General features: G+C 36.1%; 1 protein-coding gene across 1 annotated transcript; it reads left to right on the forward strand.

Moving 5' to 3' along the window:
• The first annotated feature begins 26326 nt into the window (after window positions 1-26326).
• LOC131038274 (AT-hook motif nuclear-localized protein 10) lies at window positions 26327-55490 on the forward strand. The gene is made up of 5 exons (XM_057970614.2): window positions 26327-27314; window positions 32843-32910; window positions 44171-44302; window positions 54416-54577; window positions 54662-55490. Exons 1-5 carry the CDS (start codon window positions 26783-26785, stop codon window positions 54986-54988), a joined length of 1221 nt encoding a protein of 406 aa, XP_057826597.2. The 5' UTR covers window positions 26327-26782; the 3' UTR covers window positions 54989-55490.
• Window positions 55491-72089: the final 16599 nt, after the last annotated feature.

Here is a 72089-nt window from a genome sequence, read left to right on the forward strand (position 1 = left end):
AAGCAGTACAATCTTGTGGAACAATTAGACAAAACCCCTGCGCTTATATCCATTTTAGAGCTTTTGCGTCTATCACCATCTCATAAAACTATCTTGGATCAAGCACTCCAAGAGGCGTCAGTCCCTGCAAACCTGAATACAGACCAATTTCAAGCAATGGTTGGAAGTCTAAAGTCATCACCTTGTCTCACTTTTTTCTGAAAGTGACAACTCTTCCTTCCAGCAACCTCATAACGCTTCGCTACACATTGAAGGCTTTATCAACCAACACAAGATCAAGCGAGTCTTGATCGATAATGGAGCAGGCCTGAACATTTGTACACTAAAGTTGGTCACAGCATTGAGCTATGCGGTAGAATCAGTGGATCCTCGTAAGAAGATCACAATCAAAGCCTATGACGATGCAGAGCATTCATCCAAAGGAGCTGTGGTACTACCAATCTGCATGGGCTCTGTGGTAAAGCACATAATCTGTCAGGTTCTAGACCTTCCTCTGCCATACAATCTATTGTTAGGAAGACCTTGGATACATGCCATGCAAGCCGTTCCATCTACCTACCATCAATGTATCAAGTTCCCACATAACGGTGTAGAGATCACAATCCTGGGCAATGCAAATCCCTTTGCATATTGCCATAATATCAGCCATCAACCAGAGATTACCATTCCTAATAATAGAGAAGCCATTTCCTCCGCATCATATATAAGTCTTGCCTCTCTTGCCAGTTCAAACACCACTATACCCAAGCAAGAAAAGCTTAAGATGAAGATAGCAGAGGAAGGTCCTGGGGAATACAACTTGAGTCAACTCTTTTGTGTGGGACAAATGCCCACTTCTCCTCGAACACATGGTAAACCATAGCAGTTACTTCAACAACCACTAATCACGCCAACATGTGCTTTGACGCCTTTCATCCTTGGCAAGAGTCAAGAAGAAGAAACCCAAGATGAGGACTTAGCGGACTGGATCTATAAAGATCCCATCCCCACTGATATACCACAAGTTAGACTCCCTACGGATCAGTATGGCAAAGGCCTCCTCATTATGCAAAGAATGGGATATGATGGTCAGAGTGCTTTGGGATATTGCAAACAAGGATGACATGAACCTCTGCTACCGGAATTAAAGCCCAAAGGTAATACATGCCTAGGCTTTGAAAAAGAGATTTTTCCTAAATTAAAATTCAAAGGAAAACCCAGCAAACCATTATGTTAGCCTACTGCCAAAAGGACACCTTTCATTATCAAAGCGGCATCAAGCACCATCCCCACTACCCCACTGAGGCTCAAAATCCCAACACAACCATCACCAATGCCAATCATCCCACCAATCAAGCCTGTAATCCCATCCGCAACAACAAAAACATCCAAGACATCATCAGCAGTAGCAACTGTATCAGAACCCGCAGCAGCATCTATGGCACCAGCAGTTCCAGCAGAAGCCACTGAGTCAACACTGCCAATACTCCTCATACCAGATCCTTTAATCCCCATCGACCTTCCTGCAACACCGATCACTACAAAGGTACATCAACCAATCACACCTGTAGTATTTAACTCCAAGGACATCCCAATATGGTATGATAATCGGATGCTGGAAAGTGATTCAGAGACCGACTCACATGAATGGGAATTTGATTCGGTACAGCTTAACACTTTAGATGAGGAAGACACATCATCACCTCCATCATGCAAAGACATCCCTGTTTACGGAGAAGCACAGATCAAGACCACTTGGGTTTCTGAACTGGAAACATCTTCCACAGACCCTACGTCTCATCCTACGCCTGATTCTGATAGGGAAAGTACCATCAACAACCTTCACCATAACGTCTTAACCCTCACTGATACGTCCAACGCACTTAACCTAACCGATGAAGTAATGCCCATTATCCACCCTAAACTCATCGAATGGAACCAACCAAATCCCCCATGTCTTGACCTCTTCCAAAACGATGAGGCCATCATTGACTTTTTTGGAATTAAGGGATAACCTACCAAGCAGGGATCACAAAGCTGGATTCGCCATTGAACTTAATAGCGCAGCATACTTCGGGGCAGATGCCAAACCTTTCAGCTGCAAAAATATAACAATAAAACATGGATCTTCCAGTGAAAACCACACTGTGGCACTGTTTCATCCGACAAAAGTAAAAAGAAAGAGTGTATCCAACGGTGAAAACCTCTCTGAGGCGCCTGAGGATGAAGGGTTTGACATTCTCCCTGATAGTACACAATAGGAACGATCAACGATCCTCAGCGAGGAAACCAAAGAATACAATGTGGGGACTCCTAAAAATCTTCATATCATACATCTGACATCTCTTCTCACTCCAGAAGAACAGCCTAAATTTATAGAGTTCTTCCAAGAGCGTCAGATCAACTTTGCATGGTCATATGCAGACATGCCTGGGCTTGATCCTGATTTAGTCATGCATCACCTCACCGTAGTAGAAGGAGCCAAACCTGTCAAGCAGAAGCTTCGTAAGATGCATCCCCAGATTGCAGTGCTAGTCAAAATAGAACTCAAGAAACTCCTAGATGTTGGTTTCATTAGGCCAATTGATTATGCAGAATGGATCTCCAACATTGTGCTTGTCGGCAAACCAAAAGGGGGCATCCGCATTTGTACTGACTTCAGAAATCTGAATAAGGCATGTCCTAAGGATGACTTCCCCCTACCAAATATCGACATCATAGTGGATCTGACAGCAGGACATGCCATGCTTTCACTCATGGATGGCTTTCAGGATACAATCAAATAAATATCACACCAGAGGACCAACATAAGACAGCCTTCACATGTCCATGGGGCACATATTGCTGGAATGTAATGCCCTTCGGTCTAAAGAATGCAGGAGCAACCTATCAAAGAGCAATGACCACCATCTTCCATGACATGATGCATACCATGATGGAAGATTATGTTGATGACTTACTAGCAAAATCACTCACCAGAGAAGGGCATCTCCACATCTTAGATAAAATCTTTGATAGACTGGAACAATACCATGTTCGACTCAACCCAAAGAAATGTGTCTTTGGAGTGACCTCCGGGAAGCTTCTAGGATACATTGTCTCAAGCAAAGGTATTGAGGTCGACCCAGCAAAGGTAAAAGCAATCATGGACATGCCACCACCAAAGAATATCAGTCAGCTAAGGACATTACAAGGGCGACTTCAATCCATCCGAAGATTCATTGCACAATTAGCTGATAAATGTCACCCATTTACACATCTGCTACACAAGAACATCCGCTTTCAGTGGGATGCCCAATGCCAGCAAGCATTTCAGACGCTTAAAGACTATCTCATGAATCCACCATTGTTGATGCCACCAGATCCAAGTAGACCATTGTTACTCTATATCTCCGCAACAAGTACAGCATTAGGTGTATTACTGGCACAACATAATGCAAAAGGCAAAGAGTGTGCTGTATACTACATCTCTCACACACTGGTTGGCTATGAACTCAATTACACACCTATTGAGCGAGCTTGCCTAGCAGTAATCTTAGCAGCCACTAAACTGAGGCACTATCTGTTAACACACAAAGTACAACTCATTGCAAAGATTGATCCACTCAAGTATTTACTTAACAAAGCAGCATTGACAGGCCGCTTGGCCAAATGGGTGATGATTCTAAGTGAATTTGACATTGAGTATGTGGACCGTAAAGCTATCAAAGGTCAAGTTATTGCAGATCAGTTGGCCGATGCACCACTCATAGGCGATCATCCTCTCATTTCCAATTTTCCAGATGAAGAGATATTCATGATCACAACAGCACAACCATGGAAACTATATTTTGATGGTTCATACACTAGGTACGACTCGGGGGCAGGCATTTTGTTTATCACACCTCAGGGTGATAGCATCCCAAAGTCTTACAGGCTCACATTTCCATGCACAAACAACATAGCAGAGTATGAGGCCTTGATCACAGGACTCAGGTTAGCCGTACAATGGAAATTACAAGAACTGCAAGTATATGGCGATTCCCAACTAGTCATTCGACAAGAAACAGATGAATATCAGACCAAAGATGATAAACTCATGCCATATAAGCAAATGGTGGACACTCTAAAGACATCATTTACTACTATCACTTTTGAGCAAATACCAAGAGATCAGAATCGAGCTGCTGACGCTATGGCTACCATCGCATCTCTCCTAGATCTTCCACAGAATTCAACACGCTATGAGTTCTTGGTAGAACAACTTTGGATCCCCACTTATGATATCCCTAAATCTGAGATGATATGTCACCTTGTCGGTTCTGAATCCCCATGGTACGGTGAGTTCTACACCTATCTTCGTGATCACACCCTTCCTCCCAACCAATCAAATAACCAACGTAAAACCTTCATTCGCCAAACTGCTCGATATACCATTATTGCCGAAACCCTATACCGACGCGGTCTTGATGGTACTCTCCTTCGATGTCTGGAACAAGATGAGATAACAAAGGCTTTGGAAGAGGTACATGAAGGAATTTGCGGGACTCACTCAAGTGGTCCATCACTAGCCAAGAAACTCATGCGAGCTGGATATTATTGGCCATCTATGGAAAAAGATTCCTACTACTTTGTCAGAAAATGTAAGAAATGTCAAGTTCATGGCGACCTGATACACACACCAGCCCAGGAACTACAACCAATCACAACACCATGGCCTTTTTGTCAATGGGGCCTTGACCTTGTGGGTAAGATTCATCCATCTTCATCCAATGGCCATAAATTCATTATTACAGCCACCGAATATTTCACAAAGTGGATCGAAGTTGTTCCACTTACCCAAGTCACCGGCAAGCAAATCGCCTCATTCATCCTCAACTACATCATCTGCCGGTATGGTGTACCCATGTCCATCATCACAGATAATGATCTTCCTTTCAAAAATCAGGATGTCCGCGAACTTTGTGAGAAATTTCATATCCAACACCGCTTTTCCACTCCCTATTACCCACAAGGCAATGGTCAGGCCGAAGCATCCAATAAAAACATATTGAGAATCCTCAAGAAGACAGTCAATGATGCCAGCTGTGACTGGCATGTTCAACTAAATCTGACACTATGGGCATATCGAACTAGCATTCGAACCCCTACTGGTGCAACTCCTTATTCATTGGTCTATGGTGCAAAAGCTATCTTGCCTATTGAGGTCGAGATACCATCATTACGGGTTTCCTTGCACAATCTCATCGATGACGAAGCTTACAGAGTATCCCGTCTTCAGGACTTAGAGTTACTTGATGAGAAACGACAAGCTGCATACAATCACCTCAAAGCCTATTAGCAGCGCATGAGTAGAAGCTACAATCACCGAGTTAGATCTCGTACATTTGAGGTAGGTGATCTTGTTCTACGAGAGAATCCTCGCAACCAACCACACAGAGAACATCAGGGAAAGTTTGAATCAAACTGGCTGGGCCCATATGTTGTCACTGTTGTATTCGGGTCCGGGGCATATCAGTTGGCTACTTCAGAAGGAGAACCATTAGCAGACCTGATCAACAACATGCACCTCAAACGGTTTTACACATAAGCTACACAGAGTATCAGGCTCCCATATATACTGGCAAAAATACCAAAAACATTCAGAAAAATGTCCTAAAGAAATACAAAAACATTCAAAAAAGTAAAGAAAAATCATGCATCCAACCGGTGAACAACCACTCCGGTGGCACCTTGGGTAAGTACGATGGTGAAAAACTAGCAAAACAAGCGCCACTCGTAAAGACAATAGCTCCAGTATCTTTCAGACTTGTTGCGATCACATCACTTTATACATACATCCATCCATCCAAAACCATGGCTTGTTATTCATCTGCAATTATGATAGTACTCCATGCATCCTGCATCCCACTTTTTCATCGTCATGTCTAAAACTGGGGGCAATGTCTTTAACCTATTGATGGAAGTGGATTCTACATTGTCTTATGATTCATTAAGTTCTTCATTCAAGCAATCATCAAAATACCAAAAACATTGGAAAATGTCTCACAAAATACCAAAAACATTGAAAAACAATACAAAATCCAAAACATCAAAAAAAATCAAAAATAAAACAAAAACATGGCAACACATTGTACATACTCATCTGCACAGATACCAAACAAACATTGTGATATACTCGACAAAATGACCACTTATCAATCGACCACACAATCAACATCAACACTCAAAACTGTCTTCAACAAGGATGCATCCTTCCTCACCAAAACAAAGACAAGATGACATTTTCTTTGACAAGAAAATTCTGTTTACGCTATCAAATACTTGGTTGATTTATGGTCTAATAATTTATATCAGGTTCCTATGGAATTGTTTGTGTATCTTCGATGCATTATTTCTGATAAAGTACTGGGGCATGTACTAGTGGTGTCTACGTGGGCAGTTCACCAAGCTACGTGATCTTATGCCAAATGTAGTCATAGATCAATACAGCTTGCTGACTACAGCGTATACCTCGACCATATGAGCATGAACCATTACCAAGGATCCATATTCTTTATTCTTTATGTATATACTGTTTGTTTGTAGGTACAATGCTCTTTCTTTGGTTCCTCCTACCTCATCCAAACTAGATAAAGGTTTTATCTCTTATTACGGTATGCACTTGTCTCAGGATATGATCAGCCTAAGATCAAGGAGGACGATCCAAGTCATGCATGAAAGGAGATAATCCTTGTCTGTTCCGCAAGCAATACTCAGGTCAACTTGATCCATTATATCAAGTTGCTTGTATTAACTTGCTATATCAAATCCATGTAAGAAATACTCTAGTCATCTTGAATATTTATGTCAAGTTGCTTGTATTTTCTTACAACATTTTAAAAGCTCAATGATGAAAATAGAGCACTATGGATCGTCATCTCATCTCATCTGTATATATTGCATTCCGTTGCATTCCATCCATCCATACATTCATAAATAGCTGCATATCATTCATACATAGTAATGACAATGGATACTCTATTTTCCTCTTCTTCCATAGGATTGTAATAGGTCCTCCATTTCTTCTATCTAACATTGAACCCCCCCACCATCCCCATCTCAATAATCACCATCACATACCCTCCATCGTGTCCCAATCAACCTAATCAAGCCACGTTCATCACCATCCATCTCTAAATAGAAGGGATTGTGTTTCTTATGCTAAGTCATCCAATAAGCCAAGCAAGTTACTCTCTTTACACAGGTACCTCGACTCACACACACCTAGACTATCAACAGATACTCTGATCAAGTATCTTCGGGTCTCAACAAGTAATCAATTATGGTAATCCTAGACTACATCAGGCATTTATCACAATGACCTAGTCTCAATGGGGCTGCCATGATTCCCCACAACCATCCATCACATGCACATACTATCAATTGATCAACCAATCAAACACAATCCAACGGACAATTACATCAATTGTCTACGTCTCAACGAGTATTTTGCTTCATATACCTTGACTTCATCAGGCAATTATATCAATTGTCTAAGTCACATCAGGTCACTTTGATTCACTTACTCAGACTTTATCATGTCCAAGCGACCAACTGACATCAACTATCACGCTTTGACTTGACCAGAGCAATTAAACTGATTGCACCAGATTGTCCAACCAATTTTGATCAATTGTATAGCATCAATCCAAAACCCACACTACATCTACTATGTATCTCTTGCATGACCTCAGGGTACTCGCTGGCTTGTTGTTTCTTCATATTCACTCCATTTTCTCCCATTCTTTCATCATTAGTTCTAATTTCTTCTATTCTACATCCCCTCCACTTTTCATTCTTTTTCGAGAGACCGCCCGATTTTTCAAAAAAAAAAAAAATTCGGCCCATCTCTCGAGGGGGCATACCACCCATTAAATTTACATTTTATGGGGCATTTCTTCACACCTATTTTTCTTTCTTTGAAACGACGCAATAAACTGCACCATCTCAAAGAGGGGCAAATGTAGTCACATAAATCTGTCCACTTAATTAAATGAATATTTAATATTTATTTGATTATTTAACCATCAATTAATAATTAATTAAATTAATATTTAATTAATTCATCTTAACCCTCTTCTCCTATTAATTAAATAAATTATTCAATTTATTTGATTTAATTCACTTAACCAAATTCAGACCATTAATTAAATAAATAAATCATATTTGTTTAATTAAATCTTCTCTCACATTTAAATAAATTAATATTTATTTAAATCCCCCAAAATCCCACCTCTCACATTTAAATAAATTAACATTTATTTAAATCACCTTTATCCTCCACCCACTTATATTTTCCTACAAAAGCAAGTTGCACAATTATTTTAAATAAATCATTTATTTAAATCACCTTTATCCTCCACCCACTTGTATTTTCCTACAAATGCAAGTTGCACAATTATTTTAAATAAATAATTTATTTAAATCACCTTTATCCTCCACCCACTTGTATTTTCCTACAAAAGCAAGTTGCACAACTATTTTAAATAAATTATTTATTTAAAATCCTCTTTATCCTCACCCACTTGAAACCTTTAATGGTTTCCCTTAAAGTCTTCAAACTTGATGGCTTTAAAGTCTTCAAACCTGATGGCTTCCTTTTATAGTCTTCTTAAGCCTTTAATGGTTTCCCTTAAAGTCTTCAAACTTGATGGCTTTAAAGTCTTCAAACTTAATGGCTTCCCTTAAAGTCTTCTTAAGACTTTAATTGCTTCCCTTAAAGTCTTCAAGCCTTTAATGGTTTCCCTCAAAGTCTTCAAGCATTTTAATGCTTTATCTTCCTTTTTCTCATTTAAATAAATTAATATTTATTTGAATATTTATCCAAATGCAAATTACACCATTTAATTGAAATAAATGATTTTATTTTAATTGAAAACACCAAAATTCCTCCCACTTGCATTTTCCTACAAAATCCACTTGCATGCCTAAACCCCTTCTAGATTCTTCTAAACCCTTCCTAATTAACCTAATCCATCCCCTAAATATTGTCACATTCCTAAGCAAATTGGAGTCACTTCTCAAAGACTCCAAAGTCTTTGAAAAACAATTAATGCTTTGTGTGTTCAACAAATTAACCTCTAAAGTCTTCCAAACCACTTATGGCTCTTACATGACCATTAATGGTTAATTCCACTTGCACCCATGGTTAAGGACTTTGACCCCTAACTTAACCCTCATGTAACCCATGTGTCTCTTCAAAGCATTTATTTCTTTGACTAGGGTAACCATCATGTCCCCTCAAGCATTTAATGCTCCTTATCACTCCTCTCAAGCCTTCTCATGGTGACACTTGTCAACATGGGATTGAGTTGAAAGTCTCACATGGATTGAATATCTTTCAATCCTAACCTTTGTTAAGATTACTCAATCTTAACCCTTCATTTCCCCATTTCTTCTATAAATAGAACCCTTCTCCTCAAGCAAAAGGGAAGCATTAGAGTATTGTTGTTATACTGGCATTAGCATAGAGTTTTCTCATAGCATCACTATCTACACTTGCATAGCATTTGCTTATCATATTCAACTATCTTGAATCTCCATATGGCATTCATGGCTACTGCTAAAAACTGAGAGCTACACTCATTTGGGACTTGGAGAGGAGAGGAACAAGGGAGGAGCAACTATGAGCATCTTGATTAGCTATTTTATTCTATGTTTATATGCTTTCTATTTCATGCTTAATATCTCTCTTGATATGCCTGTTTAGGATAATCTTTTGTTGCTAACACTAACGTTTGTTTCTTGTGCTCTTGTGTGTGTTGCCATCAAACAGATTTTCTAATCCTTTTTGCAGAGTATCAGCAACAATCTAAAAATGGGTCAAGAAGTAATTGTTCCACATAATAGGGAGGCAACAACGTCAAAAACACAATCCAAGGAACAATCATTTGCATCTATTTTATCAAGCATGGAGAAACAAATGTAGCTAAGAGACAGAGGGAATGGAGAATACTCAATATCACAATTACCACTTTCTCCTAAATCATTGGGAAAACCATCAAACTCTAAACAACAACCAATTGTGAAACATCTTCCAATATTTGATGGAACATTCATTAGTGTTGGAACCTTATCAGAGGAAACAAAAGACAAAGATGTGCTACAGTGGCTATACAAAGATGAAGAAGTTCAACAAAAGGTCAACAATGTCAGAATACCTACACAAAAATATGGAAAAGGATTCAACATTCTTCAAATGATGGGATACACCAGAACAGGCCCTATAGGAAAAAGAAAAGAAGGTATCTCAGAACCTATTCAACCTCATACTCAATAGAAAATAGACAAAACAGGCTTAGGGTATGGACAAGTTACTTTACCAGAAGACATATCTTTTAGTCAACAACAAGAGGAATATGAGAACAGACAAGAACAACTGGCAATTGAAAGGGAAGAAAAATTAGCTAAGCAACAAGCACAAGAAAACACGAAATGGCAAAAGAAGCAAGCTCCAAATCAACAAGAGAAACAAACTAAAATCATCTCTCAAACAAAATTAAATCTCAATCAAAGAAAACATGAACCTAGTCCTGATCAAGGAGAACTCATAGAAAAGTTGACAAAACTCAATCTCAGTCCTGAAGAGATTGAATATGAAAGAAGGAAAAGTATAGCCAAAAAAGAGGAAGAAATGTTATATGACCAAATCTGTAGACTGCAAACTACAAGTGATATAGATTCTAATAAATGGGAATGGGATTCCTATCACTCTGAACAATCAACTAAAGAAAATTGCTTTAAAGAGGATGTAGGAGTCGATGTAGTTCACACGTATGCAGGACAAATGTCAGGAACTAATTCACTTGAATTAGAATCACATCTGGCTAACTTGGACTTAACCGAGGACGATCAGGAATTTCTTACACTAGATCATTCTAATGAGAGTATCGTCCTAGACATCGACATACATATTGAAAACTTTGATACATCCATCATGACCCTTGAAATCCTTGAAACATCCCAACCTGAAGACCCTTTACCTCTAATCCACCCCGAGCTTATTGATTGGGAAAATGAAGGACATACTGCCATTGATACCTTTCCAAATGACCATGCCATATCTATATATCTTAACGCAATCAAACCCGTAATAACTCTCACCAAGAATTTCAGCAACGCATCTTCCAATCAAGTGGGTGCCAAATCTCCTAGTCGCAAAAGTGAAAATAAAGAAAAGAATATCAAGTCTAATGTTGAAAACCATTTATTGGCAACATTAGATCCAGAAAAAGTAAAAAGAAAGAACACATCTAATGGTGAAAACCTCCTTGAGGTGCCGAAAGATGGGATATTTGATACTTTACCTGAGCACTATCAAGACAGATCATCCATTTTGATCGAAACAACAGAGGCAGTTAACATTGGCACAACAGAACAACCAAAGATTCTTCATCCAACAACATCTTTATCAGAAGAAGAAATGCAACAATATGTGGAATTCTTCAAGCGGCGACAAATCAATTTTGCCCGGTCATATGCAGACATGTCAGGGTTAGGTCTAGAGCTTATTATGCATCACCTGAATGTTAGTCTAGGAGCCGAACCAGTCAAACAAAAGTTAAGGAAAATGTATTTGAATATCGCTCTCCTAGTCAAAGCAAAACTAAAGAAATTATTGGATGTAGGATTCATCAAACTTTTAGCATATACTCAATGGGTATCCAACATCATTCTTATTTCAAAATCAGATAAAAGCATCAGAATATGCACAGACTTCAGAGATCTTAATAACGCATGTCTAAAGGATGAATTTCCTTTGCCTAACATCGACATCATTGTAGATTTAACTGCTGGACACTCCATGTTTTCTCTAATGGATGGTTTCTTCAGATACAATCAGATCAAAATAACACCCAAAGATCAAGAAAAGATAACTTTCACATGCCCATGGGGTAATTTCTGTTGGAACGTCATGTCTTTTAGATTAAATAACATAGGTGCTACATATCAAAGAGCTATAACAACTATATTTCATGACATGATGCATACATTCATGGAAGACTATGTGGATGACATATTAGCAAAATCCTACAATAGAGAAGAACATATAGAGATACTAGAAAAGATCTTTGACAGGTTAGAACAATACAAGCTAAGGCTAAACCCTAAGAAATGTGCCTTTGGTGTCACTTCAGGAAAGCTATTGGGATACATTGTTTCAGCTAGAGGTATCGAAGTAGATCCAGCTACGGTAAAAGCAATCATGGAAATGGCATCTCCCAAGAATATTAGTCAATTAAGATCACTATAAGGAAGACTCCACTCAATCAGAATATTTGTGGCTCAATTAGCAGATAAATGTCAACCATTCACACATCTATTACACAAACATGTTAATTCAAAAGGGACCATCAATGTGAAGAAGCATTCAACAAGATCAAGACATATCTCATGCAACCACCTGTTCTAATGTCACCAATTACAGGAAAGCCATTATTATTCTATGTATCAACTACCGAAGCATCATTGAGAGTTTTGCTCGCACAACAGGATAAGGAAGGAAAAGAATGAGCCATCTACTATATCAGCAGAACACTAGTGGGATATGAGATCAACTATTCATCAATAGAAAAAGCATGCTTGACAGTAGTTTTTGCTTCTCAAAAACTACGACACTATCTACTATCTCACTCTGTCAAGTTAATAGCTAAAATCGATCCTCTGAAATATTTACTCAGCAAAGCCACATTGACAGGATGACTAGCAAAATGGATCATGATTCTAAGCGAGTTTGATATCGAATACGTTGATAGAAAAGTTATCAAAGGACAAGTTATCGCAGATCAACTAGTAGAAACACCACTTCAAGATGACCATCCTTTACAGATTGAGTTTCCTGATGTTGATATCCTAACAGTCACAACAAAAGCATGGCAACTATACTTTGATGGTTCATATACGCAGCACGGATCAGGAGCAGGAATTATATTCATCACACCACAAGGTCATACAATCCCGAAAGCATACAAATTAAGCTTTCCATGCACAAACAATATAGCAGAGTATGAAGCATTGGTAACAGGTATCAAAATGGCTGTAGAGTGGAACATTAAACAACTTCAAGTCTTCGGAGACTCTCAGCTCGTCATTAATCAAATCAATGATGACTATCAAACAAAAGATGACAAACTCATGCCTTACAAAAAGATAGTGGATGATTTTAAGAAATAATTTGTACAAATAACTTTTGAACAGATTCCAAGAAATGACAACAAAGCAGCAGACGCCATGGCTACACTTTCCTTCCTATTGTAGACACAGGAAAATCAATAGCGTTATGAATTCCTGGTAGAAGAGTTGTTTTATCTCGCTCATAATTGTCTCGATTCCCAAATCATCTGTCAACTTATTGGACATGATTACTCCCGCTATGGCCAAAATTACACATACCTAAAATACAACACCTTACCTCCTGATTTATCGAAGAACCAAAAGAGAAACTTTATTTGCCAATCCTCCCATTTTACTCTCATCGTGGATACCCTGTTTAAACGAGGTCTAGATGGTACTCTCTTAAGATGTCTTGAACAAGAAGAATTTGAGAAGGCCTTACATGAAGTCCATAACGACATTTGTGGCACTCATTCAAGTGGTCTTACCCTTTCAAAAAAACTCATACGCTTGGGCTATTATTGGTCGACTATGGAACGAGATTCTTTTTAGATAGCGAGAACATGCAAACAATGTCAAATCTATGGGAATTTGATTCATGCACTAGCACAAGAACTATATGCTTTAGCAACATCTTGGCCTTTTTGTCAATGGGGTCTTGATCTGGTAGGAAAGGCAAATCCTTCTTCATCTAATGGTCACAAATTCATCCTAGTAGCTACAAAATATTTTACAAAATGGATTGAGGTTGTACCTCTCACAAACATCACAGGAAAACAAATTGTTGCATTTATCTTGAATTACATCATATGTCGCTATGAAATACCAATGACCATTATCACGGATAATGGGCGACCATTCAAGAACCAGGATGTACAAGAGCTATGTGAGAAGTTCAAAATCTAGCACATATTCTCCACACCATATTATCCACAGGGAAATGGGCAGGCATAAGCATCTAACAAAACTATTCTGAAAATCCTTAAAAAGACAGTGAATGATGCTGGGAAAGATTGGCATATTTAACTAAACCCTGCTCTCTAGGCTTACCACACTAGTATCTGTAAACCAACAGGTGCCACACCTTTCTCTCTTGTATATGGATTAGAGGCCATATTGCCAATCGAAATAGAGATACCCTCTCTATTTGTGTCACTAAAAGGTCTCATCCCAGATGAAGAACAAAGAGTATCTAGACTACAAGAGTTAGAACTGATCCATGAACGAAGACAAAATGCCTTTGATCATTTAAAGGTATATCAACAAAGAATGTGCCTTCAAGCTATAATCACAAGGTTAAACAATGAATCTTTCAAGTGGGAGAACTAGTGCTAAAGGAAAATCCATACAACCAGGCAGATCGAGAAAAGAAAGAAAAAATTGAACCAAACTAGTTAGGTCCATTTGTGATCACAACAGTATTTGGGTCAGGAGCATATCAGCTATCAACATAGGATGAAGATCAACTTGAAGAACCCATCAATAGAATGCATTTGAAGAAATTCTATGTCTGAAAAATCAAAAAAATCAAAAACAGTGAAAAAGCAGAAAAATCAAAAACAGTGAAAAAACAGAAAAAAATAAAAAACAGTGAAAAAGCAGAAAAAATAAAAAATAGTGAAAAATACAAAATAAAAAATAAATAAAAAATAAAAAAATCAAATATCAGAAAAAGTGCAATAAAAACAGAAAGTGAAAACCTGACAAACAAGCGCTATCTGTCAGCTAGCTCTTCCATCTATTAGTTCATGTATCTTTCCATCAACACTGTCCATATCCATCATAAGCATTTGTACATACGCAAGCATCACAACTGCTCTCTCACCATGGTTTGGATCATTGGGTATATCATAACAACTTTGTTTCTAGGATTGGGGCAAAATCCTACACTTAGTTGGGGGCAAACTCTTGATCATTTTGAGCTTAATCAAACAGATAGAACAAACAGTTAGACAACTCTTATCAAGCGAAAACTGAGACACATCCAACATTGAACACGAGATCAAACTATCAACTATCAAGCTATCACAAAATCAATCTAAGCACATCACACACTTTTCAGTGGATAATATCTTTTGGGTAATGATTGTAACATGATTGTTCAACTTTTCTATATTGCTTTTCGCTATCATGATTTTTGAGTGACTTCAAGATGTCTTTGATTAGAGGAACAAGGAAGGAACATGATATTTTTCTTGTCTGCTATCTGAAAATTAATCATTAATATGTGCAAATCTGTCTCGGGACATGATCATCGAAGTATCATTGAAGACATTTCCGATTTGCGTATTGAAATGATTAATACTGCCTGTTTTACGCAAGCAACACTGAGGTCATCTCGGTTCAATTATACCTCAAAGCTTGTGCTAACTTGCCATATCAAAATCCAGGAAAGAAGTGCTCAGCTCATCATGGTTTAATTATACCATCGATGTTTGCACTCACTTCCCACATTTCAAAAGCTCAATGATGACAAAAATGCAAAATAATCTAGTGACTGGTCTGGTCGTTCCATTGTATTTTCATTTTCATTTTAGCTTGCATTTCATTCTTGCATGGGATCCTGCACGCTCCTTTTATCCAAGGTTAAATCTATCGCAGGAATCATCAAAGCGTCATCACAAATGTATACGCAATCAAAATGATGAACTCATCTCCCTCATGATATTGTCGACCCAACAAAAATCTTATCCTACTCTCTCAACAGAATCAACATCAGCATATCCAAATATTTCTACAACTTAATATCAATAAAATGTCAGTTCTTTATCTAATCAACCTTATCAAATCAAATCAATCAATCAAACCTAATTGATTCTATCATGGCTTATACAAGATGTACCTTCCTGAAACCAGACATTCTGATCATGTCTTATACAGGATGAATCCTTCCTGAAACCAGAAGCTTTGATCATTGTTGTCTTATACAGGATGAATCCTTCATGAAACCAGACTGAATCTCGATCTTATCAATCTAAGCAATCAAGCTAATAAAAGAACTCACATTTTTATCAAACTATAGTTGCAAAGACTAAATCAAATCTATCAGGATATCAATTTCACAAAACTCCAAAGATCAATTATCTCAATTAATCTCCCGAGGGGGCATCATCGTATCACAATTTAACAATCAAGAGATGGGGCATCCTATAAAATCAATATCGTCATCAAAATGAGATTATTCTTTGAATCAACGCGTCATCACACCTCGCTTCAAAGAGGGGCAAAATGTATACACCTAAAAATGGTCTAAAGATAATTAATTAAATAAGCAATTATTTAATTAATCCTCCTTCCCAATTTAATTGAATTCATCAACAATTTGATTAAATTCCCCCATTCATCTACTTATTAATAAATCTAAGGATTTATTTAATAGGTTCATTTCAATAATCCCCTTTAATTAAGTAATTCTTCCCCATCAAAATCATTTCTTCTAATCCTCTAATTAATTAAAACAAATCAAATTCATGAGTTGTTGAGATTAATTAGCCTTTTCCATTATTTGAATTTTTAAATTCAAATTCTCCTAACTTCTACCACTCCTAAACCTAACCATTCCTAAACCTAACCCATTTCATCCTAACCACCATGTCCCCTTTCATCCAACCTCTTCTAGAAACTTTGTGACACTTGTCACTAAGTGTTCCCTTTCATCCAACCCCTTTTAGAAGCCTCTTGACACTTGCCACCATAGAGATGACAGATGTTCCCTTTCATCCAACCCCTTTCCCAGCCTCCTCCAATTTAACCATTGATATCTTCAAATCAATCTTGACCGTTGATTCTTGCCACCTCACCCCTAGCCTTGGGAAAATCCTATAAATAGGCCTCATTTTGGAGCACAAAGGGTCCCAATTTCATTTCATCTTATGCATTGTTACTAGAGGCATCTAGCTTGTAGTTTATCATTTTAGTAATGTTATCATGTTCAATTGTAGCTTAATTGCATCTCCATTTTAGCCTATTTTCTAGAATAATCATGAAATCATGTAGCTTAATCATGTTATCATTGCTAGATCATGCATCTTCATCATTTAAATCCTCCATTTAAGTGTAGTCAAGTCACTAGAGTTTGCATACCAAGATCTGAGAGAAAAATTCACACTCGCATTTGCTAGGAGGTGATAGATCGCTTAGCTATGGTTTTGTCTTTCTTTGATTTAATTCACTAACCATTTCTTGTAATGATTTATTGAGTGCATTGTGTTTGCAGGTACATGTACACTTCACAGAGCACGACACTTCTATCAACCATTAATACTGCTAACATTATTTTTATAACAATTATATTAGAAACTTTATAAATTTTAGGAACTATGCGTGCACTTAATTTTTTTAAATAAATAAAATTTAATTATTTATATAAAGTTTTTTGATAAATAAAAAGTTTATATATATTAATAAAAATTATAAATTGATAATGCATAGAATATCATTACGCCAAAAGGCGTATTAATACTCACATAATGGATTGAAAGATATGTGAGATTAAAAACCCCCATGATTAAAATTGACACTCGTCATAATTACAATTAGTTTTACTATTACTTAAATAAAAATAATTTAAATAACTTAAATTGAAATAAATCCATGAAAAACCAAAAGAATATTTTATTTATTTTCTCCTCTCACTCTGAGTTTAACTATTAATCAATTCTATTTATCTCCATCATACTAATAGTTAACTTCGTCAAAATATTATTAATAGATTTTTTTGCTTTGATGAAGAATTTAATAGGAATATAAAAATATAGTAATATCTTAATAATAATATAATATTGATTACAATACCATAATATAATAATAAATTAATATTAATTATAATATTATAATATCATCATTTTTAAAGTGAAATAATAAACAAATATGATATCTTTCACGTACTTTACCTATATTTCTCTAAAGATAGGTATACTAGTTTTAAGAATATTATATTATAAAATATATTTGTTTTCTTTGTTTTGATACATTGGTTCTCTAAATTAGAAAATTGTACTACTATTTTGTTGATATATTGATTCCTATAATTGTTAAAAATATACTACAAAATATTAATAATATTTCAATTTAAAATTTGTTTGAATTAAAATAAAATACATAAAAGAAAAAAATCATTTAATCTCTAATTAAAATTATTTTATTTTTCTTGTTTTTATGCACCATAGTCATCAAAGATGAAGATTTTTTATTTGCAAATAATTTATTTTTCTAGAAAGACAAAATTTTAGAAAAATAAATAAAAGAATTTATCATTAAAAAAATAGAATAAGAAAGATCAAGTTTTGACACTTGTTTTTGATTAATAAAGCAGTGAGAACAAGGACACTGACCCTTTACATAGCAAAACTATTAAAAATCATAGCACAGAAACAACACTATAACAACAATTAACAACAACTATCAGCAAAAAGGAACCAAGTCTTTAGAAATCAGAAATAATAGCAGAAAACAAAAAACAAACTACAGGGGTGCCTTGTGCACCCCAGTGGCATCCATAGCACTATTCCATTTGTTTGACAGGAACTTGTAGAGGTCCCTAGCCTCTTGCTTGTCCTCCTCAGTATCCACGTAGTGATCCCTCAACAAAGAGAGGGTGAGCACGGAGCTATGTAAAACTTGCACATGGAATTTGTTAAGGCCCGCCATTTGGGCTTCCCAAGCCTCCATCTTGTTCTTGAGCTGGTTGACATCCTCCTTGATAGTCTACAGATCAAGCACAAGGCTGAAGTCTCTGCGTGATGTCCAACACATCCGTGCTCAACTTTTCCATTTGTTGGAGAGTAGGGACCTCTTGGGAGTTCTCAACAACCAAGTCATCCGTAGTTTCTTCAGTCTCTTTGGGCACACCACCAGCAAGGGAGTTATCACTATCATTAACCAAACCCATTAGAGGGATAGAATGCATCACTCGTTTAGTCATTTTAGAGTCCGAATGCAAATTACTAGATTCCAATGCTTTGCTATTAGAGATTTCCATTCCCATAAGACCCTCAGTGTCCGTGTTCATAGGGGTCGTATCCTTATCATCAATGAGGTCCTGGGTTTTCATTTAAGAGATACTCATATCAGCGACACCAATAGTGGTCGGAACCATGGGGTCCCTAGTCACATTCACATCCACAACATCCTCATCAGGGGCCCCCATAGTGGTATTAGGGCCCTCCTCCTTCTTGTCCCCAATGGGGTCCTCCTCAGAGTCCAGATTCTCGATCACCGGGGTCTTCTTTCTGTGGCTTTTGGAAGCAAGTCTGGAGGATCTCCTTTTAACCTCGAAATCTGGGGAAGGATTTTCATTCTCAGCATCCTCAGAGAAAGAATTATCATCAAAGACAATGTGTTTGCGTTTAGCGGGGGTTTTTCTTTTGCCCTTGGACAGGGAGCAAGAAGCACTGGGAGAGGCAGAAAGAGTTAAAATAGGGGAGACCGCCGATAAGGAAACAATTGAGGCATAGGTAGGCAGGGACATGGCAGTCGTAGAAAATCCCTCATGGGGATATTGGAAGAATCTAGGGAAAGCCATAGACAGGGCCGCGAGCTATTGGGGAGTCGACATGGGGGGTTGAGAGAGCGAAGATTCCGGGGGGGGGGGGGGTAGAGAGCCTCATGGAATTTATACAACTTATAAATGAGGCCCTGGTGGAGGAGGTAGGGAGGCTTATCCCCATGCTTGGGGTCCATAGTGTCTTTAACAAAGCTCTCTAGAGAGTGCAGTAAATAAAATGATAGACAAAGCAAATCATTGTTACGTAAGTGATTGAGGAGGGGCAAATGGTAGTAGTATAAAACCTTATACCTGCTTTCGAGAGTGAAGTACTTCATGATCATGAGGCAAATCATGTTTCGTGGGTGCTTGAGCTCCTCCTGAGCAAACCCACCTTGCAGCTTGACAAGTTCTTCACGGTTAAGGAAGAACAGTTTCAAACCTTCACTGTTTGCAACATGACTGGCATGCTTCCAGCGACAACCATCAAGGGTCAGCTTCATAGCTTGGGCAATAGTCTCCTCAGAGACATCAAAGGTAATGCTTCCAACCGAGACCCGCCTCTCAGACCAGGAGGAGGTGAAAGTAGGCGAGAGCTGCTCATCATGGCCCTTTAGACAATCCATAAAATCGGCAACCCCACCTTCAACACAAAAGTTCCAGACTAGGGGGTCATTTTTAAAATCATCTGGATTATCCGGTTTATATCTAACTTTGTCGCCCCCATATCTTCCGCCAACAAAGCTTCTTTAGTCACGAAACAAAGAAAGTTGTAAAGACCCTTCGAGAAGCAAGCCAAGAAGAGAAAATGGGAAGTTTGCGAGCCCGACGTTAATAAATGAGAAATGAAGTTGGGCGCATGGGAAAAAATGAAGTCACTTTTAGAAATGATTTCTTGGTTACGAGGCATTAAGAGCCAACAAATACCAGCGACAACCAACACGTTTCCAATCCAGTCGTACCTCATCATGACTTTGCAAACCCAAGTGAAATGCCAGCACAACAACGCATGCATCATCGCCAACCTGGCTGAATAAGTTACCACCACATCAGAAGGGATCAGAGGGATATTCCCATTATTTGAATTATGAAACCACCACCTCCAAACTGCCCCGAGGGAAGAGAGGAGGGTAAGGGAAGCACTTGGCAGCTGCTCAATCATTAGTGAAGATTTTGGATTTCTCTTCCTGGAGAAGGAAGTTAACATGGTCTAGGAGGGAGTTGTGATTCCTCCAACATCTTAGCCTTGAGAGGTTTAGGCCAATGGCTGCCATGGCGTTCGCCACACGGTTGCCTTCCCTGTAGATATGCATAACTTTGAACAAGTCAAGCCCGGAGATGAGCCTCAAGGTGTCCCTGATGGTTCCCTCAATTGTCCAATTAAGCTTATTCCGCCCTTTGACAACATCAATGATAAGCATAGAGCCCCCCTCAATGTCCATAATCCTGATTCCCATGGAGAGGGCAATGCGGATTCCCTAGGCTAAGGCCATCGCCTTAGCCTGATTAGAGGAATGCCCATTTAGGTTACTCGCATAAGTAGCAACAAGGGCCCCTAGATGGGATCTAATAACCCCTCCACCAACAGCTAGGCCCCCCTGGCAGCCCCATCAAAGTTGAGTTTAAAATTTGTAGCCGGGGGGAACCAGACCGTGCTTTGTCTTAGAAGTCTCTTAGAGAAGTCAACAAGAGAGAACGAGGGGGGAAGGTTCCAACGTCTAGCAATTTCCTAGCCCCAGGTAGGGGGGGCTTGGACGCCATCCGTATTTTATAAACAAAGACATTCTCAAGAATCAATTTAATGAATCGAGCAAACACAGTTTCCACAGAGGCCTCTTTGTCTTTGAATATCCTGTCATTTCGTTCCTTCTAGATACACCAGCTCACGTGGGGGGGAATCTGCTTCCATAGTTGTTGGATAAGGGGGTTGGAAGAGGGGCCGCGAAACTCCTGAGACAGATTTAACAAATTATCATTCAAAACCCAACAGATATTAAGCTTACTATAGACCATCCCCCATAGCTCTCGAGTGAAGGCACAATGGAGGAAGAGATGGACAAGACTTTCTTCATCATTTTTGCAGAGGATGCATTTGTTAGGGAAATGGAATCCCCGCTTGACCAAGTTGTCTTGGGTCAAAATTTTGTTGAGGAGAGCAATCCACCAAAAGAAATTAACCTTGGGGAGGAGTTGGGGATTCCGGACCTCTTTCTAGATAGAGGAGTAAACAGGTTCCCTAAGTAAGTTGGTGTAGGTAGTTCTGACAGAGAAGTCTCCAGAGGGGTCCCACTTCCAAATAAGTCTGTCCTCCCTTGGGAACGGGGGGAGGAATATATTGGCCAAAAGCTTCTAGAGCTCTCTAGTAGTAGGGAGGAGGAAGGGATGGTCAATGCAACAGTCCTCCAAGGCCCTCCAAGTACAATTGCTGAAGTAATCACTGGCCCTTTCACCAAATAAGCCTTTGGTGGCATCCTGTAGCTGTCTCAGGGAGGGGGAAGAAGCAAGGGGTCTCTCTCCTGACCAACAATCTTCCCAGAAGAGAATGTTCCTGCCATTTTCAATAAGCCACCTCAAACCATGAGATAAAGGGTCCGTGTAGCTCAAGATGTTATTCCAAATTTTGTAACCCCTGGGAAGGCCCTCCTCTTTTAGAATAGAGGAAAAGTCCTAATTACTCAGGTACTTAGCCTTGATGATCCTACTCCAATCTATATCCTTATTCAGAAGCTTCCAAACAATTTTAGTCATAAGGGCTTTATTGAACCTTGAGATCTCACGGGTTCCCAAGCTGCCCATGACCTTGGGAAGACAAACTTTGTCCCAGACCACCAAGGCGAGCCTCTTCTTTTCTTCCATTCCCGTCCAGAGGAAAGTCTTTTGAATGTTTTCCAGCTTAGCAGCCATAGCCGCAAATATCTTGAATAGGGAGATAAAGTACACAGGGATCCCCTGGAGGGAGGAGGAAAGCAACTGCGATTTCCCAACACTACTCAAGAATCTACCTTTCCAACTAGCCAGCTTCTTTTGCATTCTTTTAAGAATAGAGATCCAGAAGGAATTAGAGAGATCTTTAATAGTCAAGGGGAGGGCTAGGTAGGTGCCAGGGAGGCCCTTTGACAACTAAGGATTCTGCTGACTTTATCTTGGAGTTGGGCATTAGTGTGAAAGAAGTAAATGCTGCTCTTTTCATAGTTAATGTGTTGGCCAGAAGCCAGAGCATAGGCGTTGAGAAAGGATTTCCAAGCCTTAGATTCCCAAACACAGGAGATACCAAAAAGAATAGTATCGTCAACGAACTGCTATAGAACATTGGGGGCACTGTAGAGGTAGGTTTGATGCCTAGAAGAGTGCCCTTGCGAACCATAGAGTTCAAGTTAGAGGCCAACACTTCTACAAGGATGATGAAGAGGTAAGGGAATAAAGGATCCCCTTGCTGCAACCCTCTGGAGGCCCTAAACTTCTCCAGGGGGCTCTCGTTTAGTAGCACATTGTAGGTGACAGTAGATATGCATTCCCTAATAAGTTTGATGAGTTTGTCTCCAAACCCCATAGCTTTGAGAACTTTGAAAAGGAAGTTCCAATTGACCCTGTCATAAGCCTTGGAGATGTCAAGCTTGAGAACCATCCCCGACTGATGACACTTATCTATGGAGTGGATAATCTCATGAGTAGAGATGACCGCATCAAGAATCTGTCTACCTGGAACAAAACCCTTCTGGGAGGGGCTAATCAAAGGATCCAAGAAAGGTTTGAGCCCATTGACAAGAAATTTGTTGAAGATTTTATAAATAGTGTTGCAGAGACTGATAGGGTGGAAGTCCTTGAGAGTAGATGCCTCCTGAATTTTAGGGACAAGGGCAATGAAGGTGTGATTGAGTTTGTTAAGGAGCCTGGCCGATCTGAAAAAATCTCTAGTAGCCAGAACAACATCAGGGCCCACCACATCCCATAAATCTTGAAAAAAAGCAGGGGGGGAACCATAAGGACTTGAGGCTTTGAAGGGGCCCATAGCAAAAACAACAGACTTGACTTCCTCCTCAGAAACAAGGGCCAAAATAAGGTTGTTATCTTCCAGCGAGAGGGGTGTTGGGAGGCAGTTAAGAAGGTCCCCCCCAACAAGGCCCCCAGGTTATCAGTGAATAAATCTAAAGATAAAAATTAGAATCTACAAGTTTGAGATAGTATAAAATCATGCACATGAAATATTATACAAGAAATGACACAATATAAAATCATGCACATGAAATAAATATACAAGAAATGGCAAATGCAAAGTGCATGTCATTATAGATACAATATGTGAAAATAAGAATTCCATAATATAATTGTATGAATTATCAAGTATATATATTTGACTTCAACTTTCACCTATAACCCCATGTCCCCATGCGACTACTTAAGTCTATTTTCTAAGGAGTGAAAGTGTTCCCATACAATTTTTTAATTAGAGGGAAAGAAAAATTTGGAATCTTTTCTTAGTTTTGTGAAGCTGCTTATTAAAAAAAATGACACATGGCTTCACCAAATTTTTTTCCTTTCCTTTTTATTTGCCTTAAATTTTGGTTCTAAATTTTATATGTAAAAAATATTATTAAAAATTTCATTTAAAAGTGTCATTTAAGAAAGTTGCTTAAAAACAAGCAGCAATTTTTTTATGCATGGGGTCACTAGCTAAGTGGAGCAGTTGCTAGCCAAAATAAGCTAAGCAACCGCATAGGGACCTGCCCTAAGTAAGTAGAAGATTTTAACATATTTTTTGAAATTTTTTACAATTCAAGTTTCTAAATTCAAATTAAAAATATTCTAAAATTTAAAAATTAATACATTATATATCCTAAAATTTAGAAACAAATATATTCTATTATGAAAATTCAAAATTACTATGCATTTCTATAATAAATATAAATATGAAAGATCAAAAATTTAATAAAATTTATTAAAATTTACTAGTAAGTTAGTTTCTCAATTATATTCTCTTTGAAAATTATTCTAAATTTTTAGAAAACAATTGAAACTTACCTTTATTTTAAAATTGTAATATAGAATCTAAAATTTGAAAAAAAAGAGCATCACCAAATTCCAAATTGGGATCCCTAATTTCTTGAAATTCTAACTAATAAAAATTGAATGAAAAGATATCACTTAAATTTTCATATAAGAAAAGGGAAACAAATCCACATGTTGAGAAATGTCTTAATTAAGAATTTGACACTTGCATTGCTGATTGACACTTGCACTATTTGTCTTGCTTCCCTATGCAGCTAGTCTACTAATCATGCAAAAATACTTTCAACCCATATACACTTGCACTATTTGTCTTGCTTCCCTATGCAGCTAGTCTACTAATCATGCAAAAATACTTTCATACCATATAAATAATTTTTTATAAGTGTGAAACAAAATCACAACTTTGAAGCAAAGACTTTACCCACCGTCACAAATTATATTGACTTACACACGGTTTCATGACTTTTCTTCTCAATAATGTATTTTTTAAAAGATGAAAACTTTCAAATGTGCGGAATTAGACAAGTTTATTGGATAAGTGCATTACATGGTGGAGGTTGGCTCCATTTCAAATTTTATCTAATTTTTGAATATATAAATATTTGTATTTTAAAAAAAAATTAATCAATCTATAATTTTGAACATATAAATCTTTTGAATTAGATTAAATTTTATTATTAATTCAAAAATATAAAAATAAAAATATTTTGAAAAAGTCAAATTTTAAAAATTTTATTATAATTTCGATATAATAAATTTTAAAATACATAAACTTAAAACATGATTCAACGAATTTAAATGATTCTAATTAAAAAAATTTATATTTCTAATAATTTTAAAAAAAGTTCATATGTTATTCAATGTTCTATTGGAAAACATAAATGTCTTGTACCTAAAAAAGTTCAAATGATTACATAGTTCTACTTAAACTTGCATCCCCCAATTACCAATAGAGTGTGTGCTCGCAAGTTGAGTCTTTTTATGCATGTTTGTATGAAAAAGATTTGAAATGCTTGATTAGGAAATGCAGTAATAAATAAGCTTGATAAGTAAAGCACGAGTTAAAGTGTTTGATTAGAGAATATAATAATGAAATTAGCTTGATAAGTGAAGCATAACCCCACTTTAGAAAAGACACTTTAGAAAGTAAAACATTTTTTTGGTTAGACCAATGGCCAACTTTAAAAAGTAAGTTGTGTAGGCTGCAATTCATGCAATTTAAATGATTATAAGTGATTTAACTTTGATTGGAAATGACAAGGGAAGTATGTATATTTTGCTGCAAACAGAATGGTGGGAGCGTGGGAGAAACAATGTATATCCAAACGTGGCTCGCATTCGAATCCAAGTCATTTAAAGATTCACTTGGTGCAAACGGGGTTTTTCTGGTTGTCCTTTTCGAACACTACTTTTTGAAAAATTGATTTTAAAAATTCACATGCAATTTAAAAAATAATAAGACTGCAAATTGAAAACGGAGTTCTGTTATGTGGAGTCCCGTTCTCGGAAATTTAAACGAATTTAATAGCGAGTTACAAATTACATTTAAAAAGCAATTGTCGACTAAATATTTTTTTTATTTTGGCAGCTTTAAGTAGCTATTACTTTGACTTTCAAATCATATTCGGCAAAAACAAATATAAATCTGCCTCCTCTTGCAATTTTTTAAAATTAAAAGCTTTCTTGCAGTTTTCGTTATTATATTTAATTATGAAATAATGTAGGGTATTTTTGGGGTTTGATAAAATTGCAATAAAAAATAAATAAACCTGCCTTGGACTGCGCGCCGATGATGCTCAAGATTTAAGATAATTACAGAGAAATTGTTGACAATCACGTGTATTATGAAGAGGTTCAGTTGCTAAATCGGAGCTAAAAAGGCAGAGGTTTTATTACTGTGGAGTACAATTTAAGCTTTTACAGTGTTACATTTAATTTGGATTGGGGCGGCATTTTTCAGTTTGTTCTAGAGCATAAACAAAGAGTTACAGTAATTGTTTTTATATTTATTTTGTGGAAGAGATCTGTATATTTTTCTTTCTTGTGGCGCCACTGGTTATTTTGAAATGGACTAGTGAAGAACTCAAAATGACGCTTCTTTGTAGAAGTTACAGTAGCTGAGACATCTCGTATTGTAAGATCTGTGGCCGTATATTTGAAATCGTATGTATGTATTGAATGGAAGGCAGAGAAGTCATGGGAATGCCTCCGTCTGGACAGTCCAGCAGCACCATGCCGACTGGTTCGTCCGCCTTACACACGCCGTCGGTGGTTCGAGTCCCCCCGCCAAACGCAGCTGCAACTAATATCAACATGAACAGTAACGCCAACAACGGCAACAGCAACAGCAACACTAGTGCAAATAATAATATTAACACCAGCGGCACTAACCCTAACTTGAACTCACCTGCTCCAGCTGTAGCTTTGCCTGTGAGTGGAAGCGCAACAGCAACCCTAATGTCACAGATAAATATGAACAGAGCTCCGGGAGGTATGAGTATGAGTATTGGTATGGGAGGAGGGACTGATTCTTCGGGAAAGAAAAAGAGAGGGAGGCCTAGGAAGTATGGGCCAGATGGAAGCATGGCATTGGCTCTCACGCCTCTCTCGTCCTCAGCTCCAGGGGGAAGCTATTCTTCTTCTCCTCTACAGAAGCGGGGTAGAGGTCGGCCACCGGGCTCCGGGAAAAAGCAGCGCCTTGCAGCGCTCGGTAGCTATTCTCAAATCATTATTACTATAAAACAGTTTCATGTTTTTTTTGGTTGCAGTTTGTTTTTCATCTACGCGCTTTGTTATTTTTTATTTTCTGTCTCCCCCTTTTTCTCTCATCGATTTCGAGTTTCTGGAAATAAATCTGTGGGACAGGCTTTATGTACGTAAAATCATAGATGTCCGTGTTTGTTTTCTATGGACGGCCCAGGACTCGAACCAGGACCTATCATTGATGGAGGGATGTTCTAACGCCTGAGACACTCATTCGTTTGTAGTCCGGAGTGTGGTTTGTTTCTGACAGTCCAGGACATGACCTCACAATAGCACCTTAAATACTTCTTGATGTCGCAGTAAATAATGTCCTTTTTTGGGGGGTGCCTTATTTATATTCCAATGGTTCACAACGTCCAAGACTTTTCCTTTTAAGTTGTAGATCGCCTTATCTGGGAGGCATAAGCATTTGAAACCACTGAGATCATGTTATTGCTATGTGTGTTTTTGAAACTGCGTAGATTGTCGTATCGGGTTGGAAGGGGTAGAATCTACTTAGACTTCCATATTGCTTTGTGAGCTTCAGAACCTACATAAATTTCCTTATTTTTCTGTGAGGATTTGGATCAACTTAGACCGCATTATTTGCTGTGTGAGGATTTGACACTTTGCATCCATCACAGATACATGATAGCGTGTCAGTAGTTTAAATGTCTCAATATATGTCTATAAAAAAAATGCTTATGAGCTTACATATATGCCAGTATTTTGTTCTACCCCTGAGGTACTGTAGTTCTCTGTCTGGAGTATGTTTGATAACCATAGGAGCGTATGCGTGGCCTTCGCCCTTCTGTTTGTCGACGCTAAACGTATTAAGTTAATAGTTTAGGTGCTGGTGAGAGGCAGCTTTATTTTCTAAGCCATATATTTTAAAATTGTAAGCGCCTTCTAAACACCCTAGATTGGACCTTTTTTGAGTGGATTTACATTTACAAGTAAAAATACCCGATTACCAATCATGAAATTTCCAGTGTCCATGTTGGTTTTTAGTCAATAGTTTTCTGGATTTGACCGTGCAGATTTTTATTATCAAAATATTGACCAAAAATACCCAATTTCAAATAGCAGATTGCAGCATTATGTGCCAAGCAAGCTTTAAACCTCTACCTGCGGGAGGTCATTATACATGAAAAAAATTGTCACACAAACTGGTATTTTTGTGTGGATTTTCTTCTACAAGGTTTTTTTTTTTTTAATTTGGTTGTTTGGAGTGCAGGCCGCACCTTGAGTCAAGAATGGAATGATTCTGCAATCTAGTACGGTCTCTAGAATAATTTGGGAAACCTTAATTTTTTAGGCTTCTGTGTTCTGTAAAAGCAACTTTATGCACAATATTTTTATGTCTGCTTCTGTTAGTTATGCAAATATAGTTGTTGCCATCAAAACCTTTTAGTAGCACTACTCAACATGTGCTCAAGCTAGAGTTGAACATTTACACTAGTATTTAATTCTATGCTGCTGATTAAACAACGGTAACAGAGTAAACACCTATTTGCGTGTCTCGTATACCATATAAATGATTTACAATGTAAGCTCTGCTCTGGCGCTTTAATATACAGTGAATGATTTACATGCTTATAGAAAGCTTGACCTTTTGAAATTTAGCATCCCTCTTAAAAATTTGCATTATTTTTTCCTTGGAATGCATCTTACAGCTTTACTCACTCATCATAGTATATTTGAGTTGGAGAAGTATAAATTATATCTATATAATAGCTGGGAAAATGTGAAATGGGGTCCATAAAATAGTTTGAACAATTTAAACGGTTTCTAAAGTAATTTGAAAAATATAAAATACTTAGCTAAAATAGTTTTAAAACTTAAAAACAGGTCTGTTATGTTTCTGCATTTTATTCCGAGTAATCTAAAATACTTAGCTAAAATAGTTTTAAAATTTAAAAACAGGTCTGTTATGTTTCTGCATTTTATTCGGAGTAATCTAAAAATTAAAATGGTCTAAAGGAGTTTGAAAAATCTAATCCTGCATTATTTCAAAAACCTAAAATGGATCTATAAAATGTTAAGGAAAAATTATGGTAGGTCTCTAAAATTATAAAATGGTTTGAAAAATCTAAAACAGATCTCATAAGATAGTTTGAAAAACCTAAAATAACTGTGCAGCGATTGTGCACTATTTCAAAAATCTAAAGTTGGTCTTCGACAGATTTAAATAAGATCCCTAAATTAGGTTGGAAGATAGAACGCTTTATGAATAATATTGTTTTGACTGCCTCTTTTTGTTTTGCAACAGTAACTATATCATCATCAAGATCTGTTATTTGTACTTTCCAATGTTTAGTCAAACTATACTTGATCATTTATACTGTCTGGTCCATACAGCAGAGACAAGAAAACGATTGAAAAATGTGTGGCTAGTGCTTAGTTCACATTTATTTTGTACCACCAAATTAATTTACAATGTAGTGATTTAAGTTTGTGCCTTGGTTCTGAACTGTAGCAGTCTGCTTAGATATGTAAACTTTTATTTGATTTTGGAATGCATATTTCAGTTCTATTCATGACTGTGATGGTTCTGCTTCTTAGTATGACCCTTAAGATCTAAATGTTTTGACCTTACTGCCCATTATTTTTATGATGAATCTATGTTGGTTATGCAATAAATTACTGGCTTCAAAACCTGTTGCTTTCATGGGGCAAAATTTTGTGAGACTAGACTTTCCTGTGTTGGTTATGTAACCATAAGTATTGGCTGCAAAGCCTATAATGTTCACCGCCTAACTTATGGTCAAACTCGTTTAACCATTTATAGTGTCTTTGAGTTATGCTAAATGTGAATGTTTGATGCACATTTATTATGCTATCTTAATTGCAATATAAGTTTGCAAATTACGATTTCAGCATAAATTTTATCAACTTACATATTCTCTAAAAAATAGATCGGTTTGAAACCAAAATACTATATTTTTTCAGTGCCAATTCAACTAAATTAGTGCAGTGCAACCCCCTTGAGTGCTCCTTTGGTATTGCTTTGTAAAACATATGTTTTTTCTTTAGGAATAATAGTTAACAATAGATATAGTGAGTAGCAATTTTAGTCATTAATGGAATTTTTTCCTTGGTATTTAATATTTTATAGCTTCTATGGACTATGTCTATGTGGTACTTGTGACATGTAACTCAGTTTTTTTGTCAGTTTGTGTATGAAATTCAGCTAAAAGAGACATCCAACCATAAAGTGTGCTGGTGAATCTTGGTTATAATAACTGAACAATATGATAAAGCAATGCATAGTGAGTCATAGCTCAATGTTATGATAAATACAATGCATGATGAATCATAGCCCAATGATATAATAAATAGTCAAGACAATGAATAATGAATTATACACAATAATCTCTGCACATCATACACACATTATCTTCATTACATAATAATATTTTTTTAATTGATGAATAGTGGGTAGGGCCCACTCCCGTTATTGTAAAATTAGAAAAAGTAGAGATGCAATTTGTAGAGTTTTGTACTAAACAATAACTTTCGTGGCCTTTTTTTAACATATTTCCAACCTATTAGATGCCCAAAATTGCATGGTGGGCATCTTATCACAAACTCCAAGCTAGACAAATAATAAAAAAATCTTGCTTGAGACCATACAACAATGGGCGTGAAGATGCTTGTCCTTATGCATTTACTAATCGGAACGCTTTCAAATTGGCTCACATTTTGCTTGTTGCCAATTTCTCTCTTTTTGCCTTTTGAATCAAACTTAAAATAAAATATCCTTTTGTCAACATAAGAATTAAGAAGCCTGAATATTTTATCGAGAGGAAAATTATAAATAAAATCTGGAGAGTCGTGCGTTATTGCACATATGTCTTTAGCAAGTGAAGGGCTTATTAGTTGTGTGTAAATGGCTCACAACTACATATTTGTGGAGAAATTCAAAACAGTATTAAGAATCATCTTTTGAGGCTGGAATCAAAGAACAACAGTTGTCACAACATATTGGAGAAGGGGATTTGAACCATTAAGCTCCATGTCACCTTCCATCTATCCATGACTATTCATAAATCTCAATAGAAAAGATCAGACAACAATTAAAACATTGAAATTGACTGCCAATTCATGACAGCATAGCTCATGAAAGTTATACTTTGAAGCTATCTATTATTAACATCATAATTTATAGATTGATGAATGCAAAAAGAAACTGGACACTGAAGTCTGAAATGGCAGGCTAGAATCCAATTTGGATTAAAGCTACCTAAAGTTCTAAACCATATAATGGAAGATATTGATATCTTGCTATCTTGCATTTTAAAAACAATCTTGATTGTGATCTAAGAGCGATGTCCTAATTTCTACAAAAAGCATGAGAGACTGACAAAAGAAGACAGGACGTCAAAATCTATATATTGCAAAACTTAAGGGCAGTTAATAAGTTCTAGTTGTGAAGAAAACGTGGATCTAGTCAATGGATGTTTACAAGGGTTCAACAAAGCTGACAGATGCCATTGGATGGCCAATGTTACTAGAACTGGCTTAATGAAGATATGCAAGTAAATTGTTTGTTGAAAGTACATTGGCTTTATGGCTTTGATAAATCTGACACCTCATCACTCATCTTTCAAATGGTATGAAAGAAAGCTTAGAGACAAGCTAGAGAAGAGAGAGAAGTACTAGCTGGAAAGCGAATGACTCATACTACAAATAATTATGACCTGTGGAAAATTTCAGTCACAGGCATAATTGTAATAGCTTCATACGTTGTGGGGTTTGCTTCCCCTTTTAACTTTTGTGACATGTATGGGGTAGCAAGTCCATTAAAATGGATGATGCAGTGATTTTCAAAAGAATTTGGCTAGTACACATTTCAAGGGCCTATTGATGTTTAGGGTCTAGATTGGTAATGCTTGTTATGTCTTTGGTAAAGTCTTTGCAAGGAGATGATAGTACATGGTGTGCATTCTATTGGAAGCTAATGCATTCAGACAGACTTGCTATAGGCAACATATGGATGAATTTAATATATATCTAAGCTACTATTGAACATTGATATGCGTTATTTCTTGGTTGATTTTTTATTTTTGGTTACAACTACTTACTTTTGTGATTCGAGCAAAATGTATGTAAAGATATTATGTGAACTATTAGATGTATGCAGGCAACTTGATTATTAACTATTAAGGCTTGAATTACTCATTGAGCATGCCAACTTTATTGCCTAACATTAATTGTTATTACAAATTCTGGTTTCCATAATCATCTATATTTTCATCTCATATTGTTCACATGAAAGCTTAAACTATATAGAATTCATTTTTTCTCTTTCAAAATAATCCATTGCATTTATGCTTTGAATAACGCATTGTCAAAACTTTATGGTAAGGATAATCTTGAGGCATGTTTGAAGGTTTTGATCAAGTTTTACACGCTAATCAAGTTTTACACGCTAATCCTTTTGCCTTCCTTTATAATGTACTGATGTTATTTTTCAAAATGTCTGCTTATCAGGGGAATGGGTGGTAGGTTCTGCAGGTATTGGCTTCACTCCGCATGTCATCACCATAGCTGCTGGGGAGGTAGGTTATGTTTAATTTATTGAAATTAAGTTAATGTTCTTTCTTGATGTCATACTGATACTAGTGAGTTTAAATTTTTATTGATCACAACCTAAAGAGTGGTTGTTTGGCTGTATCAAATTCTTGAAGCATGTGCAGATGCTTCTAAACTATCTTATATTGTGCAGAACAGGCATATGTTCATCAGTATCGAAATATTGTTTTATTTTCCTATGACCAATTGCAAAGACATTGACCAATTGCACTTTGTTCTAGTTTAATCAATAAAGCCATTAAATTTTGTGTATTGTAAGTTTACAACAAGAACAAATCATGCTTCATCGTGCCCAATTAAAAAAAATGATTTTAAATGTTCCACTGTAAAAAAAAGGCTCCTAGTCATAATAAGTTACATGAGACATTCTTAAGATTGCTTTATTTCGTACTAAAACTGATGGTGGATGGTGGTAGACATTTGGTTGGATCATTAGCTCATTGACAAATATGAAATATGTGAATGGTGGACGTTTCTTGATCAATAGGACATTTTACAAATTATAATAGACTTGTAAGTTTTTAAGGAGACATTCTTTTCATTATATAATATTTAATTACTAGAATTGAATTACAATTGACTGTAAACATATGGTTGTCTTGGTTAAATTGTAGGTGTGGGAATATTCAAACAAAGGACAATTATCGTTTTTATGAAATATGTGACCTAAAAATGCTCAAGTATAAGTGAATTCATAGCCATAAAGTGATTACTTTTATTGTTTTGCATGGTTATAGCTACCTTGACCCCTGGTACTTGTCCCCCATTTTGGAAATGTATACCCATCTCACAGACACGTATGGAGATGTCTTAAGACATTGGGAGACTTAAGATGAAGTTCCCTATTGTTTCCATATGTTTCTTGGAAACGTCCCATGAAAAGGAAACTGTCTTAGATATATTAATATAAAGTATATTGTTTTTTTCAGAAGTGTTGATATCTGGTTGACATGAGCTAATAGATCTTTTTAAATACACTAAGACTTGTAGTTTTCTATTTTTGTATGGCACTTTAACAAAATCTTTTTGAAAGCAGAAAAAAATGCTATAAAGGTCAGAAGGTCAGAAGGGGTCCTAGTAAGAAGAGAAACAATAAAAAAGGCTTTAGATTTTTATGTACCCTGAAGTTTTATCGATTGATTGAACTAAAGAAATATCTAAGACTATTAATTTTATAATTTTGCATGAAATTTCAAGTATTTTTAAAGCAGAAAATTCTGAAGAGATCTTAGTAAGAAGAGAAACGGTAAAAGGTTTTAGACTTATATGTATTCTGAAATATTATCAATTGATTGAAATGGAAAAATAGTGAGGTTCCCACCTTTTTTCCCTTCCCTTATCTCAAGGTGACTATGGTTTAAACTCTTAACTGTTATATCATGGCGGTTGTTATATATCAGTATAATTAATCTCTTCTTTCATTGACATCTATTTATATACTTTGAATGTAAATTTTTTATTCCTTTAATACAAAATGCTTAAAAGTTGCATGCCACTGTATAAATGTTTTTTCTTAATTTAAATTACAATAATATATTAATAAATGTTTTAATTGTTGCCACATCCAAGTATGCATCTTCCATTATATTGAAAAATGGTGTGCCAGCAGTACTGGTCTCTCTATCCTGTTAACTATGTTATTTTGTGTTTAGAGTGGACAATGGAGAAAACTACTTTCAACAAAAAAATCTGATTCATAAATGTAAAATTTTAAGGTAGTTTTTTGTTTGCTACTAAGGAAAAGTCCAATTTGTTGCTTAAGTCCTCCCTTGTTGAAGTCAACAAGCTGATTATTTTCTATTTACATTATGTATTGTTTGATGCTAAGTGTATATATCTTACCCCACGTCGAATTTAAAACCCTTGCTTCCAATATGGAGTTTTTACAGTTAGAAACATATAGAAGATACTAGAAAATCAGTAAAGAATGCAGTACACTCTATTTAGATGGATACTGAAGAGAAAGGGAAAGATTCTGTATTCATTTGCAAAATTAAGGGAAAAAATAGCTGAAATGTATGAGTCATAGTTCTAAAACTCGCTGGTAACTTGCAGAACACACAAGCTAGAAATGCCCGGTGAGTAATTCATTAGAAACTAACCTGCTAGCAGAATTCTTTTATATTTTGATTTTTTTCAAATTTCTACTTGCTGTGGATTTCAATGATTTTTCAACAATTTTCTTTTCTATGTATTCACCAAATTCATTTCTTGTGCTTTTTGTTTTTCAACAGTATTTTAAAATCATTTAATTTTTTAAGTTTTGCTTATATTTTTTAATTTGCTGAGTTTTTTTTGAGTTTTGCCAAGCACTAATTTTTGGCTGCAGAGTATTATATGCTACAAATATTATAATCTCTGTTTTGTTTTAATTTTGCAATCGATTCACACTTGAAGAGAGTAGACAATGATGTTTATGTGATGAAATGAGCCGTTATTGAATGAGCTCTACACATTGATTTAAATTTTTAATGCCTAAAGCCTCTCCCAGTACAACCTAGGAGGAGCACTCTCCGTAATCAAAAGTGCTGTCAATCTTCCTGTCATATGTGATGCAGCCTCACTGTCCTCTCATATGTGATTGACAGTCTCATCTTCCTCTGTGCAAACTTCTATTGTAGATCAGATGAATGCACTGGTGCTTGATTTACTATTATAGTGATGATTATTTCTGTAGAAATTGTGATCAAGTTGGTGACTTCTAATGTGAAGGGCTCCTCAGAGTTTTCTGTTCTGTTGTCCTGATAACCTTGTGCTCTTGGTTATGTCTGTTGTCCTGGCCATGTTTTTGTTTCTGTGGCTATAATTTATCTTAATTCTTTTCGTTAAAATGATGGATCTATCTTTTTTTTCCATGAATTTGAAGATGAAAGTCAATATTTTTGGATAGAGTTACAAATTCCAAAATCTCTTGCCAGAGCTCTAGACATTCAATTTTCTCAAAGGTTTGGTTTTACATGGAATTGGACAAACAAGTTTCATCTTCAAAAGGCTTGCACTCAAGTCAGTGAAATTAAGATACTAGTCTATTTTGTTGTTTTATATTTGACTTAGTGGTCATATGTTCCTTGTTCCACATCTTTGACTTTATGTGTTTACAAAACTGATTGATGCTTTCTGTAGGAAGCTAATGTTCAAAGATTGGATGCATTTTAACATGTGACCGTAGTTGTAGTTTGCAAGTGGGGTCTTTAATATGTCAGGGAGAGCTTTGTGCATCTACTTGTCAAATGCAAACTATTTGGTTTGACTCAGACGAATTTATAACTCACAATTCTCTTGCAAAAGCTACAGACACAATTTTATGCAAAAGTAAGTTTGTTTATTACTTTATTAAATGAAATTCATTAGTTTCTTCTTCAAGGTTTTTGCATTCCCTTAAATGAAATATTATTCTACTTCTTTATTTCATATGTTTCTCGCCTTTTCATGTAGTTTGAGTGACATGTGTTTCTCATTCCATGTCATTGACTTTATGGAATGCTGTAAAACCTGATTGTTGCTTTCTATAGGAAGCTGACATGAAGACTGGATGCATAATAAATAGTTTTCTTGGGTCCAGTAGTTCTACTCTGGCTTTTTCTGTTAGCATTTTTTAGTGATTTGTCAAATGTGTTTTCTATTTATTCTGCATTTTTTAGATTGGTATTCAGAGGTTCACGCAAAACATCATTTGTTCTGGGGAATGGCTCACGTTCTTTCAGTTTGTAATGTTTCTAAGAAACATGTTATATAGGTGTTCTTAAAATTTGTTTGGAAGCTTGGATAAAACCTTTTCTAAGGAGTTCCTTGATTCGTTTTTCTACTGCATGTAGGTCCAAAATACTGACTCCCTTAAGGATCATTGGTCATTTGCCTCAAGTTCAATTTGTTGATAGACCTTTTTACGTGGTGACAGTAATGAGAGGGTCATCTGGAAAGATATGTTTCTGTTTGTTGAGTGATGGATTGAATTTGATGTCTATTATGGCTTCGTCTGTGTTTTCTCAGTTTTTTGCTAATTACTTCAAAGCAGTACTTTGTTTTTCTGGTGTCATTTTTTCTTTTGCTTAGATACTAATTTAATGTAAACAATTCTTGCCTTTGTATAGCTTCATCTTTATTTTTTTTTGAGTAGTGATTTGAATTATTGGGTGGGCTAGGGCATCATAGGTGCATGTACCATCACATCTTCTTGTCATTTGGACATCTATCCTTGTGTTGCGCTCCCTTTCAATTATCTAGTTCTAATACTTAAAATACGTGGTGTTCGATTGTTTGTTTGTTTGCTTCGGTGGAAATGTGTATCATTTAACTTCTCACTTTCAGAGGCCACATCTTTTCCATCTTAGGAAAATGCAATACATATGTTGCTAGCATTCATGCATAGAACAGAAGATTTCATAGTCTAAGTATTGGGGCTTCTATTTGCTTTATATTTGAGATGTCAAAGGACATATGATGCTTCATGTTCCATCGGAAATTTAGGTTTTAGATCTTTGATACACCATGTTCTTATGTAAGTTTGCCAGATCTAAATTTTGTTTAGTTTCTACTTTATTGTAGTCTAAGTTGTATTGTTCAATTTCAAATCACTTAGATTTTTCTAGGATTACTTTGGTCAAATACTATATGTCCAAAGTTATTCTGTATTTTTTTTTACACTTGAATGGTTGGCACACAAAATTTGTTTCGGTATATGTACTTTCTTATGGGCTTAGTGTGTTATGTCTTCATTTTTGGTAAAGTTCAATAAATTGACTAGGTCTTATCTATTTTCTAAATAAGAGTGACTCAAAATATTTTGAACTGTAAAAGAACGATGATGCTGGGGTCTGCAAAGAATCTATCAGAATTACGCTTCTGAGTTTTGTTACAAATTGGTTCATTGTCCTGGTAAGTAGCTGCATACCTAGTCCTTTGAGGATGGTTGTGGGGAGATTACTACCAGAGATGTTGATTTAGCGTGCCTGAATGATATCACATTCATTGTTTACAAATGATGTTCTTCTTTCTATGTCCAGTTTTGCTCTTTTCCAGTTGTTCCTCTGCAATATAAATGCTGTTCAAATCAGTTGTGTCATAAGCACATCACTTAGTTTTTAGACTATGTAATTGGTGTTTTTAGACTCCTATTGTAGGAGTGCTGAAACTTGCTGTTTCTTTGATACTTGCTGCTGTTCTTTCAGCTGGTTTGTAAAGTTTCTTTTGTTGAGACATGGACCAGCTAGGACTCGAACCTAGGACCTTCCATACGCTGCTGGAGTGCTCTACCACTGAGCTACTTGGACCAGTCCATCGTTGGTCCGGGTGTGGCTTATTTCCAACACCAACACCCCCCCTTAAGCCACACCTCTCGTGTGCTTGAGGCTCCTAGCCTGGACCTGGCTCTGATACCATGTTGAGACATGGACCAGCTAGGACTCGAACCTAGGACCTTTCATACGCTGCTGGAGTGCTCTACCACTGAGCTACTGGCCCCTCTTGGACCAGTCCATCGTTGGTCCGGGTGTGGCTTATTTCCAACACCAACATCTTTGATTCTTGTCAACGTTGTTCTTCCATCTCTTGAAGGAAGTTAGGAAGTCAAGTCTGTCCAAAGAGTATTACTAGTAATTCATACTGTACATTTGTTGCAGTGAAAGTTGTCTTAGCTATATTTGTGCCCTCATTCTAATATGTGATATGTGCATTTAACTTTTTAAGTTCTATTATAGACATTATTTTGTCGTCTACAAAATCATTTAGGAGTAAGCTTATTCATGGGAGGGGTATTTGGCTAATTTAATGACTCTGTTTTTAAATCTATACCATATACACATTCTCATTATACCATCCTTGTTTAACTTCATTCCTAGTGTGCCAAAAGGGGATATAGAAGGTGGTTGTAGCCTTCTTGCTTTTATTCATATAACTAAGTCTGTATGGGGTTATAAATGTTGGCTCTGTATTTGTTTATAATATTATTGATAATTAATATCTCAATGAGGTTGTAGCCTATTTGGTAACTCTGGGTGAAAATACCTATGAATTGAAATAATAAGGGTTTTAGTTTTTCTTACGTATGGGATTGTTGTGGTTCTTCTAAACATTTTTGATATAGACAACATACTGTTCTTTTTTTTCAATAATTGACTGAAGCGTAGGATATAAAGGGTATGGGAGGTCATCCTCATTATGGTAAGCATTTGTCTTTTACCATTGTAGGAATTGAAGGAGATAGTCTCTAGGGTGAATTAAAGTATTTTTCTTATATTTGCATTGATATGTAGGGATTGCATTGTACAAACCAATGCTTATCACATAAAATCTAGGTTATGATCAGATTGCTGGATTTGTATTTTTCTGCTGTTGGGGTTATAAGTGTTCCAAATATAAGCATCTTAATGGTCTTCTTTTTCAGCTTCATAAATATATCGTGCCTCAGATGGTTATTTAGCTTTTATGGAAAAAAAAAGATTAAAAGTTGGGTGTATAGTTCAAATCAGTACTAACTTTTAAGCTTTTAAGCTGTTGAACAATCTTGTAATGAAGAATAGTTTGGTTAGATGGAACTTCTCTAAAGGTTTATTAGTCACCTTTTGAGGTTGACTAATTCAGTTTTCATGTTTGGGCACTGTTGTTTTATTTCAATTTGCTAATGGTTTTCCAGCATTAGTTTTTCATTGTCATTCTCTCATCTCATTAATTCCTTGAAGCATTTTGCCTTTCTTGGGTATTTTATCTTTTAGACTTCTTGTAGGATCTGACTAAATCTCTTTTTAAGGTAGTTTTAGAATTTTAGTGGCTGGGTTCTTTTTTAATTGAGGGCTGAATGATGTAAGGTTGGAAGGTTTAAAGTCATGTACAGATTTGAGAGTTTGTCTATTTTCAGAAGGTCTAAAGTCGTGTACAAATCTGAGATTTTGCCTATTTTCAGAAGGTTTGGTAGTTCAGCAGACAGATTTTGTTGTTTCAGTAGTCTTTCATGTTACTTTTTACTACAAGTGATAAGCACAGCGTGTAGGCTTGTACAAGGTCATTTGATGTTTAAATCTATTATTGATAGCAGCTTTAACATTCTCCACTTGTTTAGAGGATCTTGGGGATTAGTTTTTATTGTTGCTTGGCTGCTACTTTGAGGTGTAAGATAATACAGGTTTATCTATTTTAGTAATTGTACAATTTTGAAAGTAAAGATGGATTTGTTTAACTCATGTTTAATAGGGTAATCAAAGTTTCCATTTGAAGTCCTGTTGGTTTGCCTTAATAAACCTCGTTGTTTAATGATTGTTTCATTTCTTTTTTTCTGGCATTCCATTGCTTTTGCCATACTTTTCGACTGGCTATGAATTTATGTTTGCATGGTTTCACTTGGTCTTGTGTGGCTTCCAAAAGTTTTGAATTCATATGGCTTTTATATGGTCTGCATCATTAGTGCAAGGTTTTCTTCTAAGTTAGTTTATGTGGTTGTTTGGAATGGTATTCAGTTGTTGGAAGGAATTTTTTTCTCATTTTTGATACTATTCTATTTCTAATAGATTTCTTCTTGATATCTACACAATGCAAAAAATGAAATGAACCAAAATTTGGAAACAAGTTCTAGAATTTTCAAAAGAAAATCCGAAAATTTGGATCAAAGATGGTCTGAAAATCTGTAAAACAAATTTCAAGAAACCAAAAACAATAAAATTCTTTGCTGATACCTCCGGTACACAAAATAATCAAGCTCTCAGGCAAGTCATCCCTAATTCTCAATTCAAATCAATCTTCGGTGTTTTAAACTTTTAAGCACTTGTTCAGCTAGTCTGCATAGCTGAGAAATATAATTTATTGAAATTTCATGGTGTAGGAAGCTTGATTATGATACGCTGAATCCTCAGTTGTGCCTGAAAAAGTACATGCTGAAGCTGTAACAGTCTAGAAATAACATGTAGCACAATTTCTTGAATTGGCTGAAGACTGTCAATCTTGTCAACAATAGCTTCAAAGTTTGAAGTGCATCATAAATTTCGATTCATGGAGGGAATTATAGAGCTCCAAATCTGTTCCACTTAAGCAAATAAGTCTAGTGCCTCTCTTGTAATTTGCAGAGAAGCTTTATTAATAAATTTGTATTTCACTTCAGACCTGGCCATTCTGCTTTCTTGCAAACCTTTGTAGATTAAGCCCCTGAAAGTGCTGCAAGTGTGATTTCAATATTACCAACATTGGGGCCATCATTTTCAAGCTCAATAAAGCAGTTGTATATGCTTCCTTTTTCTCATGTAGACATAGCCTTTGAATTGGGGTACATGTAGCATTTATTTGGACAATGACTCATGTACTTTTTTCCCTCCTTTGTGATGCTTCATTCCTAAGGAATTCTCCAACAAGAAGCAACCAAACTTTAACAATAATTTTTTGTTAATCTCATGTTTGTACAGATCATTACTAAGGTCTGGATCTTTGTCAACAATTTTATATGTTGATCTACTTGCACCCTTGGTCATGGATTTTGTAGCAAATTTTCAAATCTGAATAACCACCTTCTTTTATCTTCTACATAATTGATAAAGTCAATGCCCTTAACAGAATCTCTAGATGTCTGAGCTCATGGGTTTCGCAACAGAATATTAAGTTCCTATAATCACCTCCTTCAACCTTCTACAGAAACTCAATATTCTGAAAACAATGCTCTCTAATAGAATCTCTAGCTGTCTGAGTGAATGGGCTTTGCACAAAATATCAAGTTCCTATAACCATGTCCTTCGATCTTCTGTACAAAGCTCGATATATTCTGAGAACAGTGCTCTCTAATAGAATCTCTAATCATCTGAAAACAATGGGACTGCCGAGGGTTCACCCACAAATCCAAGAAAGTGGGCTCTTAAACTAATGAAATCTAAAATATGAAATCATGAATCTGGAAAATTTTCAAATCAAAATATGATATTTCTGGAAACAGAGAATGATAAAAAATTCCAGAAAAACAAACTTGTAGAAACATGAAACCGTATGAATTTGTTCTACTGTGATAATCAAACAAAACAACAGTAAGGTCCACCCAATTCAAACGAAAAATTAATTTTTGGTGTAGTAAATAGTTGTTCAGCTGGGTCACATAATTTGCGTAAGAAAGGTTTTGTTTAATCTTATTATATCCTCCTAGAATAAGCTTATTTTTTTGTTAATATTCAATATTCTATCTTGTTGAGAGTTCTCTTAATGAAATGTATTGAGCTCACTGCAAAACAAAATTAAGACAACAGAAACATGTATGTGGCCTTTGATGTTCATTTCTGAGTATGTTGGGATATTATGGCTCCCTAATTTGAGGCTTTAACCAAGTTGCCTCTTGCGTTTGTGAGTAATAACTGGCTTGAAGATCAGATTATTGTGTATGAAGTGCCAACATGCCACACACAAAAGCATATTAATATATGCACATAGGCTGACCAAAAAAACTGACCTGAAGGCCATACATAGAGAGAGAAAAAGATGCTGTAAACTCTAATAATAATAATAATAATAATAATAATAGTAGCTGGAAATCAAAACATTTGCTACAGGCGTAAGGATGGATTTCACTGAATTAGAATCATTAAAGCAGTGAATTAGAAATCAAAGTACCAAAGCAATGCCTACATTGCTCATTGTTTACAAGCCATGTTGCCAGTTTTGGTTTTGGATCTTGATTTGGGTTTGCAGATTTGATTCATAGATCCAGGTAAAACATTTAAAAAGCATAAACATATTATCTATATATTTGCAGCCTAAGAGAAGGAATATTAGAAACAACAACATGTTTCTTAGTACTTTTTATTACAAATATTATTGTACAGTATGATATATATTGATTGATTGATTGGTAACATGAAAACTTTTAGTTTGGTGAGAGTGTCTTGAGGCCACAAATGGGGGACCTCATCTCCAGCATAAATGCATTTCATTAACACTAATAGTCCAAACCTGTGGGCTTAGTATCTGGGTAGAGGCACAAAGTCCGCAAGCACACCAGTCCAACAAGGTTTTGAAGCACTTAGTCACCTACATGAATGCGAACAGCTTCAACTTGAATGTTCAAACCTGCAAGCACAATGGATCAGTGAGGGCACAATGCCAACGATCACAATGGCCTAGTGGGGTTTTGAATGTTGGTGGCTACAACAACAATGCCATGATTTAACCATTGCACTATGCCATGCACGACCATAATATTGTAAATATTAAATATAATAATAATATATAAATATAATATTTAACAAAAAAATTAATATTAATATTTGTGGTTGCCTAACGCACCAAAATGGATCCTAAATCTGGTTTGTTCTGGACCTGGATCTGGCTGGACAAGCCACGGATCAGGTGACATAGTTTATAACTTATAAGCACTAGTTTCTTGTCATAAACATGCAAAAGTCTCTTCTTCCTCACTGGTCCTGTCTGTGTAGTTGAGAAAGTGATAAGAGAAATCATATTGGTGTCATCTAATGACAAATAGTAGGTCAGTGGGACTCAAAGAGTACATTCAATCGCAATAGACAACACTAGGGCAAATGAGACCCTAGATTATGAAAAGTAAATAAATAATCAATATGTATTAGTTATTTTTGTCTGATTGGTTGGTCAAAGACAGCAGGTTGGGCAACAGGTTTTAGCAAATTCAAGATAGGAATAAATTCACTAGGTTCCAAATATTAGGGGATTTTTATAATCGATTATGACAACAATAACCTAATATAGACGTACTAGAGTAAATGATACCATAGATAATGAAAAGAATATTAACATTGCTATATTTTTATTAATTTTTTTCTTGTTGGCTGGCTGACAGCAACAGGTTGTTCAACAGGTCATGTAAATATTAATAAATTAATTACTAATGAGGCTTCAGATATGATGGAATTTATATGTCAATTATAACAACAAAATTGGTCAGCACATCATAGAAATGATAATGCATTCATTATGTTCCAAATGCTATTGGATTTATGTGTTAATTTAACAATGGTACCCTAAAACGTGTCAGATGTGATATCATAATTCAAATAATGAGATTATTATATTTTATTCTGTAATGCTTTGCATGCTTATGGAGGCAAGCTTTCTGTTGATATAAACAGTTTATACCTCCAAGGATCTCATACACCATTCATTTATTCATTAATGTAAACTAAGTGAAGATAAACTCTTTGCAAGATCTTGTTGAAGCAAGCATCTAGGATTTGTTAAAGAAAAATCAATCCAGTGTTATCCAAGCAACTGAAGTGTAGTGTTTCCTTGCAGGATGTTGCATCAAAGATAATGTCCTTTTCACAACAAGGACCTCGTGCAGTTTGCATCCTTTCAGCAAATGGTGCCATTTCTAATGTGACACTTCGTCAACCTGCAACTTCTGGTGGCACTTTGACATATGAGGTTTGATATAATGTTATTAGTTTGTACTTTATCTTTCTGTTCATTGTAATAGATCTGCTAGCTCATTTATTTGTAGGTTCTTTTCTTATTTCTGTTACAGTAGTCTTCATTATGATCAATATTTATTTGTTGTGCCATTGCTGGTTTCTCAATGCACTCTTTGTAAGTGGTAATTATTCATTCACAAAAGTATTTACACATTATGCATTATAGTATTACTAATTATTACAGAAATCGAACACATTAAGATTAGTAAGATATTTATCAATTAAGAAAGAAGCAAAATCTTTGGTATATATGATTCCAATGAAGGATGACAAACCACATTCTCAATGTGGAATAAATAAAAGAACATTCTAGAAGGAAATAAAACATAAAGTATATCCTAAAGTCAAAACAACTTTATTAAAACCTACAACTAATATTATAACTAATTGACCATTCCTAAATAATAATTACTTTAAATAATAATTACTTTAGTGCCCTCACATAATGACCAATCTACTAACTACAGCAAGCTTATTGCAAAATTTTACAAGTTTATCAGGACCAAAGATTTGATAAAAATGTTTGTAGTTTGATCTTCTACTAGACAATAATGCAACATAATAGGTCCATTTTCAACAAGATGTTTGATGAAGTGACAATGTATTTCCACATGTTTGGTATGCTCGTGGAAGATTGGATTTTTGACAAGTTTGGGCACCCCTTAATTGTCACATGAGAAGGATGTTTCAGTTTTTTGGCATCCTCATGTCTAAAAGCATCCTTTGAAGCTAATTTGCCTCACATGTTGCTTTTGTTGCCCCTTGATATTTTAATTTTGCTTATGTTGAGGAAAGAGCTGCTGCATGTTGCTTCTTGCTGGTGTTATGGTAAATCGATGTTCTATTAAACAATAGAGACGAAAGCTCTATATAAAGAATTTACAAGAGACAATGTTTTAAAAGAAACAATTGTAAACTGAAGCTGAAAATAGAAACTAACTAAAGACGACTAAGATGACTAAGATGACCATTAAAGAAACATTACAATATTCTAATATCCTCCCTTAATGGTCGTTGTTCTAACTACCTAGAGAAAAACAAAGAAGGCTGTTCCCTTCTTCTCAGAACATTTTGCAACATGAGCCTACCACTGACCCTATCACTGAGATGAGCCTGCCATTGACCCTCCCAGAACCTAGAGAACTTCTGGATAACACAAATTGTCCACAAAATTTTGTAGATGAGATTGAAGCCCCAAAATAAACTGCAAGAAGCCACAATTTTTGAGGAAAAAATCGCCAAACCCAAAATCTAAAATTACAAAGCATCGTTTTTTCGGAAAAATGGGTAAAAACCCTAAGATAGGAACACCTGCACCCATGATTTTTGAGGATAAAATAAGGCAAAACCTAGAATCCCATGCAAACATTGCGAATTACAGATGACCAAACACGATTTTTTGAGGTGAAAAATTGATCAAAACCCATGACATGGATCAAAATACAAAACCTTGCTTTTGAAGAAAAACGGTAAAACCCTTTTACAAAATGACTTTTAAGGCAAAAAATGGCACAAAACCCACAATAATTTTTTTATGGACATATTATAAAACCCTCCCAAAATTTTTTAAGGGAAATAATTTTTGTAAAACCCATCAGAAATTTGTTTAAGGAAAAAATTAGAAAAAACTCCACCAATAATTTTTAAAGGGAAAAAATTATAAACCCATGCAAAATTGTTTTAAGGAGAAAAAATTATTAAAAAGCTTGAAATAATTATTGCATGTCTTGTGAAAAATGCAAAACAAATAATTGATCACACCTTAGCACAGCAGTAAAAAACTGAGGAGGTTGCGGAACAAAAAAAACAGGCGCTGAAAACAGAAAGACACGAAAATTGCACCGTCACCGCCATTGTCGCAAAAGGAATGGTGGAAAAAAACATGAAACAAAACACTTTAAGAGCGCACGTAGAACATAAAAAAAGACAGGCGCAAAATGGAGGTCACGTGGAATAGAAAGCTTGCCGTCAAGATTGAAGAATGCTGCGTATGCACAGTAGAATCTTCGAACTGAAACCCTCGACGTGCAGGTATTGTGACGCAAAAATGTGAAAACGCCACCCAAAAACCTTCAACTCGTGAACATGCAAATAGGAAGATGTAGAAACCCTTAGAGCCATCGCAGGAACAAAAATCACTAACAAAAAATGCACATGAAAAGCGACGCCCACAAAACATCGACCAAAGAAGATGCGAAATGAAAACCAAAAGCGTCACGAAGAGAACTTGTCGGACGATTTGTAGAGACTAGAAATCCCGATGCTCATAGAAACCTGTAAAAAATCACGAGCCCAAAATTGCGATTTTTGACACCAAAACGGGTTACAAATTTTGCACTAGAAACCCTCAAAAATTGCAGAAGCTTTACAATTTTTTTCAAAAACCCTTGAATTTGAAAAAGGAATTCCCAAAATCTTGAGCCCTCCCATGAGGGAGTTAGACCCAGACAACCGACTCTCGCTCGGATACCATGTTATGGTAAATTGATGTTTTATTAAACAATAGAAACGAAAGCTCTATATAAAAAAATTACAAGAGACAATGTTTCTAAAAGAAACAATCGTAAACTGAAGCTGAAAATCGAAACTAACTAAAGATGACTAAGATGACCATTAAAGAAACATTACAATATTCTAATAGTTGATTTGTGTAGTTGCACTCGTGCCATGGCTAAAACATATCTAAAAGTGATTTTTCTTTCATCTAGAGAACTTGTTCAATTTGAATCTGTATTTCCACATAGCCTAGGGTCTTTGCTTTTGTGGAGTAGAATGTGAAAGTCAAGTGTCCCTTTCACATTCTTAATACTCTCTTTGTTGCAGTCCAGTGTTCTATCGTTGGTGTTGTCATGAATTTAGAAATGAAATTTATAACATAGCTCAAATCAAGTCTATTGGTAGTAAGATATATTAGGCTCCCTGCTAGTTGCTTGTAGGTGGATTTGTTAAGACTTGTAGAGTTAGTTTTTGTTGAATTCTTCAACCATTTCTCCATAGGTGTAGATGAGATTTTGCAATTTGTTATTTTGACTTTGTTGAGTAAACTTTTGGCATACAGAGCTTTTTTTAGTTGACATACAAGACACTCATTCCTTGTAACTCGCAAACCTTGTGTTTGATACAACACTTCCTCCTCCAAAGCTTAATCAAGGCACTTTTTACATATATTTAATGGTCTATCTAGAAAGACTATGTTGCCATGTTTAGGACTAGTCAGATAGTGCTCATTTTTGTTGTAGGAGCAAAGGTCTCTTCATGTTCAATGTCTTTTTGTGAAAACCTTTTTGCAACCAATTGAGCTTGTACTTTTCTAGTGTATCATTTGCCTTGCACTTTACCTTGTACACCCATTTGTAGCCAATGGGTTTTTCCTTGGTGGAAGATTTGTGAGGTCCCAAGCCTTATTTTTCATAAGACTCAGGTTCAGTTTTCATGGCCTTTTTCCATTTAGGTTTTTCTTTTGCAGCAAACACTTGTGGCTCATAAACTCATTGAATATTGACCTTGAGAGAAAAGTTGACTATTTTCCTCTTGCTCTTGCCTCTTGATGATCATCTTTTGATAATTTCACTAACCCGAACATCTCCAATGGCATTTTGCCACCACTTTGGTCTTTTGTTAGGATCCTCTTCATCCAAATTATTGTTGTCACCATGAGTTGGGCTATCTATATTTCTGTCGTTTGAATTCTGATAGAGGTTGTCATCAATAGATTCTTAACCTATTATTTGCTTGGGGGATTCTTCATGCTCAAAATCCTCCTTGCCCTTCAGGTGGAGCTACTCAATGTTGAACACTTGAATCCTTTGCCATAATAGATTGTTCTTTAGTGCTTTTGGACTTTGGAGAAGTTTGGAAAGGTTCAATTTCTTCATCAACATTTTGATTGAATTTCAATTGATTATTGTCAACATCAACCAACCAATAAGCCTTATGAGTGTTGTTGTATTGACTCATGAGTACATCTCCCTAGTTCTCTTAGGCCAACTGAAAGAGTAGGATAAATTGAGGTGCTTATACCACTAATTCTGAAGTGTATTGATGTCTGATGAAGTCTTGGTTGCCAATGCATGTTCCACCTATCCAATGTCAACTAGCCTATATAGTCCACGATCTTCTACACCAAGAGCAATAGTATTTTTGGTCTTTTTGTCAACAATGTAGCATTTGTGGTTGTTAAAGGTGACATTTAGATAAGAACAATGTCTTGTAATTTGATTCACTAAGAGTAGCTTAAGCTCCATTCTCAGTACATAGTACACATCGAGAAAAAATAGCATTTCCCCTCTAGAGGATATATGCACATTTCCTTTGTTTTTGATTAGGAAAAAACAAGTTTTGTGGGGACTCGAAACCCCATACAACAGGTTGCGAAGGGATCCGAAACCCTCAGATTTTACCAGGATCTGGAACCCACAATACTACGTTGCCAAAGAGTACAAACATTGAAAATCAGTAGCCCAAACACAATTGAACAGACAAACACCAACCAAACACCAGCGCAGCCACAATCAAATAGAGCCAGCCAAACAATCAAGAGATGGCCAATACAAATCAGGCTGGCTACACCATCAAGGCTACAACCTCAAACTATAGCTCTTAAAAGAAAAGGACGAGGGTTTAACAGGCACCCTCAGCCAAACAACGGCGATATTCCCAGCTCCCTCAACCTGTGACAAAAACTCCAAGCAGCTAAAAGCTAGCCTAGACCTTAACCAAAAACAGCCACAGTCTATACTAGGCCCTTGAAAACTATCAACATCCAGCCAGACAAGAAAACACAATAAAAGCATCAAGAGTTGAACTAGATCATGAGATTTTTGAAAGGCTCCCCTAACCTTCGAAATGGGTTTTGTAATGGCTCCCAAAACCACCAGGATGAAGCCAACAACCTCAAAGCTTCTGATAGTCGCACCTCTAATAACAAAGCATCTATCCACCTCAATAGGATAGGAACCCACCCCAATGGGGGCTGAAAGGTAGGAAACCATCATTAGAGAGAACAAAGCTTCAAACCACGGATTAAAGTCCAGCAACCAAGAGATGGAATCACAACGTATTGCTAAACAGCTGGGTTTTAAGAAGGCTCCCAGAACCACATGTTGAATAAGAGGCCTAAACCAGCCCAACTCCAAGCAGCTAAGCATAACCAAAATCTCCACCTCTACAACAATCAACCAACTGGCCTCTACAAACAGGTCATCACCAGCCATCCACCAGCACCATCCAAACTTCACCGCAAAACCCAACTCCACCTCTATAGGAGGGAGGCTGTCTCCAATACCATCCATCCCGCCTTCGAAGAAGGAAGGGCCACCTCAATAAGGAAAACTAGAGAAAACCCATGCTGCAGAGAGAGGGCAGGCCAAAAGATACTGCAAGCAAGAACACGGCTGGACCCAAGAAGACAGCCCCTCAACAAATCTTCAACTGAACACCAATGCACATTTCCTTTGTTGACCATCATGTACTCCCCACAATCAAAGATACTGAATCATTGCAAACAATATATTGCAGGAACCAATTTTGCCAGTTGGTGAAATGATGTGATGCTCCTGAATTTATGTACCATGTAGATGACTTGGACTAATTTGTTAAACTTTTGGCCATAGAAGCATAGAATGCTGACTTCTCTGAATGCTTTGTGATATTAGCCATCTCCAATGCTTCTTCATATGACCTATCTAAGTTGTCCTTGTTCAAGACTTTTAGGAAGCATTTCATTTCTCACAGATAACTTGATCAACATGACTGTTTTTTGTCACACTCATCAAGCTTATCTTAGTCTTTATTTGCAGTGGCCAGATTGGAATCTTTACCAAGGACAATATTTGTGAAGCATCTATGCACAAAAATAGTTAACATACGTTGCTTCCACATATTATAATTTTTACAAAAGAATTTTATCTATCTTCTAACATGATATTGGGTAAGGAGGCCATTTAGACTATTCTTTTCTCCCTCAACCTGTAGTTTTAGAGTAAGACAAAAATACCCTGTGAATTTTACTGCAGCAAATCAATCGAATAAACAAATGCCTCACTGTTGACTTTGGAATCTCACAAAACCCTTTCATTGTAACCTGCAAATCTGGCAAGGAAATCTATGCCCTTAAAATAATTTGGAAAAGAAATTGGCTGCAGCAGAAACTCTAGTTGTAGCCACAAAAAAATTATGTGATTTTTTGTGCCCTAGCTGCATTCGGCGGAGAAATATTCAACAAAATTATTTGATTTTCATCCAGAAAATTAGGTCACAATACTTTAGAAGAAACGATTTGTTTTTCGCGGATAAAAAATGTGATTTTCATGAAAAAAAATAACTTGAAATTTTGCTGGCCATGATTTCCACCTTGGGAGATGCAATTTTCTGCAGCAAAAAATGATGCATGGTCCCTGGATGATTGGCATGATTTGCAGCATAATGCCAATGAATTTTCTAGAAAAAAAACTACATGATATAAAAATAATATGCTATGTGATCTTTGTTGGAACAAATCCACAATTTTATAGAAATATGTTGTGTGATTCCTGTTGGAACAAATCTGTGATTCAATAATTTTCAGCATGCGATCCCCTAAAAATGATGCAATTTGGTACATATTTGACATACGAATCCTTCTGGCTTTTTACTGTTCCATGCTAGTGATTCCCCAAATTGTCTTTTTGGCCAGTAGCAGTCCCTAAATCTTCACACCACCCTCACAGTTTTTGTGGCTCTAGCTGACCTTTGATACCATATTATGGAAATTGAGTACATAAAGATTACCAAGAAATTACAATAAAGGACAATAAACCACATTATAAATGTGGGATAAATAATGGAATATTTAGAAGGAAATAAAACACAAACTTTATCTTAAGGTCGGGATGATTGGGAGACCCAATTTCAAATCCCAAAGGAACATCTAATGTGGAATTATACTTTGGGACTCTTGGTCTTCCATAGTTGACATTTAGTGTGGAGGTGGTTTCTAGTGTGGTTGCTTGAAAGGAACTAAAATTTATCTCATGGCTGTGCTCACAAGAGCTTGTATTGGTCTTATGTTGCTGCTTGTATGAGTAGAATATTTGTCAACAATTAGCAATATAAAAAAAGAAGTTAGAATGACTTTATTAATACCTATGATTAATAATTAATTGACCATCACTAAATACTGATTACTTTAACACAAATTTAGAAGTTACAAAGATTTTTTTTCTTGTTTGCCCAACTTTTAGAACTTCCATGTCATATTTTCAAATATGCGTGCAAACTGAATATATATGATTCAGTGTTCCAAGGGGATGTGTCCCCTATATCCGAGCAGTATCCCAGGTACTTGTGGACTTTGGAGGGAATGTCCCCTCCATATCCCTTGTTTTGAGAGGGGGCTGTAGAGAAGGGGGAGGGGGATGTACCCAAGATCTACTAAAGTTAAAAGATGGACGTCATATGGGAGTCATATAGTATAGAGGAAGGTCAACGTGAATGACATCTTGCTAACCCTTAGGATACAAATCATGTACAAGTTTACTAGACAAATTATAAACATGGTCTACGTTGACCACTGAAAGGTGGTCAGAGAAATAGAGTATTGTGTATTCTTTTACAAGGATGTGCATATTTTATTGAACTATAAAGTGTTGCAGATTTTACAGAATACAAATTGTTTCAGAAACCTTCTTTAAAACAACTTACGGAAAAAACAAGCAAGAATTCATCTAAAAATAAAATTGAGATGTCCATTTGTTACCTTGCCTGCTATCATAATGATAAACTTTACATTTTCAATTATACTAATTAGAATAGTTTAAATCAACTCACTGCATGACGGAGTGTCTCTGATACATTCAAACCCAATTCAGACATGCACCCGCTCCTTCTGCTACATCCATGTTTTGTGAAATTTGGTTGTATATTTTTTCTTTTTGATAGAGCCAATTCCAATGTTACACAAGACAACATGCTGATAAGTTCGACACGATAGATCATAATTAAAAGTTGTTATATATGATCTTCTTCCTCTTCTTGGTATTGATTTGTGAAATAGAAAATAATATGCCGGCTTACTTTTGGAAGCTGATAAATTGATGATTGAGCTTTGCATAATCATACACCAATGAAGTATGGACTTGTATTTGCAACTCTAGCAAGAGTAACTTGTTCAAATTCTTGCTAATGCTTGCATAAAGGATATTCCATGAAGTTAAAAAATGCATTTTGATAATCGAGTAGCTACTCTTAGTTTATCATTCAAAAGTGGCTTGATCATTCAGTTTTAGTGATGCAGCTGAGAGCATAGATGGACTACTTGCCGAAAACTCGGGCCCGATTTTTGAAAAACTCGAGAGTTTTTTCACTTGGCGAGTATGTATGACTTTAACTCGCAGAAGAAACTCGCCGAGTTCTTAGGAAAAACTCGCTGAGTTTTTGGTGAGTTTTTCACAAAAACTAGGCGAGTTTCCAGGAAAAACTCGGCTGCATTAAAAAAAAGGCCCAAACATGTCAAAAATTATCGAATTTTTTTTTTCAAGTCAATCTCATTCTCTTCATCAGAAAATATACATGAAATATAACATTTAAGTATAAATATGTCTTTTTCCTTTCTTATACTTTAAGTTATATTTTATGTATATATCGACATGATGTTTGAGAGTGGTTTCAGATCTCTAGGAGTTATAATGCAAATTCTAGGTTTTAGAAGATCTTTTAAATTTTCAGACAGTCAAATTTCAGTAATCAGTAGGCTCCTATTAGCATTCTCTCGCGCTCTCTATCTCACTCACTTTATCTGTCCCTAATTTTAGACCTATCTATCTCACTATCACTCTTCCTCTATCCCCCTCTCTACCACTCCCATCTCACTCTCTCCTCTCTCCCCCAAGATCTAGACCTATCTCTCTACCCCTCTCTTTTGCACCCTCTGACCCTTGCAAGGGGTGCTACCCTCAACCTAATTTAATTTTGCAGATGCTTGGTGGCAAAGTTGGGGTGGAAATACCCCAAATCTCAAAAATTTTGTTCTCAGAATCTTATGTCAGCCTTGTAGTTCATCCAGTTGTGAGTGCAATTGGAGCTTGTTTAAGGCCATCCACACGAAGAAGAGGAGCAAGTTAGCCCAAAAATGCCTCAATGACCTTGTCTTTGTGCAATATAATCTTTGGTTGCGCATAAGGAAGGTAGAGGAAGCACCAACTGGTCCAATTGATTTGGATGATATAGATCCTTACATTGATTGGATAGTGTAGGAGCAGCCTCATTGTTTACAGAGGATGACATCAATGATTTGGAGAGGCAAGCTACGGAGGAGGAAGGGGGTGGATGTGGTTTCACACTGGATGATATTGAGGAGGATGAGTCATTGCCAATGCCAGGTGCAGCTAGAGGCAGAGCTACATCTAGGATGGAGGATGAGCCATAGCTTGAGCCATTCATATCGAGCGAGGAGGCACAATCACACGGCATGCCCACAACAGATTTCTAGGACTAGACCCTTTAGTTCTACCTCTCCCCTACTAGAGCTGGGAAGAGGAAGATGTAATTGTATTGATGTATTTACTTTTAGTTCTACAAAAACTATTTACTATTTTGCTTCTAGCCATCAGCATTCTTCATTAGGATGCGATTTTGTACCCACTTTGCATTTAAATATATCTAGACTCAGCTTGTTTCTTTTGTGTTCTCATTTATTGACTCATTGGATGCAACTTCTCATTGAATTTTGCAAAAAAATGCATTTCTAATTAAATTTAAGCAATTTTTTAAGTTCCTGGGTTTTTTGCCGAGTTTTTTTTTGGGCCTTGGCGAGTTTTTGGTTTTGGCGAGTAGTTCAACTATGGCTGAGAGTGACTCCAAAAGGCATTCCTTCTAACTAATATAATTTTTGCCCTCCACTTTTCCTGCTTTCTTCAGTTTGGCTTCGATTAACGTTTATTTTGAATCTCTGTCCATGTCTCTTGCACCAGAGTGCACATAATATATATTATAAACAGAAACCAAATATGTTTTAGTTCAACCTAAAAGCTCTAAAATGTGATATTAGTCACTAATTATGGTTATCCTATTTCATTGTTTGTTGTTGCAGGGTCGGTTTGAAATACTTTCATTATCAGGCTCATTTTTGCTCACAGAAAATGGTGGTGCACGCAGTAGAACTGGTGGTCTGAGTGTTTCCTTGGCAAGTCCTGATGGTCGAGTTATTGGAGGAGGAGTTGCTGGAATGCTAATGGCAGCAAGTCCGGTGCAGGTAGTATTTTGAAGTACATTATATAGTAAGTTTCAATCTGTAATTGAATTTAGTTTTGATTCATGCAGATTGCATGGTATGCAGGTGGTTGTAGGGAGCTTCATTTCAAATGGTCAGAAGGATCATGCTAAGCCAGCTAATGCTGAGACTTCCATAGGCATGGCACACACAGCTGTTTCTGGAGTACCTACAGTTGCTATACCAATTTCTCGGGCACCTATGAATGAGAACTACGGAGGTCCTGGTAGTCCTCCATTTAATCAAAAGATTGGCAATTCACCCGCAAATAATACTTCTCAACAAACAACTCACAATGTGACCCCCTTTCAATCAATGGCTTGGACAGGTTCACATTCAACAGGAGAGGCAAAGCATAACACTGATATCAACATATCTTTGCCTGGAGGGTAATTTAATGAAGGACTATTTTCCTACAGCAAGATTTTGTCCCGTTTTATAAGATTATTGATCTGACTAAGGAGTGTAAAATCTGGATGGGATAAGTTAACGGTTCATTCTGATTGCTGCATAGAGTTCATCAACCTGTCCAGATTAAAGTTTCAAACTGACCAATACAACTAAGTAGCCTCTCAGAACAGATGCAAGACTGCTGAGTGCTGTCTCTACTGTTTTGATGCAGGCTATATGACTCGATTCTACTTTCATGCTATTGCCCGATTCTTCAAAAATTGTTAATTAATGCTCTTCAAGAGTTGCTTTGTCATCTGTCAGGCTCTGCACATCCGTGCAGTCTTGTATGATGTGTAGCCTAGCATTTATTCTAATTGGTAATGCTGGTAATTCATGGTTTAAACCTTCTTATTCTAACTTAGACCTGAATTTCATGTGTCATTGATTTCCTTGTACAACATTTGCTGACTTGTTTTAATAGAAATGATTTCTGGAGGGTGCCCATCTCTTTTTTTGTGAAATTGGCAGTGGAATGCTTGATTCCAGTGAGAGAAACTCACTCAGTTATCTACAGTGCAAACATAAATCTGCCTAGATTTCAGATAGGTATTTACTATTTTGTGAAGATAAATGATTAAAAACTTGATGGATCATTTGTAAGGGTTGAAGTTGTTTTGGATGATATAATGTTTCAGACTTAGTTTGATTAATGATGTCCATAATATTTCATTATTACCGTTTTGCTGAATCCACCAGATGTCAATATGATTGTCTGGTTCACTTTCAATAGTGAAGCAAAACATCAGTATTTATTATGAAAGGTGGCTGTCTGGTCTACCTGCACTTTTTAAGGTCTGTGGTTTTGTTTCATGTTCCTAAACTGACATTTGATGTTGAGACACTGAACTAGCTTCATGTATATGGATAGGAATGATAGTGTTTATATTCCAAACAAGATACAAAGTATTTTTATTTTGTTATATGCTCAATTCTGTTATGAATGAATAACCCTGATGCTAGTAATTGCTAATTAATAATCACGATGCTAGTTTGCAAGGCATGCAAGGAGCTTATTGTTGCTAATGTTTAGATTGATTGGTTAAACATGAATCATAAGAAATGAAGACTAGATTGAGCATTATTTGGTAGTGTGTGACGACAAGTTCAGTGCTTGTATGTAAATCCCTCTGATAAAGCCTTTTGGTTTTCTTTTTAATCATTTGATAAAGACATTTGTTTTGGAGACTATTAGATATAAGAACTTGTAATCTTTACTGAAAATGTTACATATTTATTGTTAACTTTTACCATTTCACTGGTTAAGCTGGTCATGGCTTTTCTGCTTGATTCTTGGTTGCAATGGATGTAGCATATATTTTGGCTTGCAAAAAATCCGTCATTTTCTTAGCTGGCCAGCATAGGAAGTATTGACGAGGAGGTAGTCCAAAAGCTGTATATCAGGATTCTGTAGCTGAGGATGAAATTGCTATTACCTTGATCATTTCCATAACCCTACAGCTTTGAGGCATTGTGAAATTAAGTTGCTATCACCTTGACCATTTCCATCACCCTAGAGATTTGTGTCTTCGTGAAGGCGAAATTTTTATTCAATTCAAATAGCCCGAGTCTTACAAGTTAGGAACCAACCCATCTAATGAAGCCAGAATACAGGATTTGTCTAAGATTTTCTCGGGATTTCCCAGAATTTATTCAAGATGGGTTTGTATAGGTTACTTGGATCTGATTGACGGAAGTAGAGTTTTGGTTTACATACGTTGAGATCTTTTTAACTATTTAAAACAGAATATTAGAATTGGATAAACGTGACATTCAAGGCCACTCCAAAATTGTCACTAGGACAAATCATCGGGTCGTCTGAATTGGAAATTGAATGTTATTACCTTCTAGTAACCTTGAATTCAAGGAATAGAATTCTTGATTGCCTAACGGATTTAGAGCTTAGGGCTAGTGATGTCACACCCTGTAGTGATTAATTGTATGATTCATTAATCACTTTGATTGCAATGGATGTAAAATGGGCTGAGTTATTGGTTACTTTGATTTGCATTTGATTTTAAAAGTGGGAGCCACACCCACTTTGATAGCACTGGGTTTACAGCCTAGGACCATGGTAGTTATATATTTCCTTAATTTTTCAAAACATTCCAATGCTTGCCAACTTCGATGCATAGTTTACACTTCATTGTGAGAAATCAAATGGTTTTTTGACTTCATAGATGCAAGCTCGACCTCCCTGTGGATTACCCAATCTGTTACAATCAAGCCGACTTAAGTTATGCGGGACCAATGGCTCTTGTTGAGGTAAAGGGAAGTTAATCTTCTTTTGTGATGTGTAATATTTGGTGGAAGAATTAAGTCTCTTATGTAAGTAATGATGCTGCAACAAAAGAAAAGGATGAAATCAGTGTTGAAGCCCAGACTCGGCAAAAATCAGCAATTATATATGTAATACCAGAAGAATGGTTTTTAAACAAAAAAATTTAAGTGGATTGTTGGATTTTTTTAACAGGCTAAGGTGAGTTTGTGAGTACAGGCTGCAGACTGCAGAGTCGTGTCTGACTCGTACTCAGATTTGTGAATCCTCGCCAACTCTCAACAGTGTAAATCAAATCAATATATGAAATAAGATAACGGTATAATTACCTCGCCAACTCTCAACAGTATAAATCGAATCTATATATGAAATAAGATAACGGTATAATTACCTCGCCAACTCTCAGCAGTATAAATCGAATCAATATATGAAATAAGATACGGTATAATTAATCCTGTTGGGTATTGTAATAATTCTACAATATATATTTCTTTAATTTCTACATCATTTCAATTGTACAAGCACTCCGCGCTACTAAGCTATCACCATCAAGACCACCAATGCTCACTGTTCTGATAGAGGAAAACTAATATTCTTTTGGGTGATGCATATTTCCCAATGGAAGAACGCAGTGTTTTTTTATTGAAGTAATGATGTTGCAACAAGCGAAAGCTAAATCAATATATTAGATATAAGTAATCCTTAGACTAGTGGAAGTGTACTAAACCTGTTATAGCTAACTTAGTGCACTATTATATTGGGTTTTGATAATTTATTTTGGTTGTTTTCGTTTGCAATTTAATTGCTTATAGCTATTGTTTAATGAAATTATCACCTAACTCTATTCTCATGTTCACAAAAGTGACAAATGTAACTACAGTTGAACAAACTAATTATTGACTGATTCTTTGATTCTTTGCTTATTTTACAAGGTGGCAGCTACCTTTTGATGATATTCAATAAATAGAAATTAACTGAAACGTTTTTAACCAGAAAGCAAATAAGGAAATAGCTTTTAACCAAAAAGCTTTGAAAAGACATGCGATCAATACAAATACTTTTTAGATTTTCCAAGATTCTGAAACAACTAGGTCACTACAAAATACCATTCAAAGGCAATATTTTTGCAGCAACAAAAAAACTGAAACCATTCACCACTTAAATATAGATGCATCTATCGATAACCATTCAAAAGAACATAAAGTATTCACACACCATAATTCAAAGATTACGAATATCTGAAGCCACCAACGAATTTTCTATATTCAAAACAGTAAACACAAATATGCTTAAAGAAGTTTTTGTTCTTAAGAGAAAAACAAAGTTTGCCCAAAAGATCCTAAAATGAAAATAAGTCCAGCTATTTAAAACACTCTGAGAAAAAGGTTTTTTGAAGACAACCATTATTTTAAAATAAGTCTTTTCGGCTTCCAAGCCAATATTCAAGAAAAACAATTAAAATAGTAAAACTATGAAACTGCCCCCACCTATTCAGCTTTCGATTCATTATCGCCAACGATCTCATGGTCCCTGTTCACGATCGACTCTAGGTTTGGATCTTCTAGTACTGGTGTGATGCACAATCTTGTTCTCAATTTTGAAGTCAACCCGTCAGTAGTGGCAATGATTTTGTGGATTCCATCCATCTCAGTTTCAAAGGTTGTAGTGTGCATCTGTAAGTGACACAATCCCTTGAAGGATTCCAAAGAAATATTTTGAGGATCCTTGATGTCTTTCTGATAATTCTCTTTAAACTGGCCCATCATTTCACCAAGTTCTCGTACATTCTCCTCAAAGCTATCCATAAGACCAACATCCATAGCACATAGATTATTCTTTATTTTCAACATATCATTCAAATAGCGTTTTAGGACATCATCAATGTCACTGATATAGTCACGATAGATCCTTTCTTGCCACTCCAAGGCTTCTCGCCAGGTAAGATCAATTTCTTTAGGATGTGCTACTAATTTTTCAGCCATCAGAATGATAGGGTTTAATGCAGTGAGCTTGGTAATCTCCTTTGAAAGCACAAATATGCTTCCATGTTCTTTTCTAACTTGCTGAAGCTCAGCTAACAATTCCTCTCTTTTATTCCAAATATTCACATACAACACCCCGAACTTGGTAATATAGCTAGCACCAATCTTGTACATTTCATCTATCCATTCATTTTTCACAGTATTTGGATCAAGTCCCTGCACATGTGAACTTGAAGCCTCCCCAGTTGCAAGATTTATAATAGATGAAATGAAATCCTTCAATGTCTACACTTGGGATTGTAGCTCCAAATTCTTTTTTTTTTTCCTGTTCTTGAGCACTCTTGATCAACACACGGACTGAAAAGTTAGCATGGTAGACGTCCCCTTCCAAAGTAGAAGGTCCCATATCCACATGACTGATCTTATAATCCTTCTCCGTTATATCATTTGCGCTCACATCTTTAATAGGATCACCAATCTCTAAGAGCTGGTGACCAGATATAGGATCATAAATAATCCGAGATATTCACTTAGCCTTTTTAGGCTTGTGAGAACTCTATAGCAGCAATCCAACTGTATCTATCTCACTTGAAATAGGAGTGGACACTTTCCTTTTCTTCTCTACCTATGTCTTCAGCCATTCTGGAGAGGTTGTTTCAAGTCTTGACTCTTTATTAACAATGCTGGAGGTAGTTTGCACAGGAGAGGAGGGAATTTCAAGCAAATTAGAGAAATAATGATCGTCAACTATCTTGGTAAATACCTTCAAAATCAACAAGAGGGGTTTTCCATCTGGATGGCGTAACTATGTCATCCCGCTCACAGGTTGATTTTAGCCTAGCAACAATTTCTTCAAGCTTGTCCGCATCGCCGCCTGATTGAAAACCTTGAGTTGGTAACTTATCTGCAGATTTGGCTATTGATGCTGGAACAGGGGAAGATGAAACTACCCCTTGCTCTCTACGAGATGACGACCTTTGGCTTTGTGAGTTGACATGTTGTTTCCACTTGCCATTTAACCAGCTAGAGGTTCTTCTCAATACCGGAGCAATACAAACAATTAGGTTTGAGACCTCCTCTTTGGGCCAATCAACTTCTATGGGGGCCGCATTGACAAGAGTATGATAGTCTGGGTCCAAAATGACATCATTTTCAATCACGTCATCAGGGACATTAAAAGAGACACCAAGAGTATGAATCTGTCGTAAAGAAAGTCTCATGAAACTTCTCTTGAACATTTCAACATCATATAAACAATCATCCCAGAAATCTTTGAGTTCAGGCCGATGCATGCTTCACATATCCTTTGTTGTCAAAATTATTTTTGGATGACAAAGGTTGAAAATGAAACTTCTCTAGAATGGTTTCCACAGCCTTAGCGACACCATTTGTTTTGCAAGAGAAATGAGGTGTGGACAATGAGAAGGGGTATCCTTTCTTTCCCATGTTCAGATATTTAACATTCACTATAGCCATATGGTGACAAACTTCCAAGAAAACAATATAATCAGATGGAAAACAAGGCAATTTCAACGGGGCCTTTTCAAAACCCCCAATTCTAAGGTATGCGAACCTATCAAATTGGGTGAAGAAACTTCTAAACTTCATCACAAAGGTTGCAGAGTCACAGGAAATCCATAAACCAGGGTTTCCTTCTAGTTTTCTAACCATACCCATCAATAATACATCATTGACACGGGAAAAAGCCTGCATACCCTTACACATAGTGAGCTGTGGAAATTTTCGGTAGACGGGTGCAAATGCAGGGAGAGGATGATACGATTCCAACCCCGACCAAGCAGAATCTTGACTAGCTAGTATGAAAATCAGGTACAAACACATATGAAAGGCAATGGACTGACAAAAATTCTGCAATTGTTCATGCAAATGATAGCTCCCAGTCAATAAAACTCTCGGGAGCACAAATCACTAGGATAAAATGACACATCTAGAATTCAAAAGAATCAGTGCATGTACTCCCTACAACATGATGTAGAAGGACTATAATCTCTGCAACTTCATCTTTGAAATGCATTCTTTTCAATTTGGCAGGCAATTGAAACTTACCTCCTTTTTCAGACTTCAACCAATTTTTGGCAATGCAGTTCATACACCAGTCTCCATGCATTCTGTAATACTTTTCACCAGCTAGAATGGACATGTCTTCAAAGGCTTTCTTCTCCAGAAGGCACAAAGCGTGAGAGACGCTTTCAACATTAATCCGTGCTATAACCCTATCCCTGTTTGCTTGGATTTCCTATGTCTCTAGGTTGTATCTTTCAGAGCACGCAATAGTTAAATCTACACAAGGCATGACAGTCGGAAAACTAGCTACAAAAGCCAATCCACACTGAAGGAGTCTTTCCCGTAACAAAGCTCTCCTATCTCCTTTGAGCTCTTGTAGGAAAGTTTCTAGGTTCAATTGTTCAATCTCTGTGTCTCGCACACCTACCCAATGGTTTTGTATCACACTCTGCATGGGCACAAGCTAGAAAATGCACTTTGTGAAAATTAGGAAATGAGAGCTGGTTCAAAAATTATCCGCCACCCCGTATGTGTCCTCGAGTGATGTGACATGCCTTAAATGTTGCATTTACTTCACCTTTTAAAACGGTCTTTTATTTCGGCTTGTTCCTATTGACAAGGCAAACAAAGTTAGTCCGTACAACAAATTGACGCAAAGGCGGTACCCCAAGACCTAGGCGATACTAACAAGTCGCTCAGTCGAGAAAAATATGAACTTATTAACCTACGATCGGGGCTTATAAACTTTCCACAACTCTCGCTGGAGTGACCGAAGCACAAGACAATGGGGAATCGGCGATCAGATACTTTCTAAAATTCCTAACTCCGCGACACGCTTGGAAAAGAGACACTTCTCACAACAAAACTTTTGAAACTCATAAAGCTCGCGACAAGGAACTTGAAACATGAAGCGATAAAGAAAAACTTAGGAAAAACTCTAGATGACGGTTCCAAAAATAAAAGGGGGGCAACATATTGGCTTTGAATGGGGACAAGGACTTCTAGAACGCAGAGGATCCAGATTAACTTGGCATAAGCCTTATTCATTGGGCAACAAAGACGAAAGAAAGCAAAGAAAAATAGACTAATTAGGAAAACAAAACTATGTACAAAGGGGACGACACTGCTTTAATTGAAGATTTTCAAATCTTGCCCATTATAGGCAAGAGGTAATGGGGTACCATCAGGATAGGCTAATAGAAAAACATTGTTGCCAAGGACTTGTCTGATGTGAAAAGGTCCCTTCCGTAATGAATCAAACTTCTTATGTGAACCTTTCAGTTCTCTCCTCTTGTCTCAAAGAAGTACCATGTCTCCGACTGTGAAATTCCTCTGCCTGGTTCTCTTGTTAAATATCTTCTTAACCATCTGTTGGTGGCAAGCAATTTTATTTATCACCACATCCCTTTGTTCTTCTAACTTATTGAGCTACATGATCCTCTTCTCCACTGCAGATTGAAATTTTTCATCTTCAATAGCCTTCTGCAAATTGAGTGCAGAAAGTTCTAGTGGCAAGGGTAAAGCACTTTCCACTCCATAGACAAACTGAAAAGGAGACATGCCTATAGCCCTTTTATATGTTACTCTATCAACCCACAAAGAATCATATAGCTTTTTATGACATTCCCTCTGATTCTCATCCACTAATTTCTTGATGATGGAAGCAAGATTCTTGTTGGTAGACTCAGCTTGTCCATTCCCTTCGGGGTAATAATTTGAGGAGTGTGCCAGACTTATGCCGTTCTCGTAGAAAAACAAGGTAATTTCAACTGATGAAAAATAATTGGAATTGTCAGCAACTAGTTTCTTTGGAACTCCAAATCTCACCAAGATGTTTTCTTTCAGAAAATTGCACACCACTTCAGAAGTAGTATGCTTCACGGGGATGGCTTCTACCCATTTGGTAAGATGGGTATGTTCGGCAGAAGAATGTGGATTGATTGGAACTATAAATTTGATGCCTCACTATCGGAAAGGCTCATCAATCACAATAGGTCTCAAGGGTAATGCAGCTAAATAGGGTCTACAATTAAACATGGCACACTTTTCACACTTGGCTACCCATTCATATCCATCTTTGAACATACATGGCCAATATAACTTTTGATGGAGAATTTTGAAGGCTGTTACAGAAGCAGAAAAATGATTGCCACATGCTTCATTGCGAAATAATTCCAGCAACTTCTTCTGTTGTTCCTCATCTACACATATCAAGAAAGTACCATCAAGTCCTCTTTTATACAAATTTTCTTCCTAAAGAACGTACCTTCTAGCTTTGAGTTTCAAATTACTTTTCTCCTTTGAGGATAAGTGAGGGGGACAATCTCCATATGTCAAGAAGTATGATACATCTGAGAACCATTCATCCGTTGTGCTAGTAAACAACACCAATGGGAGATTTTCTTCCTCAGAGGGTTTACTTTCTGCACTTAACTTAGCCAAGCCCTTTCCCCTAACCAAATTAGTAGGTTTAATATTCACATCATATTCCTGGACTTTGGCTATCCAAGAGCCCCTCTTATTACACCCAATCTCCTATTGAGTAAGGATACTTTTCACAGTTGCCTCCGGTACAAAAGCAACATGGGAGTGCAGAATATAATACCTTAAGATCTTAAGAGCTTTGACTACAACATAAGCATGTTTCTCAAGAGGAGAATAATTCAACTCATATTTCTTTAGAGGGATACTCATAAAAGATATTGGGGCTTCAATACCTTGTTCATTCTTTTGCAACAATATAGCCGATAGGGTATGTTCTGAGGCGTAAGAATATATAATAAAACCCTTAGTGAAATCAGGATATACCAAGGTGGGTACATTCATAATTGCCACTTTTATTTCTTCAAAAGAGTGTTTTCCCTCAGGGCTCACTTAAAGGAAGGATGGTTTTTCATCATCTTTGCAATAGGTTTAGTCAACTTAGCAAAATCAGGAACAAACCTTCTTAAGAAATTCACTTGACCAAAGAAAGACCTAACACCATCTTTGTTTACCGGTAAGCTCAAATGCATAATTGCCTTCACTCTTTAAGGGTCGATCTTAATTCCTTCTTTTGAGACAATATGACCTAAGAGTTTTCCTGCAGTCACGACAAAAATAGATTTCTTAGGATTCTAAAGAGATACCTTCCTCCTTGCACCGCTGTAGAACTACTTCCAAATCGTGCAGATGATTGGCTCTCTTTCTGGAGAAGACCATCAAGTCATCCAAATAGATTACAATGATTTTATTTTTCAAATATCCAAAAGACAAGTCCATAGCCCTCCGAAAGGTGGTACCAACATTGATAAGACCAAATGGTATTCTATGATAAGCAAATACTCCAATAGTAGTAGTGAAACTGGTGTTATGTTGATCTTTGAGAGCTACTTCAACCTGGTTATAACCTGAGAATCCATCAAGCATATACATCATCTTCGAACCTGCAACTGTTTGCAAAATATGGTCCATGACAGGCAAGGGATAATTATCTTTTAAAGAAGCTTGATTCACATTTATGAAATCAACACATATTCTTATTTCTCCATTCTTTTTTCTAACAGGAACAATATTGGCCACCCATGTGGAATGATGAATAGGGTAGATGATCTTTGCATTTCACATCTTCTCAATTTCATTAAAGATTGCATCAGGTTTTAAGGGAATTTTAGGATGAAAAACTGCCATTTATGAATTTCTTTAGGTCACCGTAACTCCAGGAAAAGACATCTTGATAAAAAAGAAACAAAGTAATGAGCTTCTCCCTTTCTTTAGGAGAGCAACGCTTACCAGTACAGACAAGCTTTGGATTTTCTTCAGTCCCAATGTTGACCTGATCATATTCAACAGAGGTGGGAACAAACTTGTTCTTCTGCTTTAGGTATTGATCATGCCTATTGAAAAGATCCTCAAGAGAGACCAATCCTTTAGGTATCTTATTTCCTCTCAATTGTACTACCTTTGTTTCTTTTCCTTCAGAATCGATAACCTCATCTTCCAATACTTCATTACTCTCATAAGAACCCCCTTCAAAATAACAGTGAGCAAAAGACTTAGACTTCTCAAGGAATTCAATTATCTGTCTATTATCATTATACACTTGCCAATGATCAACATTATCAAGGGCACTTGGCTTGTATATTACTTCCTCTTGGAAAGTCTTATCTACAAAATCAGGATGGGGCAAGAGTAAAGAGGGCGAAACAACTAACGAATCGGATCTTGTGTTCTGGCTTTTCAAAACAGATTCAATTGAGAAGGCATCAAAGAATTCAATGCAGTCCCAAACCTTGTTTCTATAATGCTCCAATCAACTATTCTTCACATTATAAAAATTTCTGACTTGCTTGACAACCAAATCAGCATCACCAACAACCTTCAACTATTTGATTCCCTTTTCTTTAGCTAATCCTAAACCAAGCAACATGGCTTCATATTCTGCAATATTATTGGTATTAGCAAATTCTAATTTGAAGGCGTAGGGAAACTTGTAGCCATCTGATGAGACTAAGACTACCTCCACTCCTGATCTAGCATTGGCACAACTTCCATCTCACTCAAGTGTCCATAACTCATCCTTTAGGGTAGGGGTGACCTGATTTGAACTATTATGAGGGTTTGATGAACACATATAGGTGCTAGGCCCAGTTTTCACAAATAAAATGTCAGCTTTAGGGTCCCTAGATTTCAATACAGTAAACTTAGCTTTAGGCTCAGGGTTAAGGCACATCTTCTTCCCTTCAAGTGGAATCAAAGTGTGGGACCAGTCCATTTGAATTTCTCCTCCCAAATCTTTACAAAAACTCCTACTTAGAAGCATCCCGTAGCGGGTAGGTATATCAACCACTAATATTGTTAATTTAAGTCTCTTTTTGGGAAAAGCTGCAAGGGCTACTTGAGCGTCTTTAATTTGACCTATGATTGGGGTTGCATATCCATCCAATATAGAGTAGCATTTGCCTTGGGAAGAGGTAATGGACAAACCTAAAGCTTGGGCTACCTGGGTAGGCATTGCATTTTCAGAAGCACCAGAATCAATAATACAATTACTTAACCTAAAGCCAATAATAAACAAAGAGACATAGAAAGGCTCTAGCTTAGTAGAAGGATCTTGGTCATCCTTAGAATTGGAACAAACTTGTTCTTCTACACTGACTTCATTATCACATGATAACCGGACATTGCATTGAGGTGATAGGGTTCCCTCTTTGACATATTTAACCAATCTGTCCAATTCCTTAGGGTTAAGCCTTAGATATTCTGTTAGAAATTAGGATCAAAGGATACTAATCATTATAAACAAGATTATAAGGTAAATGAAATATGAAACATACATGCAAAATGTACACATTACACAAGATATACATGGGGAAAACCCTTTCGGGTAAAAAACCCCATAAAGCATCATTTAATTAAAACACTTACAAATATAGTCTATAATAAAATAGACATGAACCTGGGGATACTCCTCCAATACTTCCACATGGCCAATAATACCTCATATGCATAGTGATACAACTCACCATAAGGCTCCAAATTCTCACACCTCTCAAATGAGAGAGAACCTCCTTAAATATAGGAGGAAGGGTGACTTCACTAGTCACACCTTTTCAATAACCCCCACTTATAAATAATTAATAATCTAATAGTTATTAGATTATAATTATTTCAAATTGGATATGCTTATAAAGCATATAATATATAAGGTTTTATAACCTTATATTAGAACATATATATAAATGTTATAAGGATGTGATCCCTAATAACATTATGTTCTAACACTCCCCCTTAATGTTAATAGGGGATCACATGTCAATTTCCATAGAAGAAAAAATGAAGCACCCCAGTAACGTAGGTCTTCTTTGACAGTAATAAATAGGGACACAAATATATGCCAACATAAAGATCATGCATTTCGGACTACATGAAAGTCATCTTGTCATAATTTATAATCCCAGTGTTTTAAAAAAAAATGATGCTGTGAGGTCTTAAAAATTATATTGGAGCCGCGGTCCCCTCAAATTAACCTCTCCCTAGGTTCATTACATAGTGCCCGTAGGTCTTAATACAATGCTTTTACAAGTTGAAGTTTTACAAGGAGAAGAATTTACAATATGCCCGTAGGACTTAAAAATCTGCCTGTAGGTCTTACGATATTGTGCCCGTAGGACTTAAAAAAAATCTGCCCATAGGTCTTACAATACTGTGCCTGTAGGACTTAAAAAAAATCTGCCCGTAGGTCTTACGATACTGTGCCCGTAGGACTTAAAAAATAAAGGATTTAGCCACTAGGTGGTGTCATTGACATGCACACTCCCCCTCAATGGCATCACCTAAGGCCAAGCATTATTTGAATTTGGAGCATATAATGCCTAAAGGTCTTATGCCTATTAGGTCTTAAATCTAGGATTTAGCCACTAGGTGGTGTCATGTACACTCCCCCTTAATGGCATCACCTCAAAGCCAATCACTGCATAGAGGATTTCAAAGTGATGGCTAAAATTATAATATATAGTATGTACTCATGATCTTAAAAGTGTCTTTATTATAGAATGATTTCACTTGAGTGAGGTGCCCATGATCTTAAAGGTGCCTTTATTATAGAATATTTTCACTTGAGTGAGGTGCCCATGATCTTCAAGGTGCCTTTATTATAGAATGCTTTCACTTGAGTGAGGTGCCCATGATCTTCAATGTTTATTTTGATCTTTAGAAATGATATTCTCTAGAAAGAGTAAAGTAACTTCAAGTAATATGGTACTTTCATATGTATCCAAATGGAACTCTTTCATAAATCTTCAAGGCCATATTGATTCTTCAAGAGCTACATTCATATTTTGCCCATTTGATTCAAAGACAGATAGAAGATAGTCTTCTCATTAAAGTATTGCATCATCCATATAATAACGCTTGCACCAATTTGCATAATAACACATAACCTTGTCATAAAAGAAACAATATAGTTAGTAACATAGTAATCAATTAAACTTGATCTTTGGTGCAAAGAAAGAACACAATATTATTTTTGTCATTTGCCAAAGATCATATAATATTCCTTATAAATATAAAATATAGTCCAATGATTGGTAGAAAGGAGATCAAAATATATTTTCATGAGAATAGGAATGAATAATTTGTTGTCTTGTTTAAAATACAAAAATAGACATGCTACTACATATAGTAATGATCCATAAAAAATTAGGCAATGGGTGAGCTATCCTTTCTAGGTTTGCTCCCCAGACAGTTCATAAGGGCGATAGTCACCCATTATAAATAGTATGATTGAAAAAAAAATGGATCAAATATAGAATAGAATAACAAATCACTTGGATCTCCAAAAAAAAGGATGCTAATGAGAAATTTTTAAATTTACTTATACATATTTACTAGCTTGTACATTTCATAAGAAAATATTTTACCCTACATTTATAGATAGATAGATGACTTCCTGTTTATCATTGTGATAGTTTGATATCAAGGAATTTGCTTATCAAACATACTATAATCAAGAATATTCTTAATGTTAACATAAGGCATATCCTCCATCAAATACCTATAAAAATTAAATTTGAGATAAATCATGATGTTCCTTCCTTTGTTCCTACTAGTTCATATGTGACTTTTTGTGATGCACTTAAAGGACTAATATAAATAATAACAGGTACTTTGGGAGGGTCACATGAAAATATGAACTAAGACTAGATGAATCAACTGTATTAAAAATTCATATGGAAGGATCAACACCATTAGTTATGAAGTGCTTGTTTATTTGTTCATGTCTCACTAACAAGTTATTTATAAAAGATAGCATAAAATGACAAAAGAGACATTACTACATCCACTCATACTAAATGACTATCAAGGATCTTATAAAGAACAGTTATAAGGGAATTATGAAATATCAACACTTATAATGGATGATATAACAAAGGACAAGTCTACACCATCTCTTATAACATTGTGAAAGAAGCCCTAGTAAGACTATTCTTCATATATATACCTAATTTTCCATGAAATCAAATTATTTATTCTGTGCATATCCAGCTACAATTGCAGTCTTAATCTATTTGAATTGAATTCTTTCAAACAGTTCACTTCCCTTGTGCATTTTGAAAAATAAAATAAAATATAGATTTGAGGTTGGACTAATGAAGCATTTCCATAAAAAGCTTTTACATGTTTATTCATAAAGTACATATGACTCTCTATGACGTGTCTAACTTATAGATAAAAAGATCGTGCTTTCACATGGCACATTAAGAGTTACATCTCTTTGCTTCTAAGTGAGCCATTTTGTCCAAAGATATCATATTTGGTCCATCTTGAAGTTTTAAAAGTGTCCATGTAAGGGTTAGAGTCATTTATGTCAAAAATACAAAAATTGTAAAAATTGTAAAGTTGCAACATTGCCAAAAAGTGCAACAAAAGTGTAAAAATAAAATCCATTGGTCATGAGGTGGTTAGAGTAGTTATAAAGGAGTTGGAAATGGTTTATAAAACCATGTTTGGTCGAAATCAAGAGGGTAGATCAATTTGGAGGGGATTTGACAAAGATTATCCATCAAACCCTCAAACTGTCATGAGGTTTTAAGGAATCTGTGGCTGTCATAGATCCATGGAGGATCCCATTTGGTGTAATTTTTATATGTAGAAGTTATTGAATGATATATTAATGAAATATATTTCAGATGAATCATTTCTTATGCATTTTTGTGGAGTATTTGGCAAGATATGTTTATCTTAACAATAATTGTCAAAACCCTACCAAGGGTTACCCATTTTTGGGAAAATGATCATAACTTTTGATTTAACTGTTGGATCGGGCTCAAATTGTGGGAGGAATTGTGTAACTCAGTAATATAAATTCTGACCGAAGCGATTGTATTTAAGATCAATATTGTAAATGTTATTGATGACTGTTTGTTACAGTTCATGGTGAAAGGTAGATTGGTGAAGGCAACAACAGTCCGGTTGCAGCATTTGGTGTGGTCACATGAGGAATAGTAACGAAGAAAAGCTATATTTGTTGGAAATTTCTCTGAATCTTCTTTCCATTTATTTTTGTCTTACTTAATTTGGTTAAGATTTGAATTTTGTGTGGTTATTTTGGTGAAAATAGTTTTTGAAGGATGAAACCCTGAACTAGGGTATTCCATGGCAATAAAGAATTTGTTCTCTCATGTTATGGTGAATATTATGATCTAAAATTTTGAATGAAGGTTTTTAGGGATGTAATATAACCTTTGAAATTAGTTTGGAGTTGAGAAGAATTTTTTATCTTTTTATATGCCTCTTGATTCAAGTTTAAAGTCTACCCTTAAATGAAGGTTTTATGGTTTTTGATAGATGCTCCGCATCAATGCTTTTTATGATAACTAGTTCAATATTAATTGATCATTGTGGTTGGCCCATAACAATTCACTGTCAATATTAAAGGATAGTTACCTTTTCACAAAAGGCACATCATTTATATGTAGATTTTGTATAGGGTTTTGATCTATTAAAGAGAACATACCTCAAAAAATGTATAAAATCAATAAGATTGATGGAAACATTAAACTGTTTGATATATAATGAATTTAAAATGGTTGTGTTCATGTACTTGTTTTGAGATGGTGTAACTCATTTATGAATTTTTTAATTGATTTAATCTCAAAAATCAATCAAGTGAAGATCTTTTAGCAAGAGAAGAAGTTGTGGGATGGATTTTCCTAAGGTTATTAAAGAAATTATCATGGAGATATAGTTAGATATCGTATTATTAAATTGTATATACTTTAGATCCTCTTGAAAATAAATCTAGTCTTGTTGGAAAGAATCATGATAGTCTTATTTGAGATATATTTTTGTATATATATAGTTAGTAAGGAATCTAGAAAGCTAATCTAGAAAGCCAATGGTTTCTTCACCTTGTTATCTCAAAACATGAGTAGGTATCAAGTATACACAATGACTTTAAAATATTATTTTTTTACACTATACTATAATGTATTATATGGTATTGTAAAGGAATGAATATATAAATAGGGATATCATAATCATTATTTAGATATCCACATATATTATATATGATGCAATCTATTAAAAGTCTTGTCAATTATCAAGTATCCACTTAATATAAATTTGATTTAATAATATTGAAATAATGGTTTATTTATTAATGTAATTAATTTATGATGTTGATGAAATAAAAAATCTCAAAGCCAAATTTTGAAAAAAAAATTTAATATTTACCTCTGTGTGGGGGAAAAAGTGACACTAAGCAAACATGCCCTAATCTCACTTTCAATCACACATTTGTGGAATACGAAAGAGCCTAGAGGTATCACACAATTGGCTACTTCTTTTTGTGGAAGAGAGAGCCACGGGCTACCTATTAGGATTTCTATTCCTCTGTTGTAATTGAAAGATAAAATGATGCAAGTTCAATTCCCAACCCCAAAGTGCAAGTATGAACTAATAACAAGATTGCAGAATTGAACTTAAATAATGGAAAGCTGTAAACACAAGGATAAAAGGAGAATGCAGATGTGTACCTGGGGTTAAAATTTGAGTGGAAATGTTCGGGACGGGGGCGCGGGCGCCACTGTCCTGATACTGCTCCTGAAAACTGCTGTTTTGCAACCTGAAAAGCTGTCAAAATGCTGAAACTTGCTGTCTGACAGAAGGACCAGGGCGCCCAGCGCCCCTGTCCCAGGGACTAGGGCGCCCAACGCCCCTGTCCTAGTAGGACTAGGGTGCCCCACGCCCCTGTCCTGGTCTTTTTCTCTGCAATTTG

This window comes from Cryptomeria japonica, chromosome 11 (genome assembly GCF_030272615.1).
Source record: "Cryptomeria japonica chromosome 11, Sugi_1.0, whole genome shotgun sequence".
Classification (NCBI taxonomy): domain Eukaryota; kingdom Viridiplantae; phylum Streptophyta; class Pinopsida; order Cupressales; family Cupressaceae; genus Cryptomeria; species Cryptomeria japonica.

What these genes read in the sequence shown, in the direction of transcription:
- LOC131038274 (XM_057970614.2), top strand. Translation starts at nt 26,783, where the DNA reads ATGGAAGGCAGAGAAGTCATGGGAATGCCTCCGTCTGGACAGTCCAGC. An exon ending in TCACCATAGCTGCTGGGGAG is followed by an intron (nt 32,911 to 44,170) that starts GTAGGTTATGTT and finishes GTTTCCTTGCAG; the next exon opens with GATGTTGCATCAAAGATAAT. An exon ending in TGGCAGCAAGTCCGGTGCAG is followed by an intron (nt 54,578 to 54,661) that starts GTAGTATTTTGA and finishes CATGGTATGCAG; the next exon opens with GTGGTTGTAGGGAGCTTCAT.